Source organism: Capsicum annuum, chromosome 7 (genome assembly GCF_002878395.1).
Source record: "Capsicum annuum cultivar UCD-10X-F1 chromosome 7, UCD10Xv1.1, whole genome shotgun sequence".
NCBI lineage: Eukaryota > Viridiplantae > Streptophyta > Magnoliopsida > Solanales > Solanaceae > Capsicum > Capsicum annuum.
The window spans coordinates 163144731-163216819 of record NC_061117.1 but is presented as its reverse complement, the minus strand read 5'-3'; the positions used below and the strand labels follow the sequence as shown (position 1 = coordinate 163216819).

Genomic DNA, 72089 nt, shown 5'->3' with positions numbered 1-72089 from the left:
GTTTTATGCCTGGTCACTCCACGAATGAGGCAATTCACCTAGTACGAAGACTGGTAGAGCAGTATAGAGAGAGAAAGAGGGATATTTACTTGGTGTTTATTGACTTAGAAAAGACGTATAACAAGGTTCCTAGGAAGGTTCTATGGAGATGCTTCGAGGCGAGAGGGGTCCCTATGGCGTACATTAGAGCAATTAAGGACATGTATGAGGGGCGAAGACTCGGGTAAGGACAGTGGGAGGAGATTTCGAGCATTTCCCGGTCTTGACTGGGTTGCACCAGGGATCGACTCTCAGTTTTTTTCTTTTTGCCGTGGTGATGGATGTGTTGATGAGGAGCATACAAGGAGAGATGCCTTGGTGTGTGCTTTTTGCAGATGATGTAGTTTTGATTGATGAGTCATGATAAGGTTTTAATGATAAGCTAGAGGTTTGGAAACAAACCCCGGAGTCTAAAGATTTTCGGTTGAGTAGGACTAAGATAGAGTACTTGACGTGCAAGTTTAGTGACTCGAGGTAAGAGAAGAAGGTGGTAGTGAAGTTGGATTCCCAAGCGATTTACAAGAGGAATAGGTTTAAGCATCTTGGGTCTACGATTCAGGGGAATGGAGAGATAGATGAGGATATCTCTCATCGTATTGGGGCAGGTTGGATGAAATGGAGGTTTGCTTTGAGAATTTTATGCGATAAGAAGGTGCCCCCCAAGATGAAAGGCAGATTCTATAGAGTTGCAGTCCGGCCAGCTATATTATATTGAGAGAAGTGTTAGCCGGTTAAGAATTCTCATATCCAAAAGTTGAAAGTGGCAGAAATGAGGATGTTACGTTGGATATGTGGTTTTATAAGGGCTGACAAGGTTAGGAATGAGAGTATTCGGGAGAAGGTGGGAGTGGTGTCGGTGAAGGATAAATTTTGGGAAGTTAGGTTGAGATGGTTTGGCTATGTGATGAGGAGAGGCATGGATGCCCCGGTTCGTAGGTGTGAGAGGTTGGCCTTGGACGGTTTCAAGCGGGGTAGGGGTAGACCAAAGAAATACTGAAGGAAAGTGATTAAACGTGACATGGAGCAGTTACAGCTAACTGAGGACATGTCCCAGGATAGGAAGGTATGGAGAAAAAATATTAGGATAGAGGGCTAAGGTGTGTGGTTGAGTCATAGGCAGTAGGTAGGAGGGCTTTGGTGTCCTTGTTTGGCAGTGTTCAATATTTTTGGTGGATGTCATACCTATGTTATTTTATCATGTTCCATGCATTTTTTTCTATATATACTGTCCTTTGTCTTGAGCCGGGGGTCTATCGGAAACAACCTCTCTACTTCTTTAGAGGTAGTGGTATGGACTGCGTACACTCTACCCTCCCCAGACCCCATGATGTGGGAATATACTGGGTTTGTTATTGTTGTATTTATCCTAACATTTTGTTAATTCACTAATTAATTCATGGAGTTAGTAGTTTTAGGTGAATTCTGGTAGAAAAGCCCTAGAATGAGAAAGAATGATTTTGATATGAACTTATTTGGGTGGGACTTATAATTTTCAACATGGTAGGTCATTTCATTAATTATGTATTTATATGCATGTTCTTGACCAAGAACAAGAGTAAATTGCATGGAAGGATAAAACTCCGACTCAGAGGAGTTGTGCAAGCTTGATTTGAGGTAGGTGAATGTATTGTAGTTTAATCTAATCATTGCTATATGTGCATGTTAACAACTTTGTAGTGTGGCTTGTTAGTGCATTTTGTTTTGTGTGGTAAATGCAAAAGATTTTATATTATTGTATGATTTTGACCACCTCATTACTAAATGTGGGATGTTTTGGTATTTGAAATATTTCTATGGATTATTGGTGAAACAAGGTTGGCAGACACTTGTGTATGAGTTTTACTATATGGATGAAAATTGTCCCCTGTAGGTCATGGCTAGAGGGTAGATGTATTACCCGTATTGTTCATAGACTAGGGTCAGGTGAGTTTGACGGTTTCATGAGTGAACCGGGGAACATATTTATACGGTTGATAATTATTTAATTTCTTGACTTGTCTTGGATGAACTTGACTTGGTGATAATTTATTGACCGTTGGTTTTATTCCAAATAAATAGTTCAAATATTTTCTTCTGAATATAATTTTCATCGTTTTCCGTAAGAGTATAGTCAAAAATATCCTTAAGATTGTTGTAAAATCTTCCCAAAAATACTCATTTCAAACACTTGTATGGAATTCTTTAATGCTTGAGGTGTGTCAGACGCTGTCCTTAAGAATATTTCACCTGGTATGGGTGTATTTCCTGGGATTCAACAAGTTCTTCTAGTGTTAGGCCACATTTGTTTGCACTTAATGGAGGTCTGAATCGGAATGGTTCAGACTTTAGACCATTAAGTGCATTTGTTTTTTATTAAGGTTTTAACTCTTAATAGGTCTTAATCATTCAGATCTAGAACCAAGTCTTAATAGGTCTAAAGGGATATTCTGGTGTTGGATAATATTCACCACTCTAGTCATATTCAGCAGTCACCACCACTAACCACCTCTGCCATCGTCACCATTGTCAACCACCACCCACCACTACCATCTCCATCATCACAACCACCATCGACAAAAAATAACGCTACCAACCACAATTGTCAACCGCTATCTCACCTACTACCTCTTTTATTCTAATTATATTCACCACCACCACTGCCGTCAACAACACCACAATCAGCAACTACTATCGGCCAATCCCTACTACCAAACAGCTCATCTATCACAACTAGCACCACCACTAACTACTACTAATATATCACAACCTCTACACATTCTTTGGCCGCCACCATCATTGTCACTAGTAAAGCCATCTCTACCACCACTTCAACCAGTACCATAGCTACAATTTATCTCTACTAACAACCATTCCACCATCACAACAAATAACATTTCCAACCAGCACCAACATATCGTCAATCATCATGCATTTATGTTTCAGCCAACACAATCAACACCTTAAACTACTAACATCAAGCAACACACATCACAACAAGCACCATTACCATCAATCACCACCATCATAACAGTCACTACAATACCAACCATCACAATTATCACCACCAATATTATTAATCACTAACATCAATCATCGTCACCGCAACCACCATTATAAACCATCTCCACTATCACTAACAAACATAAATGTTTTTTCTCAATAAGATACTAATAATTTTGTTGTATTAAATTACATACTTTTTTAATATATAATTAATTTTTTATTATGTATACAAATAATTTTTTTACACTTCAGATGTTGAAAAACAAACAGTCTTAATCATTCAGTTTTCAGATCTAGAGATAATATCTTAATCATTCAGACGTGCATTCAAATTCAAACGTTTGAATCTTAAAAAAAAATGGAGCCTTAAACTAGAAGCCAGAATCTAACAAAGATTTCATTAAGAAGAAAAATCGCTACTATATATCATAGAAAAAGGAATTTTTCTCATAGTTTCTCTTTTCACCAAAAGAATATCACCCTCTATATTTCCCCCCTAAAGAAAGCTGAAATATATAGTTATATATGCTAGGATCCAATCCCATTGTGAGTGCCACCCACACTACTAACCTAGTGGGAGAATCAATAACTCGAAATAACTAATTAAAACATCGAATCAAACATGAAACTATCCATTAAATAAGCATCAATGTCTAAATGAATAAGCATAAATACAACCTATAGCGGAACCATTGTACTTAACCAAGAAAATATCTCTATGCGTTGAAAGTCATTGCACCAAAATTTCTAAGAATGTCAAGAAAAAAGGAATGCAACCCCCAAACTAGTAATAAACCATAATCCAGAACAAAGAACTATGTCAATAGAGAGATTCCATGGTAGCCCAGAACACACTGCTCACCCTAAAATTTGGAACTAAATTGCTGGAATAAAAAATGAGGTCTCACAAGAACCATTGGAATATCTGTTGAACTCACAAAAGTAAATGTATGTGTAGTATTAACATACAAGAACAATAGTATACTGGTAGGATCATTTGGCCAACCCAAGAAGAAAATATGAACACATAACTAAAATACAGTACGACCAATCAATCCATGTTCAACACATATACATTCGGCATATAAACAACAACAAACAGTTAAGGTCAAGCAACAATCGACGTGTAATCACCAAGTCAAGTATAGTCGAGCTAAGTCAAACCAGTCAAGAAAACTTATTAAGTATAAAAACATAATTTTTTGGTTCACTCATGGAACCAACTAACTCAGCTAACCCTCGTACATACACGCTAAGAAAATTTCAACCACCCTCTAGCCATGACCTGCAGGGAACAATTATCATCCATGTACTAAATCCAGATTAAGTGTCTACCAGCCTTGTTCCACCAATAACTCGTGAGAATATTTTAAAGACCAAAATATTTCATAATTAGAAATAAACCCGGTAAATTCATTAAGAAACAACATGCACTAACCAAATACACTACAAAGTATTTAGCATGCACATATAATACAAGTTGGATTAACTACAATAGCATCACCTAACTCAAATCAAGCTTGCACAATCCTCTAAATCAGAGCCTTGCCTTTTCGTGCAATTCCCGCTTGCTCGTGGTCTAAAACATGCATATAAATACATACATCAAGAAATGACCTAACATGTCGGGATTTATAGCTCACACCCAATTTCTAAGGCCAAGTTCATGATCATTTTCATTTAGTTCTAGGACTTTTCTACTGCAATTCACCTAAAACTACTAATTTCATGAATAAATTATGGAATTAACAAAAAACAAGGCTAAATTATCATTATTTAAACTAAAATTATTAGTTTATCCCTTAATTCTCCCTTGCATAGTAATTTACCAAATTCAGCCCTAAGACCCTCTCTGAATTTTGTGAATTAGTGATTTTAAGGCTTAATCATCAATTACAAGTTAACAAGGATGAATTACTTACCTAAACGAAGCCAAACAATGAATTTCTGATGAAATTCGCCCTAGTTCACCCTTTGTCCCAAAATGAGTTTAGAAATAATAAATTATTTTAGAAAAATATTACATAAATCTGCGGTTTTCACCAATATAGCAATACTGCTATAGCGCTCTCTACTATAGCGTGTTGGCGGGACAAAAACTATGTCTTCACCCAAAAATTCTATTTTTTACAACACACCTTTATCTTGGGGCACTTCAAATAATGTCTTTATACTAACATCAATTTCGAAAATTTTACTTACCCAAATTCGATTCCGTAAAATTCTATGGGTTTTTTAACCGTCTTAGCTAACGAGAAATTCATATTGAAGTCACCTAGACGATATAAATCAATACCAGATTCTCCTAAACCGTACTCGCAAATTGATTGAAACTAGCCTACCTTAATTTTATAACTTTCAAATCTGAAGGAATTTGGACTTGAGATTTTAAAGAACTCCTATGTAACTACTAAGAAGGTCATTACAATATAACAACGCAAGACCAATATTTTTCTTCTTTAGTTGGTAAGCTATAATAGCCCATAAATAAGATGATATAAATGGAAATCACGCAAACATCATAAAGAGTAACAATGGCCTCATTAATGCCCAATGAAGAATGAATAAATAATATGTTACTATTGACATATATAATAACGTTAGAATGTATTAACACTATATGTTTATTGATATCAATTAATCATGATAGTAAAGGATTAGAAATATATTATTACTTTATTTTTGAGATAATTAAAAAATATTTTTTTCCTACTAACTTCTCCATATATAAGATAAAGATAGTACCAAATGCATACAAAGTGTAGAAAATTGCATGCCATAGACCCAAATATGGGTGGCTTTAGATATTTGACCCCAAATAAGAATGTATTTGAAGAATAGCCTTCCTTACTTTTTAATATACTAAAAGTATCATTTTGCCCCTCCACACCTCAAATATATTTTTAATCTTTCCATACTTATTTATTTCTCAAATTTTATTTTTTTATTTTCACTTTTTAATTTTTCCTTTACTTTTATTATTCTACTTTTTTCACTCTTTTTTTTTTCCTTTAAATTTATTATTGTGATTGTTATTATTTTTAATTTTTATTTTTTCTTTAACTTTATTTTTCAAATTTTAATTTATTTGTCTCAACCTTTATTTTTTTTTTGCTCTTTTCCTTTTTTTTTTACAACCATTATCTATTTCTTCATTTTTTCTCTTTTTTAAATTTATTTATCTTTAACCTTTATTTAGAATTTTAAAAATTTCTCTTTTTTTCCTCAGAATTTTTGTCAATTATTCCTTCTCGTTCTTCTTTTCTCCTCATTTCTCAAAACTCCTTCTCTTGCTCCTCTTCCTCTTCATCCGATTTCTCTCAAAATTTCAAACTTCATTAATAGAAAAAATGGATATTCAAAATTTCATCTTTTTAAATTTTTCATGTACTGTGTATGCAGAAACTTCAAAGCACATGTTCAAAGAGGTTTAAAAAGATTCTTGACTAGAACACATCTTTGAAGTTCGAGTTATCTGAAATCAAAACATTACTGTGGGAAAGCTTAAAGCGGATGGGGATATTCTATCCAATAAACAACCGGATAATCTCCAGGTGAACCAAGTCGTGATCCAATGGTTGACGATCAATATAATGATCCTACAAAAAAGAGATCTGTAAGTAAATAGTTTCCTGCCTTGCCTTACTTTTTATGTTCTTGTGTGAGTTGGGGAACAAGCTGTAAATATGGTGAAGAGAGTCACACTGCATCTAACTGTACTTCAATTAGATGTAATAAACCATGTTTTGTTTATGGGAGTTTCGAATATTATGCTATCCAGTATGCAAAGGTTAGTGAAGAAAATTGCTTACTCATCAATTGGTATATGTGACCTTATATTGGTTGTGCAATCTTGCTTATTAGTCTTATGAACATCCGTTAAATTGGTCAAGGAGAATCTATCATACTTATATTCTATTATCACCTCGATCTGTTCTACAATAGTTAAGTCCTCCCACAAGATTTCGTAATCCAAGTGGTCAGTATCCACGTCCACCTTATTAACAGCACTACTGCTGGTGCTTCCATAGCTACTAGCACTGCTTATGTTGTTGGTATTAAATGAAGACCAGGACCCTAGAGCTTTACTAGTGGTTGTCTGGTGAGTTCCAATAACATGATTGTATGGTTTAAATGTATTATAACTGGTGATGTGGTTTACCTCATTGTCTTGGTCATGGTTTAGCCAAGGACACACAAATTGTGTAGTTCTTGACTCTGATGCTTCTCTCTCATTACTTTTCCACGGCCATGATAAGCTATTCTTTGACATCCATGCCTCTGCCTTCGAGGTGATAATCTTAGAAATCCCTTGTTTTCCCTCACTCTTATCCCCAGAATCTCTTGAGGATTTCCCTAAGAAGTGATCCACTTTTAAAAGATTAGCGAATACTCCAAATGGAGATGGGTTAAAATATCTCCTAGGTGTACTCGCTCCGCTTGAATTCGCATCCTCCCGGTGATCTAAGAGAGAAGCATCATAAAATACATGGTCGGAATAATCAATGACCTAGGTTCCTAGTAAGAAATATTTGGTAATACATACGTCTAACTCTTGATTGTTTTTCTTCAACTTTATGTTTTTTTGGCTGTCTACTTTATTATGCATCTTTTATTATTCTCTTAATCATTCTTCTTCCTTATAGGAAAAAAACAGTGAGTTGAAGAAGGCAAGAATGCAAAAGGTCATTCAGATGAGAAAGAAGAAGCCACAGAAGAAAGAGTCAATAGTTTGGGGCCTCTAAACATGGAAGAAATAAGATAGGCAAAGAATCAGGTAATTAGTCCTTATATTGTCAGTCCATTAAGTATTTGTAAAACACAGGTAATCTATAGTATCCTTTAGCATCTTCAGGTTGAGCTGAGTAAAAGTATTACAATTGAGTTACCTGATAACTGTGTTTAGAAGAGAGCATCTGCAGTAAAATTAGCTTCCTTATTGATGTGTTGACAGTGGAAAGATTCAAGTAAAAATACTAGTAACTCTTAGAGCTCCACAACGTACTTATGAATACTATAAGGGGAATATATACCTGTTTTCAACCATTTAACCAAAAGCTTAGAATCAACCTCCAATATCACCTTACTATATCCATGAAATAAACCAGGTGATGATAATAATGGATACCTATAATTCTGCTTGATTATCTGTGCCTATTCCCAAAGAAGCTGAAAATCCAAAGATAAGATTGTCTCCATGATCTCTAAGAACGCCACCAACCCCTATACTTTCTGGATTAGTCAAGGTTATACCATCTGTTATGAGTTTAACTAATGTATCAATTGGTATAGTCCAACAAACCTATATGACATGCACCTCATGTTTACATTATTTTATTTGTTGAATTAAAATTCTCCAATCCAATAACCAGGCACTATATGGAAAAGTAGTAGACAGTATCATATAAATATCCTTCATAACAACGAGTCTAACTCTAGTACTCCTAGACTTTTTACCTCCATATTTGCTTGAACATTTGTTCTTCTACAAATTCAATCATAATAAAATAGGTAGAGCTTACAGGACTAGTGTATGTATTCATTATTAGGCTTGATACACCACCATTTCATAAGTAAATTAGGCAAAGTGTAGTTACATGAATGACACCCCAACTATTGGAAAGGAATTTCTAAGTATAATTAGCAAAACTGCCTAACACAAATGTATAATTATTTGTGTCCTCACCGGGTATAATACAACAACACAAATATATCTTACCACTAGTAGGGATTTTATTTCTGAGAGCTCTCCATACTTGAAAAGATACTTTAAAAGAAATGTATTTGTCCCAGACCTGTGTATTACTAGAGTAATGTTCTTTTCATCCTCATTAGCTCCCAGAAGAACATGTACTCAATGGACTGACAATATAAGAACTGGATTCCAAAAGATATTCAAGGACCTTAGTTGTAGATGAAAAATAGCTAAAACCCCAAAAGGAATTCCTTTCAATTATTTGGACTTCTGGTTTAAAAATTTGAGATGTTACAATGGCACTTTTGAGCAGATCAACGACCTAGGTTTCTAGGAAGAAAGATTTGGTAATACATGTGACTAGCTCCTAATTGTTCTTCTTCAACTTTACCTTATTTTGATTGTCTACTTTATTATGCATGCTTTTTATTCTCTTATTTATTCTTCTTCCTTATAGGAAAAGAATGCGGGAGCTGAAGATCTTCTACTTTTTCCTTTGGTAGAAGAGTTCTCAAAATCTTCTCCCTATTCTGAGTTGCAGGTAAGCCGACCATAATTCTGCTCGACAGAAAATCAAATTTTGAAAAAAAATATGTCATGATAAGTCTGCCCAACATAAAACCATAATTCTGCAACATCATCAAAAATTTTAAAAGGTTGTGATATTCATAAATGTTTCCTTAATGTCAAACTATAAATATTAACCATTGTACAAAATAATATACCTGTAAAACAAATTGCTTTTTAATAAACCTTCAGAAGATGAGGCAAGACTTCCTAACAAAGTCATTTGGGCGAGCAACATATCTCCAACGACAGATAACTTCTTATCACCAAGAAAAAATGATAATTGTTCCACTAGTCTATTTGTTAAAATTGATGCACAACTTGTTTATGTTGTTCAATAGGACTTTGGTGGTACTAAAGTTGATGAGGAAAACATTGATGAAATAAAGAACTATGGCGATGTTGATTCAATAATCAACAATGTTATTTCTAGTGTGTGTGCAGCTTCTTCTAGTTTGCCAACATCTACTGAAGTCAAAAATACTCAAGCTGTCCTCACCACTAGTCTTGTCACTTGTTCTTTTCACTGTCTGTTAGTATTATATTATTAGTAGTATTAAATCAAATCAATACATAGTAGTCATGATTTTGGACTTCACCTTATCTACTCTCAGTTAGATTCCTTGCTACGTCTAGTATATTGTGTTATCATCGTCATTAGTAGTATTGCCACTAGTACTGGACTCTATTTAATTGGCAGTAGTAATCATATTTAGTTATGTATAAGTTGTGCTATCATTGGTGTAATTATTCTTGGACCTTTAGTTTCGGATTAATATTTGGAGCATCAATAGTTTTTAACTGTTGTCACACTAATATAAAATAAATTATCAAATCAAATCAAATCGAGAGCAATAGATAGTTTCTTTACTTGTGCCAAAGATTTTTGTGAACAACTTCTCTATTTCTCAAGATAGGCATAAGATTGCTACATAAACATTTTCTTCAGATCTTGCTTGTAGACCTTCATTGGATTTTTATTGGTAGTTGTAAAATAATATTAACTATTCATAGTAATAGTGGTGTCTGGATTAGCTACAGTATTTTTTTAAAAATTCTCTTTGTTTTGTATATACTGAAGATGATGAAAATCCGGCCTCCACCCATTTGAACGATGTTGTTTCAGTAGTTGATTGGCTAAATATCTAGCTGCTACTTTGTAACTTTGGTGTAAAACTATAAACTTTTCTATATGTTCAATTCTTGAAGTTCTATTTCCCCTTGCTTATTCTATGCTCTGGTCAGACTTTTTCTTTTAAATCGTTCAGCTGGGTAAATATATGTATTGAATTGGCTACTCCAAAATATCAAAGAAACTCTGGAAAAGATTGAATGTTGACTTAGGCAAGGTGTCTATAAATCACGAGTAAGTTTGAGTTGTATCATAACATGCCCGAGTGCTTCGCCAACTATATTCCACTGTTGGCGATCATCTTACTTTGGTTACTTCTTTATGTAATGAATATGTTGTAATGCTCTTATTCAGTGTTTTTTTACTTTGTCACAACATTTGGACACAATATTCTACTACATGAGGAAGAAGGCAAAATATGAACCTAATTTTGTTGTGAAGTTTACTACAACTGATTTTGTATTTAGAAACAAGATTGATGCTCTTTATCATAATTTTGTGGAAAATGGGAAAGATTTTTCTGCCATCCCCGAGAAACATGAGGTTGAAGAGTATATCAGAGGCTTCTATTGTGATGCAAACATACCATGGAAAAAGGTTGACTATATGTTTTTTTCAGTTTATGTTCCACGGGAAAAATCTGAACTTGGACACTGGATTTTGGGAGTTTTTGACTTTACTGATTGGTGCATATATGTATACGACTCCAACCGTACCAGGCACGGTGATAAAGTTTTTCAAAAATTGATGTTACCTTACCAAACATTAATACCGTATTTTCTGAAAAAGGTCAATTTCTATCTTGAGAAAGGCATTGTCAAATCTGAAAATGACACTTTGCCGATAAAAATGGTTGATGAGCTGCCACAACAAACTCAATGGTATCTCATTGCATTCATTTTTTAAATTTTCATTTCACTTCTTTTTTTTTGTTATTTTCCATATATTCACGCAATATATTTCTTTTGTATCACAGTGATTGTGGAGCATTTGTTTGTGCTTTTGCTGAATATGTCATTCATGGTAGAGATATTCCTAAAGAAATTGACATTGGTCATGTTCTCATGAGTTATGGATCTTTGTTGTGGGATTATGGAAAGAGAAACTAGAAGCTTGTATAAAAGACAACACTACAGAAAAATTAACAGATTATTTAGAAAGGAAAAGAGGATGAGGACGCACCAGGAGTAGTAGTTTAGTTTTGTAGTTATTGAAACTCACTGCACATGAAGGTTTTGTAGCTATTTTTAGCTTTGTAGTTATTGAAACTCACCGCACATGAAGGATTTTTAGCTATTTTTATGCGATTATATAAAGTTTAAACGGTCTTTTCAAATTGAATCGGCTATTTTTTATGCGATAACGTAAAGTATACAATGTAGAATCACTACTGATTCATTTGTTGGTATCTTTGTATCTTTATGTTTTATTATAGAAGAATATTTTTTGCCTTTTCTTGTGGCTAGTCTTGCCCCTGAGGCAAGAGTTATTGAGTATCTCTTAAATTAGTAAACAATGTGGCAGGGCAAATTCATGCCCATGAGGTATAACTTGTTCCTATGGGAGCTGTTTTAGCATTAATTATGTGCGAATTCTATATGAGTATTTTGATCATTGTGAACTTTTTAATTAGATGTTTCCTCGATTAAATGGCATAAAATAAGCAATAGTTTAGACATTGTGATCCAAGGGTCATCTACTCCTCCTCAGTAGTTGGTTCTCCACTTTTATTTATTTGGTAAGATGCTTAGTTTTGTTGATTGGTATCATCTTATTTTCTACTCGCAATTGAATACCATCCCGTGCTTTTCTTTATGTAGTTTTTAATGTTTATTGCTTTTGTTCTTGGCTTATAGTATTTTAGCTTTTGGTCTAGAAGATTGATTCTCATATGGTTGTAAGATTGTAATATTTCTATAAACATATTTTGTATGGTCGAAGAAGAATGTTCTTTGAAAAATTATGAGTTGAACCACCTTTGATGTCTAATTCTTGCCTCTAGGGCAAGTGTTGTAGATCATCTGTCGAATCATTGCAGAATAAGCTAGTGTCAACTCTGGCCCAGAGGCATAACTTGTTTCTTTGGGGTCTAAAAATGTTGCCTCTTGGGCAAGACTTATAAATTATCTACCAAATCATCACACACTAATTTAGTATCAACGCTTGTCCATGGGACATAACTTATTCATTTGTTGTATTAAGTTTTAACTCTAGGACACGAGCTGCAAATCATCTGCCAAGTTATTACACGCTAAGTTAGTGTCAACTCTTGCCCATAGGACATAACTTGTTTCTCTGGGGCTTATGTCTTGCCTTTAGGGAAAGTGTTGTAGATCATCTGCCGAATAATTACAAAATAAGCTAGTGTCAACTTTTTCCCATAGGGCACAACTTGTTCTGCATCTTGCCTTCAAGGCAAATTTTAAAGCATATCCCATGGAATTATTCACATCATATCTCTTGGGGGTGTGTCCTTCCCCAAATCCTGTTAATATGTTATATTTTTGCACATCAATATATAAAAAAATTTAACATGCTAAGTAATTTTTATAAACAATCAATAAGAAGATATTGAGTTAAATACTTCACCACATGTTAAAACTTCAATATAAATAAGAAGACATTCGTGATTGAAAGTCAAAAGTACTTGTTACTAACTAAAATAGGGATAAAAAATTCTATTATAACTGCTATTTTGATCCAACTTCTCGGATAAAAAGTAAAACTAATCATGTTTTCTTATTTGTCTTTCTGTATCTTCTTGCTTATGGATGAAGGATAGGAGTATAGTGACAATTTGATCTGTTATGCTGGTCCTTTTTCATCTCAAACATCTGTAATTATTTCTTGAAGATTTTGTTCTGCAAGGATATCTGGATGTTTGTCTTCTCCCAAGCATAACCTCCTTATTTGGGGGACTTGTGATTAGATGCTTTATGCTATCTGGGACAATCTATGATGTTGTGCTTCCAACTGGTAGGATTTCTCCCTAGCATGTTTGTAGAGAAGACTATTTTGAGAACCAATAAGAATAATAGCTAGACTTGTTCATATGTCTACTCTCTATCGCTGCAATTACATGGGTGCATAGTATCTCATCTGTTTGAAATACCAAGTATTGACAAGTCCTGCTATTCAGGTCTACAATATATTCAACTCTTTCTTCTCTTACAAAACATCTTGTTGCATTAATAGGGTCTACCTGTAAATAGAATGATAAATAAATGACAACTTCTAGTGAAACATCTAGTGTAAGAGCAGAATCGAGCATACAGAGCAATCAACCATACATAGGGGGCGAATCTTGAGGCAACCAAAAAATAGCTACAATCAAGCATATAACATCAAATCACAATCTAATATTGAACTAATCGAAAATTTAATAATAAGTGACCAGTAATAAGGAGTAACGATTAAGGTTCTATTTCAAAATGGAAGAGAAGGGCCAATATAGGGGATAGTTAGAGTTTTGATACTTGACTTGGTCAGGGAAAGTGTAGGAGAAAGATCTGTCATCCAAGGAATGAGCTTTCAAAGTCAAATTTCCTATATTATATTGAAAAGACAGAACCTTGCTCAGGAACAACAACTAATTCAATAGTGATGCTTCCAACATATGAGCAGGAGAATCAGCTATAAATAAACTGAGATAAAATAGATATTGCATCTAATCTAGGAGTAGAATCAACTATGATAGTGAAACATCTAGTATATCAGCAGAATCATCCATACAGAGCAATCAAACATACATAGGGGACAAATCTTGAGGCAACCGAAAAATAGCTACAATCAAGCATACAACATAAAATCATAAACGATCAGGCAGCTATGAGCAGAAGCAACAAAATGCATATTTCATGCACGAATCTTAAGGAAACAAAAAAACTAGCAATAAATCACAAATAACAGTAAACCATCTATGTATAATCTGCGATAAAAAAATAGTAATAGCATATTTCCCTATTATCAAAATACAATTTCAATTACTTACTTTTAATTTCAAGATGACTTAAATCTTGTCAGTCACCTACACTTTCGCCCAATGTGTGATGTCATGAAAGTTGACTTGCGATTCTATTTTTCTTTCATAAAACCAACTTTGTAACTTATTTTGGATATAGTTGATCAGTCCCAGTATTGGCAGTTGCCTGGCTTTTCTCAGTACCCCATTCATGGACTCCACGTTGTTAGTCGTAAGCATATTGTACCTTCTGTTGGTATAAAATGAACGAGCCCATCTTTATGGTTCTTTTTCTTTCAAGTACTCTGCAATAACTTTGTTGACTTTTTCTATCTCATCCATGGAAGTATAAAATTCAGTTCATTTGTATGTTATTACTGCGTTGTAGAAGAGTGATAGAACCACATCTGAGAAGTATCTTTTTCTTACATTCTTCTCCATGTGATAAGTGCATATCCCGTGCTGACACTCTGGAAAGAAATTTGCAATTGCATTTGCAATGGCTGGGTGATAATCTGATAGAATAGATAATTATTCACGTACCCCAATTGTATGTCTTAACTGATTGAAGAACTAGTTATAAGACTCATTATTTTATGAGTCTGCAATTCCAAAAGGCAAAGGAAATATGTTTTTGTTTCCGTCCTTTGACACTGCTATCATGAGGACACCACAATATTTTTCCTTCAAAAATGTTGAATCTACCATTATTACCAGTCTACAGTTGGTCCATCCAATGATTGAAGCGCCATAAGCAAAGAATGCATATTGAAACCTGTGTTGAGCAAAAGAATATTAGTAACAATTTGCATTTGATGTTTATAATCAGAGTACAACAATTTTCTAAACTAAGTTTTTTCCATGAGGCAAAAGTTTCATCTATGTTAATAATCTAATCAGTGCAATTAAAGAATAAACTTTTGCCTCTTTGGCAAAAGTTTTCAACTTCAATAGGATAGCATTTGTACAACAATTTTCTAAACTAAGTCTTGCCCATGAGGCAAGAGTTTCATCTATGTTAATAATCTAATCAATGCAAATAAATCATAAACTTTTTTCTCTTGGAAAAAAGTTTTCAATTTCAACAATTTTTTAAACCATGAGGCAAGAGTTCCATCTATGTTAATAATCTAATCAGTGCAAATAATAAACTATTGCCTCTTGGGCAAAAGTTTTTAATTTCAACAATTTTCTAAATCAAGTCTTGCCCATGAGGCAAGAGTTCCATCTATGTTAATAATCTACTCAGTGCAAATAAAGGATAAATTGTTGTCTCTTCTATGTTAATAATCTACTCAGTGCAAATAAAGGATAAATTGTTGCCTCTTAGGCAAAAGTTTTCAATTTCAACAATTTTCTAAACCAAGTCTTGCCCATGAGGCAAGAGTTCCATCTATGTTAATAATCTAATTAGTGCAAATAAATGATAAATTGTTGTCTCTTGGGCAAAAGTTTTCAATTTCAACAATTTTTTAAACCAAGTCTTGCCTATAAGGCAAGAGTTCCATCTATATTAATAATCTAATCAGTGCAAATAAAGGATAAACTGTTGCCTCTTGGGCAAAAGTTTTCAATTTCAATAATTTTCTAAACCAAGTCTTGCCCATAAGGCAAGATTTTCATCTATGTTAATAATCTAATCAGTGCAAATAAAGGATAAACTGTTGCCTCTTGGGCAAAAGTTATCAATTTTAACAGTATAGCATTTGTACCTATTCTCATCATCCCTCTTTATGTTTGTGTACGTGCCTGGGTTGTTTTCTTTCATCATGTAAAGATACGATGGCAACCTGTTATAGTTCTCTTCCTCGGTTCCTCTTATCATTGTATAGGCATGCTGTATCACTCACCATCCTTTGCTGTAGGATATGATGATTTCGTATTTCCTTCTTATTTCATCTACCACAAAGTTGGGTGTGATTACAGAGTCATGCACGAGCTCTAGTATGTAGTCATATATGACCTTTGATGTTGTATTTCTGTGGTTGGACATTATGAAATCAACCGAGCAACTGTGAGACTTTTCATATGTAGTAACCTGAAAGAGCAAGGAATCGGGAATCTTTGAGGTATGAAACCGCCACACACAATTATCGTGCAAACATCGCAGTGAATATCTTGTTGCGCTTGATTTGATAACCTTAAATTGAATGTTGTGTATAATTGCAGTGTTTGACATACACGTCATCATATTTTGTTTATCAATGAAGATCGACTTGGCATTTACCTTATTCAAAGAGGCATTGTGTCTCAAGAGAGTAGTTTCGACATCAAGTATCCTCTTCTTTTTTTGGCGTACCCTCGTAATCTTAGATGGATCAACTATTTTAGCCTCCAATATTTGTTCAATAACCTATAACTCGTTATTTCTATCAATACTTTTAATACTCATTTCGTTTTCATCCATTCCAAGAACAACCCTTGTGAAAAATGAAACAACAAAAGATTAGTAACAATTTAATTTAGAATATATATCTTCAACAAGTAAAATCATTAAAGAGTAAGGCATAGTGTACTCTTATCCATGGGGCATCTCTGTCAAAGTTTTGCCTCTAGGACAAAAGTTATAGGTCATCTGCCAAATCATTACAGACTATGACAGTGTCACCTCTTGCCCATGGGGCATAACTGTCTTAGTCTTGCCTCTAAGGCAAGAGTTATAGGTCATCTGTCAAATCATTATAGACTAAGGAAGTGTCAGCTTTTGCCCCATGGTGCATAACTTGAAATGTATGGCAAAATCTAAAGATGCTAAAATCACACTTGAAACTACTGAATAACACACACTATAGGGGTGATTCTGAGAGGGTTGTTTACTTCAGAGATACGTTGCAAGTGATACAACATAGTTTATCAACTCAATACTCTAATAGTATGGCCTTGAAAGAGAATAATGTACTGGCTATTATTGAAAAGTGGAGCAATATTGAAGAGAGCATGTTATGGTAAAAATTTAGGGCTTTGTGTAGAAGCAAGGTGATTCAAACCCCGTGTATTTTAGTACATTTAGACTCAAACATAAGGCATCTAAAAGCTATGATAAATGCTTAATTGTGTTAATATCTTATAAAAAAGATTCAGATGTTAAAGAGCGAACTTCGAATACTTCACTATATATTCTTAAGCAAACACAACAGGTCAAATTGGTTTCACAGCATCACTCTGCATGTATACAGATTTTCTAATCATTTTAATTCAACGTTCCAGGTCAAATACACATAATAGTGGCATCGTAAGAGGTCATTATGGACACGTCAATCAGATGGAACATAGCTTCAACACCAATACATCAGATTGTGAGGTGAAATGTATTGATCGTGTTTATGAGGAACAGAGCCACCATGTTCAACATTCTAGACAGTCAAATCTCCATTTGTATGGAAATGATTTGTATGATGATACTAACAAGAGCCATGCAATACATGATGAAGAAGATAACACGCCAGCTCCTAAGCAAGTTGAATTACTAAGCTTGTTCAAATAGTCAATCAAGTTGGATATAGTACTACTGATGTCGGGTTGTATTGGGCTCTAATAAATGGAGGATCGCTTCCTTGGTATTCTTATCTTTTTGGTAATTTCATAAACAAAATTGCTCTGGAAAAAGACAAAGACCAAATGATAAAGGATGTGGGAACGGTAATATATACTTAGACTTTTATTGTGTGCTTCCAAAGCTCTCAGTTAATAATCCCTTACCCTTCCATACCACGAGCATTAAAAAGAGATGAATTCATGAATACTACTATCCTAAAGTAGATGTAACCAATACTACTATAGTTAACAAAAGATGAAGGATTAAATATGATGCGTGTTCAACAATGAAGGATTTTTTTAACACGAAAAAGTTGTATAATGCAGTAAACTGTACAATAGTAACCTTGTTACCTAAAGTTCCAAATTCTACTACCATTAGAGAGTTTAAACCCATTGCTTGTTGCTCTATGTTACACAAGCTAATAGCTGAGATGCTCTCTCTTATAATCAACAGTTTTGTGCTTCTTTACTCTCTAAAACATAGGATGGATTCATCCCAGATGGAAAACACAACCTTTGCCTCCAAGACTAAACTCTCGTAACTACTCAAACACAATTATAATTGCAATAACAAACTCCCCACAACTTGTTCGACGCAATTCATCATCATCTTCTAATGCTAATTATACTACTAGTTTGAAATACTTGAAACTAATTTCTTGTACCACCTTCACCTTATATGTTTGGCCTTCCCAAAATATGTTGCGATCAATGTTAACTCCCATATTAACAGCCTTTCTCTCTAAGACCGACCTCCCACAACTACTCAAACACAATTATAACCGCAATAACAAACTCCCCACAAACTGTTCGATGGAATTTCTCAATGGTAAATATGTTACTACAACAACAACATATCCCAAGTTTAGGTTACGTTTATCTCCCCAAAAATTAAATCAATATGCTAATTATATAACGAGCTAAAATTACCACAATGCATCAATAAGCTAAAATTACCACAATGAATTTTGATGATAAATTTCATACCTGAAGGACCCTTATGGCTAAAGTCAATTCTGCGAATATTTGAAAGTCAATTCTAGAATTTGGAAGAAAAAGTTGATTCTAAAATTTGGAAGAAAGAAAGGAAGAAAAACTCAATTCTTGAATTTCGAAGAAAGAAAGAAAGAAAGAAAAAGTCAATTCTGAAGACGAAATAGATTTAACAGCGAATAATTTGGAGAAGGGTATTTTCGTTAAAAAAATATGACTTAACAAGTTAAGGCTATTTTAACAAAGCCTTTTTAATTGGGGCTAAAGTTTGAAAGTCACCCTAATTTGGGTCTATATTTGAGAATTATCCGACACTTATGATCAGATTCTTTTACAAATGGAATAACAATATTTAACCAACAACCACAGATCTGAAAACATAAATTCACATATAATCGAGAGTATTCAAAGAGCAACCACTTCCAATTTCAATAGATTAAGTTACAAAGATAAATGGCATTAGAAACATAATATCATTGCATGCTCAGCATTCCACATTATCCAAGGTTAAGTAGGGTACATTGGAAATAAAGATATTTTACCATAACCAAAACTATGCAAATAAGTGATTAGAAGCCTTCATAGAAAAAGAAACCAAAAAATATACCTATCTATCACTAGCTCTATTGCTATCGCAGGCTTTATGCAATGATCAGATAAGATAGATATTCCTTTCACATAGGTCATCAAAATAATCTCGAAGACCTACCAAAGTACGAAATCCAGGACTTTCAAAAAATGGATTCCTATTCAAAGAGTGCATAACTGTATAGATAAGCTCTCACTAATCCCTCAACAAGCTTGAACTTTTCCCTGAAAGGTTTCACCAAAACACGTGCTCCACAAACTAAGTGAAGATTCCCCTTTGCCAAGATCTGCTTAACTGTTGTTGGGTGTGCAAAAGTTAAAAATCCAAACATTCTATCATGTTGACAAGGAATCCTAACATCTTGAACTGGTTTAAGTTGACTGCATAAAAATGCGAAGGCTCTAATAAGTTGTGAAGATGGAAAAACATGACTAATAAAAGGTGTTTTCACTTGGAGTCACTTACTTAAAATAATTGGAGATTTTCTTGCTTGTTGATGTTACTCTCGACTAGATAAGTCAGATAAATCTGGTGAGATTCAACTACTATTGCTCCGTGTTCATTTTCTTTTCCAATGTATTCCATGTATTTTGGAATATCCTCAGCTAAAATAACTGCATGCTATCCATGGGGCCTGTCTCAAATACAAACATTTATATCAAATATTTATAGTCTGTATGTTTTATATTACTTATGGGTGCCGTATTTATGTTATGTAATCTGCTTCTGTGCTTTACTATGTGTTTGTGTGGTATCTCGTGCCTCGAGCCAGAGGTCTATCAGAAACAACCTTTCTACTTCTTCAGAGGTAGAGGTATGGACTGCGTACATCTTACCCCCCCCCCCCAGACTCTACTAGGTGGGAATACACTGGGTTTGTTGTTGTTGTTGTTGTATTTATAGTCTGTATAAAAAAATAAAATTCAGCAAAGGAGAGAACTATACAAGTTGCACCTGTTGATGACACGAATGTCGTTTCTTAATTGGGCAAGAATCTTATTCAGGCTATATCCATCTTTCCCATGTCTTTGGCTTTCTGTGAGATAACCCTCCGCCTGAAGTGTTTTACAAACACGCCTATAGTATAACATAGGCAACAAAGTAATAGACACAGGGAGACCCCTTTTGGATTTAAGAAGTTGAGTGAGCTCAATCTCTAGTTTCTCTAGAGATACAGGGGAGAATATATGTTCATCAGATCCTACTTCATTTGAATTTGTATTGAAAAATTGGAAGAAGATTTCCGGAGTTGGATGGCCATGAATGTATCTACAGTTATTTCCATGCTTAAAAAAGCCTTTGTTAAAGTAATGATAGATCTTAAAAGGAACCTCAGGTAAGCTTGGAGACCTTCAACTCAATCTTGGACCTAATGCAGGTCCAGGTAAATAGTGGTCACTAGAGAACTCTGAACTAACATGGTTTGAGTGACCATCCAAAGATAAGAACTGAAGTTGGTTGGGGAATTGGCGTTCATTGATCATAGGATCGGAGCAACCCACTGGAAAAAGATCCAAGGTATGAAATGGATGATTTTCAGCAGGTCCTTGAGTCTCACAGTAGGTATTTCCAACTCAAAGAGTCGAAAAGGGGTGTGGGCAAGAAGCTGGTGAGAATGGAGCAAATTTCAAGGGAACGTCTATAGATAATGCTCTATTGACCAAGATAGGTGAAAGAGTACCAGAAATGGCTGGTTTGGATGATAACCCAAGATCATTCTTAGCTTTGTTAATTAACCAATGGATAAATTTATCGGTCATGTAGTACCAAAATGTCCTTTAATCTTATGGTTCTTAACGTGCCATATGGTAAGTTAAAATTGAAGTATTGCCCAAAAAAAGAAAAGGGTCATTCTTTTTTAAATAGACTAAAAAGAAAGTAGGTAATTCTTTTTTTAAACAGAGAGGGTACAACAACAACATATGCACTGAAATCTATAAGTAAGGTCTAGGAAGGTAAAGTTTACGCAGACCTTACCAGTAGCTTAGGGAGGTTGAGAGGCTGTTGTTGGACAGTAAAATTCTCAAAACCAAAAATAATAATTGAGACAAGAAAAATATTGCAATAATCAATTTATTGATTTCAACATGTGAGTGCTAAAATCTCTAAGAATCTTCTGATTCACCTTTTCAGATATAAATTCAAGGGTTTTTAGCTTTATCTTGAATTTGAACTTGATTTGTGGATTTGATGGATTTGATCTTGGCTTATGCTTGAATTTAAGAGATTTTGAACTTGTTCTTGAATTTTTTTATCTTGATCTTGAATCTTGATGAACTGGATTTAAGTGCTTGAGCTTTGTAGAGAAGTTGCAGTGTTTGATCCATGAGTTTTCTCTTGCTTCTTGTTAGAATTCTTGATCCTTTTTCTAAATTATGAGATCCCTATTTGTAGTCCTGAAAAAGTAAGAGTCACGATGAAGTTGGACTTCCTTTGATCAAATAAATTTAAGTGACGTGGCACCTTTTATGGGCTTTTGATTTCACTAGGCCTGCTGCATCATTTTGATATATGGCATGGCCCCATTGGCCTCTTCACTTGACTTGGCATGCCATGTCATTTGACATGTGACACTCCTTTGGGCCTCTAGAATATGATAATATCTTGGACTTTTATCACGACCTGAGGCTACTCCCTAGTTACGACAATGGTGCTTACGATCCCGAAAGACCACAAGCTAACCCATGAGCTGGTACCTGCTATGAGCACTAAATAATAATATTAAAATACACATGTGCAGAATAGCTGAATACGCCATAAGGTTTTAAATACTAAAACTTTTCTAAATCATAAGTCTGAAAACAACTGTCAAAAAATAACTGTCTAAAAATTGATAAAGGTAATGACAAATTGACTGACTGATTGAAGCGTCTAAAAGCCTCTAAAATTGACTGAATAAGAGTTGATGGGATAGGCCCTAACAAACTACAACTGGCTACTTTTAAAACCCCAAGAATCCAAACCAATATTAGAACCATGATTCAATCTTATGAGAAATAAATTATAGTGCTTTGGTAGTTTTATGAGCTATTTGATGTATATTAAGGCCTCAAATAACTCCTAGCTATCAAACGAATCAAAATATCCCTTACCGATTGAGTTCTTGAGAAGGATATTGCTATGGTTAACTTTAAACTAGCATATCTTTTGTTTTACTAAGAATTTTTGAGCTCTTGACATACCAACAATTATATAATTGAATTATCTTTCTAACAAAACAAATTTTATCTTAATCTGATATCGGGGTAAAAAGTTATACCCATTTTACCAGAGAGTTGTCTGACTGCCGAGGTGCGACGACCAGGTTAACGGACTGTCAAGCCAGTGATGGACCATCAAGCTAGGCCTTCAACCTCAGGGAGTGATATTGTTTTATGGCCATAAAATAATGGTTTGAGTGATGTTCAATCATCAGAGTGACGGTCCGTCGCCCAAACCGTCAACCGGACCCGTTCAACGACGTAATGACGATTTTAATGAGATTTTTGGGTCTCTTTTCACCCTTTTAACACTTGATTTCATTGACTTAAACTACATAACTCCTTATTCATCCTAAACATCAAAATTAGGATTTATATCAAGATCATTCCCCATGAACAAGATTCAAGCCCTTTCTCAAGAATCCAAGCGTCACCATTCAAGAACCTTCAAGAAAAGTTATTCTCTTTCAAGATTTAAGCTTTTGAGATATGTTAGATGTTCATCCATGGACCCTTTTCACCAATGGAGTCCAAGAATCTAATTTTAAATTCAAATTTATGAATTTTTTAAAAGTTATTGTGATTTTAACCATGAATCCCCATGAATTTTGATTCTATACCATGTTTACATGTAATTGTTGTTGTTATTAAATCCTATATATTTTAATGGTGTTGTTCACTGAGTTAAAACTTAATTGGTGATTTAGTATCAAAATTATGCTACTAATACATGTTTAAAACTATTTCCATGCTTAAGCCATGCATTGTAAGTGTTTGATGAAATGCCTCAAAGAATGAGTTTTGAATATTGACTACATGTCATGTCCTCAAAGTTTTAGTATGATCTTGTTGTTATTGCTATCGAGTCCTGGGGATTTGAATACCCAAAATTTAGTTGTTTACATACTTTCAGTATCCTCAAAATGATTTTAGTTAAACCATGAGAATAGTTGATGTCTCATTTATTATATCATAATGAGCACTATTAGAACTCATAATTAGTTAAACTTAGATCAATTCAGTATTCTGAGTCAGTTAAGTTGGGAGTAGGATTTAGCACCGAGCGAACGTAGGGATACATCTTTCCCATCAGTGAGGCAGAGTTGTTAGTAGTAGTTCCTGCATTCCAGAACCATATAGCTAGCGTGAGTTCTGAGGAGTAACCTATCAGTTTAGGCTTGACTACCTCCCAGGGGTCACCCATCAGTTTAGGCTTGAATCCACCCAGGGATTACCCATCAGCTTAGGCTTGATACTCTGGTTCTTCAGTATCTTGGTGGATCCACATAGCCATTGTTAGTACCCATGGCATGGTACTGACACTCTTCCAACTAGGGTCACTAGTTGGACCCTAATTAGCTCATATTGGGGCATGTTGATTAGATGATAGCTCCCACAGTCTGAGACCAGTATTTAGTACAGATTCCAGTTTCAGGTTTGCTTGACCATAGCATACAGTTGCCAGTTATTCAGTTATCAGTATGTCATTATTTCAGTTTATAGATTATTTCAGTATCATATTATATGCTTGGTTATGCATTCTCAGATTTTTATAGTTTTCATGCATTTATATTCAGTTACCTCATGCTATTCATTCATTTAGTTATTACTCATGCATATGAACCCCTACATATTAGCCCAATCTCATCTAGAATACCAGTAAATTCAAAGTACTGATCGCATACTCCTTTATTGTGCTATGATATTTAATATCATAGGTTCGTATGCTCAAGTTCACGACCTTACTTAGGCATTCTATTGCATCAACATCAGCAACAGTGGTGAGTCCTCATCTATCAAGGAAATGGTTTTTATGCCTGTTCATTTTAGCATTTTATTTTGGTTAGACAGTTAGAGTTAGTTGTTGGTCGTCCCATCAACTCTCTTTCAGATAGTTTTAGAGGCTTTCAGACATTTTAGACAGTCAGTCAGTTGTTGGTCTTTTCAGTCAAATTTTCAATAATTTTGAATATGTTTCAAACTTTTGGGTTTTTGGTTGTATTACTTTCATATTTAAAACCTTAAGGCATACTCAGTTATTCAGCATATGTGTATTTTTCTATTATTATTCAATACTCATAGCCGGTACTAGTTCATGGGTTAGCTTGTGGTCTTTCGGGCCCGTAAGCACCGTATGACATCTATAGTGTATTTCTGGGGCGTTACACTACTAAACTAAAAACACTAAAATAAACATAATCGTTCCTCAAAATATGAGGACTCGCCATTTTTGTTGTTGCTGATGTATTGGAATGTTTAAGTACAGTCGAGAACCTGAGCGTTCGAACATATGATATGAGACATCATAGAATAAGAAATAAGTACGCGGTCAGTACTTTGAATGTACTTGTATGCTAGATGAGGTTAGGCTGATATGCATGGTTTATGTGCATGAATAATAACTAACTGAATGAATAACATGAGGTAACTGAATAACTAATATGAATGCATGAATACTATAAAATCTGAGAGTGCATGACCAAGCATATAACATAATTATGAAATAGTATATAAACTAAAATACTGAAACCTGTTAACTAAATATCTGATAACTGTATGCTATGGTCAATTAAAACCTGAACTGAATCATACTGAATACTAGACTGAGACTGTGGGAGGTATCATCTAACCGATATGCCCCAATCTGAGCTAATCAAGGTATAACTTGTAACCCCAGTTAGAAGTGTGTCAGTATCATGCCACGGGTACTGAAAATGGCTGTGTGGATCCACTAAATTGGTGTCCTAAAGAGTCACCCTAATCTGGAAGGAGTACTCATGAGATTCGAGTCAACCCTAAACTAGCAGGAAGACATCTCAACCTATGCTGGCTACGTAGTTCTGTAACTTAGGAATTGCTAATAACGGTCACACCCTAACCTGGCAAGAATGCCCCCATCCTTGGGTTCGTTTGGTGATGAATCCTACTCCCAACTGAACTGACACTGATCACTAGACTGAACTAAGCTTAACTGAACCCACAACGAACCGTATTAACTGACTGAATGATATTGCTCATAGTATGACTGAAATCATTCTGTAGATACTGAAAACTAGGTAAACAACTAAATTTTAGGTATTTATAACCTCCAGGACTCGATAACAATAACAATAAGACATACTAAAGCTTTGAAAAAACATAATAAGTAGTCATTGTTCAAACTCAATCATTTAGGCATTTCATCAAACACTTAGAATTCATGGGCTTAAGCTTGGGAATAGTTTAAACATGTAATAATAGCATAATTGCAATACTAGAATCATTGATTAAGATTTTACAACCAAATAAGAACCATTCAAACGTGTCAAGGCTAATTCCAATGAAACCACATGATAAACATAATTTGAAATCCAAGTTCATAATAGCTTCATGAATATAACTATTAACTCACAATAACAAGTAAAAATCATAACTTTAATCTTGAAAATAGGTTCGTGGACTCCATGGGTGATAAGGACCCATGAATGAACATCTAACAAACCTTAAAAGCTTAAATCCTTGAAAATAAACACAATTTCTTAAGCTTCCTTAGAGATTCTTGAATTTGGGAACTTGTTTTCTTGATTTTTCTTGAAAGGAAAGGAGTTTAATTTAATGAATTAAGGAAGAGCTTAGGGTTTATATGAGAGTAAAATTGGGGATTTTGGTCATAATATGCCTTAACTGAAGCCAAATCCCGTGTTAATACGGATTGGGGCAATAGGAAAAGACAAGACTACCCTTCTATAATTTAAATTCATAACTGGGAACCCGATTAGGCCATCACCATGACGTGCTAGTGATTCCATCGCTATTCCACTATCAAGAGGTGCAATCGCGTTGAGCTGCTTGAATTGCAATCCAAACATGGCCCAAACCTTATCTGAAAAATCCAAAATGTTCCCAAGACATGAACCTTTCACCCCTAAACATGAATTAACTCAAAAACTTATATCTCGGGGTTGAGAAGGTCACTTTAAAAGTCGTTGAAGTTAAGAGGCCAAAAATAAAACTAAGTCCCCAACACTTAGCTAAGTTTTTAGGTTCTAAGCCTCTTATGCATGTGCTATGGGCTGAACTGAGCTAAGACTATTACGAGGTATTACAATATCTCCCCCTTGGGATCATTCATCCGTGAATGAGGCTATTTAAGATAAGAATACTGAGGAAACTAAGATCACATACTGAACAAGCATAACTGAAAATAGGGTTACATGACTTGAGTCTCAAACATGATACATGACTGAACTGATTTGTGAATGCATGCAATGACAAGAAGATGATTATATTGCTGAAACTGATAATGGAAAAGAGATAAGCTAATGAAAACTATTACCTTAAACTGAGTCTGAGTTTGCTGAGGAAAGATGAGGGTACTTGGCACGGATGTTTGTTTCTGCTTTCCAAGTAGCTTTCTCAATGGACTGATTCCGACAAAGAACTTTGACCAAGGGAACTTCTTTGTTCCTTACTCTACAAATCTAATGATCAAGGATTTTACTGGGATTTCCTCATAAGAAAGGTTGTCCTAAACATCTGTACTTTTTAAAGGGACTACTATAGCTGGGTCGCCAATACACTTCTTTAGCAGCGAGACATGGAACACTGGATGCACTGATGCCAAATCTATAGGAAACTCAAGATCATAGGTTACCTTTACAAGATGACTCAAGATCCTGTAAGGGCCTACATATCGGGGACTAAGCTTCCCCTTTTTACCAAATTTCTTTACTCCCTTCATGGGAGAGATCTTTAAATATACCAAATCTCCAACCTTAAACTCAAGATCTCTTCTCCTTATATTTGCATACAATTTCTATCGGCATTGGGCAGTCTCACCTACCTTAAACCAACCAATAAGAGATATACATCTCCTCTCATAGAGAGCTTTAAATGGAGCCATCTAAATACTTAAGTGATAACTGTTATTTTAGGCAGACTCAATCAATAGAAAGTGATCATCCCAACTACCCTTAAAGTCGATAACGCATGCTCTCATTATATCTTCTAGGGTCTGAATGGTTTTTTCTGCCTGACCATCTATTTGAGGGTGAAAGGTTGTACTGAGATAAACTTGGGTACCAAGACCCTTCTAAAAAGCTTTCCAAAAGTGAGAGGTAAATTGAGTACCTCTATCTGAAATGATAGACAGTGGGACTCTATATAACCTAACCAACTCTCTAATATAGAGCTTGGCATAATCTTTGGTTGTATAGGAAGTATGAACTGACAAAAAATAGGCTGATTTGGTCATATGGTCAACAATAACCCATATCGAGTCATGCTGACGATGCGAACAAGACAACCCTATCACAAAATCCATGTTCACTTCTTCCTACTTCCAAGTGGGAATACTAAACTCTTGCAAAGTGCCACTAGGCTTTTGGTGTTCAACCTTAACTTGCTGACAATTTGAGCACTTAGCTAACTCTTCATTCCACTCCACTAATAGATTTTCCTCAAATCACGGTACATCTTAGCGGCCCCTAGGTGAATAGAGTATCGCATACCATGTTCTTTTGCAAGGAATCACTGTCTCAACCCATCAACACATGGCATACATAGCCTACCCTGACACCGAAACATACCATCTCCCCCTTGGAAGAAAACCTCTATCTTCTGATCTCTAACTGATTCCTTCAACTTAACCAGACGGGAATCCCTATATTTCTTCTCCTTCACTTTATTAACTAAAGAAGATTCTGAACTATTCTGAACCTGTAACGCCTCAAAAATCTCATCTCGAGATGTCAGACTGTGCTTAAGGCTATAAGTAGCCCTAAGCTAACCCTTTGAGCCTGCTAATACTTCCAACACATACTTCAAGATAAATAAACCAAGAAATAATCGCATATTATACCAAATCTAGATTGAACTAACTGAAAAATATAATTTGAATGTCAAATATTGAGAATAGTCTAGAAAATTTCAACAACTAGTCTAGTCCGACAAGCCTCTACTTACTAATGAACTAGAGAGTCATTGGGACAAACCCCCAACTGAGTCGATTGATTGAAAGAAATATAACTGATATCAAAACTATAATTCTGGGAAATTTATCCTCGAACTATGAGGACTCACCAACTGTGGAATATAGACAAGGTACTAAGAGATCATGATCGCGGCTAAGACTGAGCACCTGAACCTACATTATGAGATAATGTAGCACACAAACGTATATATGGATCATTACTTTGAGGATGTACTGAGCATATGGGGGTGTATGCAATAATTAAACATTATCATCAATCTTTATAGAAAACATGTATGCTGATATAAATGACTCACGTAGCTTGAATAAAACTGAAATATATCATAATAAAATAGGAATCATAATCCAGTAAGTCATCATACTTAGTTCAAAAATTTGTATTCTCTTCTCATCTTAAAACTTGTAAGCACAAAGGAATCATAACAATAATAGCCTTTTAAAACTTATAATTTAATCTTAAGGAGAATAATGGACTTCTTTACAACTTTAAAGACTCAAAGACTAAGGATTTTAGGACTTTGGGAAAACTTTGACACTTTAAGACCTTGGAATACTATGGGAAACTCAGGACTCAATGACTTGGGACACTTGGAATTTTCTTCTAACTGACATAAACCATATGAGCTACATGGAGTCCAATGTCTTGCGCACGTTGGGGAGAGCTATTCTACCCTTTTCATCGAAATAAAACTTAACTTTAGTGATCACTATCTTAACCCACTTGAGGTAAATCAAATCCTACGGTGGCTCGTAGTTCTGGGGCATGAGACCTTGGAATAAAGCCCAACTCGGTGCTAAATACTACTCCCATACTTAAGCTCAGAGCTTTTAGGAAATTCACCTTAAAATAACTCAAGGGTCTATAATGGAGACCAAATATACTTCTCTTTGCTTTAAATCATAAAAAAGTGTGGATTCCTATCTTAGCTTAGGATCAAAAGATCAATCTTTGCTTTTGAAAGCACTTATCAATACTTGTCAACAAAACTTGAGATCATAATCTACTTAGAAACTCATCACTCGTAATTAGGACTCAAAATATAAAGCTTTAATGCATCAAAAATCATATTTAAACTTCATGCTCAACAATCATCTTAAAAAGCTTTCAATCATCTCAATCGAGGTATGGGAAAATAACTCATAATATGAATCTCATGATTTCAACATCTCAAAATTCATGCTTTGATAACAAAACATTCATAATCATCTTAAAATCTGAAAATTTCAGCTATATATACCAAGATATAAATATACTCATGTAATTCAACTTCTAAAACGATGAAAATGTCATTGTCTCATGAATAGCAACATAGGGTATAAATCCAACTTCAATTTCATAGGAAAACATGTAAAATCAAATAACTCTTGTAATAAAAATCAAGTTTTAGGCACAAGGACAAAAGATTTGTCCTTGTTCAAACCCCACATACCTTAAATTCGAAGCTTTGAATGAACTCTTGACTTTGAGATGTTAGTCGAACTTCTAATTAGTGATTCTTGAAGCTCTTGATTTGGAGATTCCAAATCTTGAATCAATTTTGAAAAACGATGGCTAAATTTTGAGTTCTCTTGGGTTTTGGATTGAAACCCTAGGATGAGTTCTTGATGGAAATTGATAAAAGTGTATGTATTTTGGTTTCTTAGGGATTAAATTTTGTGTTAAAGCTGAAAAGGGATGGAGAAATGACTAAATTGCCCCCTAGGATGCAGATTTTAAAAGCTGAAAAATAACTGGGCATCGACGCTGTAGGCAACACGACGCGTCGTGGGCATCGACGCGATACTCGACGCGTCGCGCCATCATCGCGTCATGCCTTAGTACTTTTTCTGCAAAAAAAATTAACCGATATGATAGGCGACGCAGTGCACCAAGATCGCGTTAGTCCGCTATTTTGGGACACCAAACGAGGTCTAAACGCGGTCCAAAAAATTTAAAACTTGTTCAGGAACACCTATTGACTTCTCGGATCGTAAATTAGCTAAGATATCAACTATTAAAGGTCGGGAAGGTCGCAAAATAATTCTTCAAAGTTTGAAGGCACTAAAAAAATGAACGAAGTCCCACACTTGGTCAAATTTTGAAGTATAAAGGTTTTACTTGACATACCCTAAAGGCTTAGACTACGAGGGAACTTTGCCGGCTCTTACAATATCTCCCCCTTGGAAACATTCATCCTCGAATGTCTCTAGTTAGGCTAGAAATACCGAGGAACTAAGGGTGCACAGCTGAAATAAATTGCTAACCCAACTCTATATCATTCTAAACTCTTGGGCACTTTAGAGAACGTATGAACTTAATACGAATAGATACATAGCCGAATCTTTGATTGGAAAGGAACTGAATTAAGGAAGAATAATATCTTCGGATTGATCTGAACTCGTGGAGAAGAGGTACGGGTACTTGGTTCGCATGTCTGCTTCTGCTTCCCAAGTTGCACCCTCAATCGACTGATTTCACCACAAAACTTTGACCAAGGGTACCTCTTTGTTTCTTAGTCTACGGATCTGGTGGTCTAGAATCTCAATCGGAATCTTATTATATGATAGGTTGTTCTAGTCATCAGTGCTCTCTGAAGGATCTACAACAATAGAATCACCAATGTGTTTCTTAAGAATGGAGACGTGAAAGACGGGATGAACAACTGACAAGTCTGCGGGCAACTCAACCTCATAGGCTATTTTCCCAATACGACTCAGAACTCTATAGGGGTCATTTCACCCTTTTCTTGGTAAAATCTTTAGATAAACTGAGTCATCAACTTTGAATTCAAGATCTCTCCTTCTCACATCTGCATATGACTTTTGATGACTTTGGGCTGTCTTCAACCTCTCTTTAATCAACTTTAACTTCTCCATAGCTTCAAACACTGCATCAGGTCCAACCAAAATAGCCTCACCCATTTCAAACCAACCTATGGGTGATCTACATCTCCTCCCATACAAAGCCTCAAATGGGTCCATCTGGATTATAGAGTGATAACTATTGTTATATGCAAACTTGATCAATGGCAAGTGCTCATCCCAACTACCCTTGAAATCAAGAGCACAAACTCTCAACATATCTTCCAACATTTAGATGGTCCTTTCAGCCCGACCATCTGTCTGTGGATGAAAGGCAGAACTAAGATGCACTTGGGTACCAAGACCCCTATGAAAAGCTCTCCAAAAAAAGAAGTAAATTGATTACCCCTATCTGAAATAATAGACAAGGAAACTCCATGCAACCTAACTAACTCCCAGATATACTAGCGTAATCCTCAGTTGAAAAAGATGTATGCACAGGCAAGAAATGTGCTGACTTGGTCAACCTGTCTATAACAACCCAAATATAATCATGATGACAACGCGAAAGAGGTAAACCAGTCACAAAATCCATATTCACCTCATCCCACTTCTAAGTGGGTATACCAAGCTCTTGCATTACACCACCAGGTCTTTGGTGCTCTACCTTAACCTATTGGCAAGTTGCATACTTCTCCATAAACTCTGCTATATCATTCTTCATGCAACTACACCAATAGATTTCTCACAAGTTATGGTACATCTTGGTAGCATCGGGATGAATAGAATACCGCATACCATGCACCTCCACCATAATTCTCTGCCTCAGATTATCAACACAAGGAACACATAGTCTACCCTGCAATCTCAACACACCATCTCCTCCTTTGGGAGAAAACCTCCACCTTTTGGTCTTTAACTGACTCCTTTAATCTGACCAAACTAGGATCCAACTCTTTCTTCTCCTTCACTTCCGAAACTAACGAAGATTTGAAACTACTCTGAACCTAAACATAACTTTTAGCCATATCAAGCAACCTAACACCCAGTCAAGCCAAGCAATGAACTTCACAAGTCAATTTTTTCTTATCCTTCTCCACATGAGCAACACTGCCCATAGACAACCTGTTAAGGGCATCTGCCACTACATTAACCTTGCTCGGATGATATAACACACTTATATCATAATCTTTTAGCAACTCCAACTATCTTCTCTGTCTAAGATTTAACTTCCTCTGAGTAAACATGTACTGTAGGCTTTTGTGGTCAGTAAACACATCAACATGAACACCATAAAGATAGTGTCTCCAGATCTTTAAAGCAAAGACCACAACAGCTAATTCAAGGTCATGGGTTGGGTAATTCTTCTTATGCAACTTTAACTGTCTAGAGGCATAAGTTATAACCTTACCTCTCTGCATCAACACACAACCCAAGCCTACTCTAGAGGCATCACAATACACCACAAAACCATCTGTACCATCAGGTAAAGTCAACACAGGGGTTGAAGTAAGTCGAGTCTTCAACTCTTGAAAACTCTTCTCACAGAAATCTGACCAGAGGAACTTAACTTTTTTTTTGGGTCAATCGAGTCATGGGAGAATCAATAGTTGAGAAACCTTCAACAAAATGGTGGTAATAGCCAGCTAAACCCAAGAAACTCCTAATATCAGATATAGATATAGGTCTAGGCTAATTTCTTACAACTTCTATCTTTTAGGGATCAACTCTAATGCCTTCGGCTGAAATAATGTGACCCAAAAATGCTACTGACCTTAGCCAAAACTAACACTTGCTGAATTTCATGAATAATTGGTGATTTCTAAGAGTCTGCAAGACAATTCTAAGATGATCTACATGGTCATTATCACTATGAGAGTATACAATGATATCATCTATGAACACTATGACAAACATATCAAGATACTGCTTGAACACTCAATTCATGAGGTCCATGAAAGTAGTTGGAGCATTGGTTAGCCCAAAAGACATGACTAGAAACTCGAAATGACCATAACGAGTTTGGAAAGCTGTCTTCAAGATATCATACTCCCTTACTTTGAGTTGATGATAGCCGGATCTAAGGTTTATCTTTGAGAAGTAACTTTCACCTTGCAATTAATCAAAGAGGTCATCAATTCTAGGAAGAGGGTACTTATTCTTAACTGTGACCTTATTCAGCTGAAGATAGTCAATTCACATATGCAAGGAACCATTTTCGTGCCCTAAGGAGAGACACTGGGCCTTATGAAACCTTTATCTAGAAGATCTTTGAGTTGCTCTTTCAACTCCTTAATCTCTACGGGTGCCATATGGTAAGGAGGAATAGAAATAGGTTGTGTGTCGAGAAGAAGGTCAATACCAAATTCTGTCTCTCTATCAGGAGGTACACCTGGGAGATCTTTCGAAAAAACATCAGGGAAGTCATTTACTGTATTAACTGACTGGAGAGTTGGAGTCTCAGACTTAGTGTCTTTAACTCAAACTAGGTGATAGATACAACCTTTGGATATTAGCTTTCTGGCTTTGAGATAGGATATAAATTGACTCTTGGGGGATACAGAACTCCCAGACCACTCAAAAACTAGCTTATCAAGAAACTAGAACTTAACCACACGGGTACGACAGTCTATAGATGCATAACAAGAGTGAAGCCAATCTATACCCAGAATAATATCAAAATCAACCATCTCTAGCTCTATCAAATTAGCAAATATGATTCTATGGAGAATAGTGATAGGAAACTTCTTATACACTTGCTTAGCAACAACTGACTCACTTACTAGAGTAGAAACCAAGAAAGGCTAAGGAATCTTTGTGGGACTCATTTCAAAATTCACAGCAACTAACAGGGTCACATAAGACCCAGAGTCCAAAAATACATAAACATCAAAGCAAAAGACACGAAGCATACCAGTAACTACATCGGGAGAATCCTTTTACTCCTGATGGGATGGTAAAGCATAGTACCTGTTCTAGCGCTACCCACCATTAGTACTGGATAAAGCACCCTGAGAAGGTGCTGGACGGGCTAAAGGAGCTGGTATACTGGTAGCCTGTATTTGAGGTCGGACATATCTGTTCCCTTGTCTAGCATATGGGCACTCTCTAAGTCTGTGGACTAAATTGCCACAACCAAAACAACCCCTCTGTTCGGCCAAACACTCATCAAGATGGGTCCTACCACACTTAGCACAAGGATGATGATTGGGCCTGTTACTCATACTGTTCTGGGATCTAGACATAGATGGATTATTTCCTTGCTCCTGCCTATTTCTGGGTGCAGAAGCACTAGCTGATGAAGGTGCTGGCATAGATGAATGGCTCCAAAACTGTAGATGGTTCCCTCCATGGGACCTAGTTGACCATACTTATGCTGCTCAGATTTAGCCTTCTTGTTTCCCCTTACTCTATCTCTCTCCCATATCTTGTCTACCTTAATTTATTATGCGTGCATCATCATTCTGGAAAGATCCATATTCCTACTGAGCATAGCAGTCCTACACTCTTTCAGCACCAAACTAGACACACCAGTCAAGAACTTACTTATACTAGTTTGGGTGTCAGCCATCAAATCAGAAGCATACTTAGCTAACTAGTTGAACTTAAGGCAATATTTCTTTACATTCATAGAGCCTTGCCTTAGGTTCATAAACTCCTCTATCTTTTCTTCCCTCATCTCAAGTGGGAAGAACTTTTCCAAGAATGTATCCTCGAACACCTGCCAAGTCATAGGAGCAACATCCTCTCCTCTATTCTTCCTCCATGCCATAACCCAGTCATAAGTAATATCTTTCATCTTATAAGAGGCCAGCTCTACAATCTCTTCTTCAGAAATATGCATGACTTGGGTGATCTTCTTCACCTCCTCAAGATACAATTGTGAGTCATCACCTACCTTTGACCCATGGAATTCTGGCGGGTTCATCCTCATAAAATCTCAAATCTTGGCTGCAGCTAAATCCCCTCCTTGCTGATGTGGAACTGCAGCTTGGTTATTGGCCTGAAAATTTATGGTGAAGGCCTGGGCTAACACCTGAAAGGCTTTTTGAAACTCAATGTGAGACACAGTCTCATTCAGAGGATCAACAGGCTGAGGTTGATCGTTATTGTTTCTGCGGGCATTTTCTCTTTGAGGAGGAATTTTTTGTCATAAATGAGCATGAATTAATAGCTGAGAGAGACAACAATATGCATGATGGATTTTGAAAGAAAGAGATGGCTTTTTCCTAAAATGTCTTGTAGCCTCTTGCTCATAGATATGGCGCACTACACACCGATGATCAAGACTCTACACAATGTGGCTTATCAGACTCCCTAGGACTCTTTAAACCTTAGGCTCTGATACCAGGTTTGTAACGCCCTGAAATCTCATCCCGAGACATCACACGGTGCTTAAGGTTACAAGTAGCCCTAAGCTAACCCTTTGAGCCTGCTAATAATTCTAACACTTACTTCAAGATAAATAAACCAAGAAATAATTGCATATTATGCCAAATCTAGATTGAAATAACTAAAAAACATAATTTGAATGTCAAATACTGAGAAAAGTTTGGAAAACTTCAACCACTAGTCTTGTCCGACAAGCCTCTACTTACTAATGAACTAGAGAGTAATTGGGATAAATCCCTAATTGACTTGACTGACTAAAAGCAATAATAACTGATATCAAAACTAAAAGTCTGGGAAATTTATCCTCAAACCATAAGGACTCACAAACTGCGGAATGTAGACAAGGTACTCAGAGATCACGGTCGCGTCTGAGATTGAGCACCTAAACCTACATTATGAGATAATGTAGCACACAGACGTATATATGGATCAGTACTTTGAGGATGTACTGAGAATATAGGGGTGTATGCAATAATTAAACATTATCATCAATATTTATAGAAAACATGCATGCTGATATAATGACTCACGTTGCTTGAATAAACTGAAATATATCATAATGAAGCAGGAATCATAATCTAGTGAGTCATCATACTTAGTTAAGAAATTTGTATTCTCCTCTCATCCTTAAAACTTGTAAGCATAAACGAATCATAACAATAATAGCCTTTCAAAACTTATACTTTTATCTTAAGGAGATTAATGGACTTCTTTAAAACTTTAAAAACTCAAAGAGTAAGGATTTTAGGACTTTGGGAAAACTTTGACACTTTAAGACCTTGAAATACTGTGGGAAATTTGGTACTCAATGACTTGGGACACTTGGGAGTTTCTTCTAACTGACATAAACCATGTGAGCTACATGGAGCCCAGCGTCTTTCCCACATTGGGGAGAGCTGTTCTATCCTTGCCATCAGAATAGAACCTTAACTTTAGTATTCACTATCTTAACCCACATGGGGTAAATCAAATCCTATGGAGGCTCGTAGTTCTGGGGCATGAGACCTTGGAATCAAGCCTAAATCGGTACTAAATACTACTCCCATACTTAAGCTCAGAGCTTTTAGCAAATCCACCTTAAAATAACTCAAGGGTCTATAATGGAGACCAAATATACTTCTCTTTACTTTAAATCATAAATAGTGAGGATTCCTATCTTAGCTTAGGATCAAAAGATCAATCTTTGCTTTTGAAAGCACTTATCAATACTTGTCAACAAAACTTGAGATCATAATCTCCTTATAAACTCATCACTTGCACTTAGGACTCAAAATATAAAGCTTTAATGCATCAAAAATCATATTTAGACTTCATGCTCAACAGTCATCTTAAAAAGCTTTCAATCATCTCAATCGAGGTATGGGAAAATAACTCATAATATGAATCTCATGATTTCAACATCTCAAAATTCATGCTTTGATAACAAAACATTCATAATCATCTTAAAATCTGGAAATTTCAGCAATATATACCAAGATTTAAACATACTTATGTAATTCAACTTCTAAAACAATGAAAATTTCATAATCTCATAAATAGAAACATAGGGTATAAACCCAACTTCAATTTCATAGGAAAACATGTAAAATCAAATAACTCTTGTAATAAAAATCAAGTTTTGGGCATAAGGACGAAAGATTTGTCCTTGTTCAAACCCCACATACCTTAAATTAGAAGCTTTGAATGAACTCTTGACTTTGGATGCTATTCGAACTTCTAGTGGGTGATTCTTGAAGCTCTTGATTTAAGGATTCCAAATCTTGAATCAATTTCAAAAAATGACGGTCAAATTTTGAGTTCTCTTGGGTTTTGGGTTGAAACCCTAGGATGAGTTCTTGATGGAAATTGAAAAAAGTGTATATATTTTGGTGTCTTAGGGATTAAATCCCGTGTTAAAGTTGAAAAGGGATGGGGGGAATGACTAAATTTCCTCCTAGGATGCGAATTTTAAAAGATGAAAAATAACTTGGCATCGACATTGTGGGCAACGCGATGCGTCATAGGCATCGATGCGATACTCGATGCATCGCGCTATCATCACGTCAAGCCTCAGGACTTTTTCTGTACAAAACTTGACCAATGTGATGGCCGACATGGAATGCCAAGATCGAATTAGTACACTATTTTGGGACACCAAGCGTGGTCTAAAAGGTCCAAAAAATCCAAAACTTGTTTGGGAACACCTATTGACCTCTCGGATCATAAATTAGAAAAATATCAACTATTGAAGGTCGGGAAGGTCACGAAATAATTCTTCAAAGTTTGAAGGCACTAAAAAATGAACTAAGTCCCACACTTAGTCAAATTTCTAAGTATAAAGGCTTTACTTGACATGCTCTAATGGCTTAGAATACGGGGGAACTTTGTGGGGTCTTACAGAACCCATACACTACTCTCATCTGAATTTACTAACCGAACACCTAATCTAGCAAGGTGATGAACTTCCCTGGCTAGCTTCTTCTTCTTTTCTTCTACATAAGTAACACTACCTATACACAATTTACTAAGGACATCTGCCACTACATTGGCCTTGCCTGGATGATATAAAACACCCATATCATAATCTTTTAATAATTCTAACAACCTTCTCTGACGGAGATTTAAATCTTTCTGCGAAAATACATGCTGCAAGCTTTTGTTATCTATGAACACATCAACATAAACCACATAAACATAGTGCCTCTAAATTTTTAAGGCAAAAACAGCAGCTGCTAACTCAAGATCATGGTTAGGATAATTCTTTTCATGGGGTTTAAACTTTCTAGAGGCATAGGCTATGACCTTACCTCTCTACATCAACACACAACCTAAACCAACTCTAGAAGCATCACAGTAAACAACAAACCTATCTAAACCATCTGGCAAGGTCAACACTGAGGCTGAGGTGAGTCAAGTCTTCAACTCCTAAAAACTCTTTTCACAAGAATTTTTGCACTAATACTTGACTTTATTCTGTGTCAATCTAGACATGGGGATGCCATAGATGAAAACCCTTCAACAAACCATTGGTTATAACTAGCAAAACCCAAGAAACTCCTGATATCTGATAGAGAGATAGGTCTGGGATAGTTTCTCATTGCTTTAGTCTTTTGAGGGTCAACTCTAATGCCATCACCGGAAATAATATGGCCAAGGAAAGCTAATGATATTAGCCAAAATTTGCACTTACTAAATTTGGCAAACAACTGATGGGCTCTAAGAGTTTGAAATATAATTCTGAGGTGGTCTACATGATCATTTTCATTACGGGAATAGACTAGAATATCATCAATGAAGACTATGATGAACATATCCTAGTACTGCTTGAGCACTCTGTTCATCAAGTCCATGAAAGCTGTTGGGTCATTTGTTAGACCGAAGGAAATAACTAGAAACTTGAAGTGACCATACCGAGTTCTGAAAGTTGTTTTTAAAATGTCACTTTCTCTGACTTTGAGTTGATAATAGCTGAATCTAAGGTCTATCTTAGAGAAATAACTGGTACACTGAAGTTGGTCAAATAAGTCATCAATTTTATGGAGTGGATACTTATTCTTGATTGTGACTTTGTTCAACTGACGATAATCGATTCACATTCTAAGAGAACCATCTTTTTTTCACACAAAAAGGACTGGAGTGCCCCATGAGGAGATGCTGGGCCTGATGAAACCTTTATCTAAGAGATCTTTTAAGTGTTCTTTCAATTCCCTAAGCTCGGCTGAAGCCAATCGATAGGGCAAAATAGAGATAGGATGGGTATCTTGAAGGAGGTCTATTCCGAAGTCAATCTCCCTTTCGGGAGGAACTCTGGAAAGATCTTTAGGGAACACATTTGGAAATTCCCTTACTACTGAGACTGACTTAAGACTGAGAGTTTCTAAACTAGAGTCTTTGACTTGAACAAGATGGTAAACACACCCCTTGGATATCATTTTTCTCGCTCTAAGGTATGAAATAATCTGACCCCTAAATGTTGAACTACTAACCCTTTATTCAAGGGCTGGTTCATTCGAAAAATAAAAATAAACAACTCTATTTCTACAATAAACTAAAGCATAGCATGAGTGGAGACAATCCATGTCGAGAATGATGTCAAAATCCGTCAACTCTAACTCCACAAGGTCTACTGAGTGGACTTCTTTGGATACTGTAATCGGGCAGTTTTTGTATACCCACCGGGCTATGATAGACTTACCCACTGGTTTAGATACTGAGAAATGATCTTCTAAGGTTTTGGGACTGACTCCAAAGTTGACACCTATATAGCGAGTTACAAAATAAAGAGAAGCTTTGTATCTAACAAAGCACAACTATGTAAATGAAAGACCTATAACATACCGGTAACCACATCAGGAGAACTTTTCTGGTCCTATCGGGACTGGAGTGCATATAGTCAGTTTGGGCACTTCCCACTGGTTGCACTGGATGTGAAACCTTGCTCAGTCGGGCGACCGACTGGAGCTGAAGGACAGCTGTGCTGACTTTGCAGACCCACCTTGGGACATTTCCTGATTTTGTATCCTGGATTACCACACCCAAAACATACATCACTACCAGACCTATACATACCTATATGGTTTCTACCATATTTCTAGCAAAGGGGATTCATACGACCACTATTTACGCTACCCTGGGATTTAGAGCCTGGCGCCTATCCTGATTATCATTTCTGAACTTTGGTATAAGCGCATTAGCTAAAGACTGAGCTGGAGCTGAAGATTTCTAACAGAACTAAGGACGATTACCACCCTCCAACCTTGGCTGAGAAAAGTTAAAACTACATGGTATAGCCCTTTTGTTTTCTCTTTCTTTCTCGTTAACCTTCTCCTTCTTAATCTGCAGAGCATGGACCATAAGACTAGACAAGTCCATATCCTTAATCAACATTGTAGTCCTACACTCTTTGACCATACTATCAAATACACCATACACTAACTTGCTCATCCTAGACCTGTTATCAGCCACCACATAAGGAGCATACCTTACCAACTGAATAAACTTAAGAGAATACTCCTTCACACTCATACTACCCAACTTTAAATTAACAAACTCCAGCACCTCAGCTTTCCTTAATTCTAAGGGAAAGAATCTATCTAGAAGGGCTAAAGCAAACTCCTCCCATTCAACAGGCCCTGCATCTGCGCCTCTATCCTCCTTTTACTGCTTAAACCAGGTGTGAGCTACATCTTGCAACTGGTAAGCAACCAATTCTGCAATCTCACTACATATGACACCTATGATATCTGTCACCTTTTGTATCATATCCAGGAACTCCTACGGATCCTCATCAAACTTGGATCCCAAAAACAAAAGAAGATTGATTTAGGTAAAGTCTCGAATCCTAGCTGCGGTGGTATTAACAACTAGAATGGCTGGGATAGTAGCCTATTGATTATTTTTGAGCTACTATAGAGTGAGCTAAAGTGGTAAATGCAGCTCTAAACTTAGCATGAGAAACATACTCATTCAGGGTATCTTTCTGAACGGGCGAAGGTAAGGGCTAGTTTTTGTTTCTTATTTCGTTAGTCTTTTTGGGAGGCATGTTCTATAAATGGAAGGAAGACATAATTAGAAGGAGAGTTAAATAGAGTTCATGCTCATTCGCACGACATGAATACTAAAAGAAGGGAATTTTTTCCTAAAATATTTTATAGACTCTTGTCCATAAGTGTGGCACACTTCATACCTATGTACAAGACTCTACTCAATGAAACTTTTAGACTCCCTAGGATACTGTAAAACCTTAGACACTGATACCAAGTTTTATCACAACTCGAGGCTGCCCTTTAGTTGTAAAAATGGTGCTTACGATCCCAACAGACCATAAGCTAACCTATGAGCAGGTACCTGCTGTGAGCACTAAATCATAATAATAAAATACACATGTGAGGAATAGCTGAATACGTATAAGGTTTTAAATATTAAAACATTTCTGAAACATAAGTCTAAAAATAACTACCGGAAAATAACTATCTGAAAACTAATAAAGGTAATGAGAAACTAACTGATTGTCTAAAGTGTCTGAAAGCCTCTAAAACTAACTGAACAAGAGTTAATGGGACATTCCCCAACTAAATCCAACTGACTACTAAAATAAAAACACTAAAATAACCATAATCAATTGTCAAAATATGAGGATTCACCACAGCTGCTGATGATGATGTGCTGGAATGTCTAAGTGCAATTGGGAACCTGAGCATTCAAGCCTATGATATGAGACATCATAGAATAAGAAATGAGTTTTCTATCAGCACTTTGAATATATTGGTATGCTAGATGAGGTTAAGGTTATATGCATGGGTTATATGCATGAATAAAAACTGGCTGAATGAATAGTATAAGGTAAATGAATAACTGATATGAATGTGTAAATGCTATAAAATCTGAGAATGGATGACCAAGCCTATAACATGATTCTGAAATAGTTTGTAAACTAAAATACTGAAACCTGTTAACTGAATATCTTATAACTATATGCTATGGTTAATGTAAACCTGACTGAATTAAATTGAATACTAGACTGAGACTGTGGGAGGTATCATCTAATCGATATGCCCCAATCTGAGCTAATCGGGGTCTAAGTTATAACCCTAGTTACAAGGGTGTCAGTACCGTGCCATGAGTACTGACAATGGCTGTATGGATCCACTAAACTAGTATCCCAGAGAACTAAAGAGTCACCCTCATCTAGCAGGAATACTCATGAGATTCGAGTCAAGCCTAAACTGGCAAGAAGACATTTCAACCTACGCTGGCTACGTAGTTCTGTAACTTAGGGATTGCTACAAAGGGTCATACCCTAACCTGGAAGGAATGCCTCTATCCCTGAGTTTGCTCAGTGTTGAATCCTACTCCCAACTGAACTGACACTGATCACTAGACTGAACTAAGCTTAACTGAACCCACAACTGACCGTATTAACTGATTGAATGATATTGCTCATAGTATGACTGAAATCATTCTGTAGATACTGAAAACTAGGTAAACAACTAAATTTTAGGTATTTATAACCCCCAGGACTTGATAATAATAACAATAGGACATACTAAAGCTTTGAAAAAAACATAATAAGTAGCCATTATTCAAACTCAATCATTTAGGTATTTCATCAAACACTTGAAATTCTTGGGCTTAAGCATGGGAATAGTTTAAACATGTAATAATAGAATAATTATAATACTAAAATCATGGATTAAGATTTAACAAGCGAATAAGCACCATTCAAACGTGTTAAGGCTAATTCCAATGAAACCACATAATAAACATAATTTGAAATCCAAGTTCATAATAGCTTCATGAAGATAACTCACAATAATAAGTAAAAATCATAAATTTAATCTTGAAAATGGGTTCTTGGACTCCATGGGTGATAAGGACCCATGAATGAACATATAACATACCTTAAAAGCTTAAATCCTTGAAAAGAAAAACAATTCTTTAAGCTTCCTTAGAGATTCTTGAATTTGGAAACTTGTTTTCTTGATTTTTCTTAAAAAGGAAAAGAGTTTAATTTGATGAAGTAGGGAAGATCTTGGGGTTTATTTGTGAGTAAAATTTTATTTTGGGTATAATATGCCTTAACTGAAGCCAAATCTCGTATTAACATGGATTGGGGTGATGTGAAAAGACAAGACTGCCCGTTTGCAATTTAAATTCATAATTGGGACATCGACTAGGCCATCACCATGACACGCCAGTGATGCCATTGCTATTCCACCACAATCGCGTTGAGCTACTGGAATTGAAATCCAAACATGGCCCAAATCTCGTTCGAAAAATCTGAAATTTCCCCATGACAGGATCCTTACACCCCTGAACATGAACTAACTCAAAAACTTATGTCTTGGTGTCAGGAAGGTCACTTTAAAAATCATCAAAGTTAAGTGGCCAAAAATAAAACTAAGTCCCCAACACTTCGCTAAATTTTCAGGTTCTAAGCCTCTTATGCATGCACTATGGGCTGAACTGAGCTAAGACTAATACGGGGTATCATAGCTTAACAAAATGGGTTCATTATTTATATCCCCAAATCAATTGACTAGCCCAATTATAATTGAACTTTAATTAAGTCCACACATTTTTGGACTTAAAAATTAAGCCAATTATATTAATCCCCAATATTTATTTGGGACTAATATATTTTGAATTTAATATAATCTAAATTTTGGATGAATTTTAATTTAATAAAATTTTGTTGCCCACAAAATGCTCCCTACTTCAAGACTTGTTGAGATCTTTCGAAAACTAGGCTCTAAGTATGAACTTGATACAAAAATTTGTGTGCAAACAAAATTATGATGGACCAATTTCGTATATAAAATATATCATAAACATATTGGCCATGCAAAATCTTAATATACATATATATTTTAATTCTCGATACACGAGAAAGTGCAAAACAAATGGATTAAGTTTCTCATTTTGGCATTTAATGCTATTACTCACGTGTACCTCCTTTTCTTTTTCTTTTTTGAATGTGGGGTCCTATGGACTCTTGTTTTCCCATCAAAGTTATTAGTAAAATGACCCAATTTCTTTTGGATTAGTAAGGGTCCGCCGCTGCCTACCATTTGCCATTTTCTTTTTCCTAAAATGTATGGACTGCTCCTTCTTTAATTAAAGAAAATTGACAGCAAACTCCAAATTCCTTTTATATAAGAGTCTTTATACCACCTTTACATTACCTCTGTGACATGTCGTTATTCTAATAGGATCCTCATAAATTTTCTCAAATTTAATTAAGATTACAGAATTTACACTGTCTTACAATGCCAATAAATACTCATTGATCTTTGTCATTATCGTAGCATACACTTGTGAAGTCTCTTATGGCAGTATCTTTGTCTCTGGTTCTCAATTGATGTGAGGTAATCCCTTTCTCTTTCTCTTTCTATTCTATTTTCTTTTCTTTTTTTTAGTCTTTTCCTTTTTTGTAGGGTTGAAACAAATATCAATATGCAATAATCAGCTTAAGGTGCGAGAGTCTAACTTCACCTCCATCACCTTAAGACTTGACTAATTTTCTTGAAAATGGTGAACATCAGCTTAAGGTGTGAGAGTTTAACTTCGCCTGTATCACCTTAAGACCCGACCTATTTTGCTAGAAGACGGTGGACATTGGCTTAAGGTGCGATGGTTTAACTTTGCCTCCATCACCTTAAGACCCCACCAATTTTTCTTAAAGACGGTGGACGTTGGCTTAAGGTGCGATGGTTTAACTTTGCCTCCGTCACCTTAAGACCCCACCAATTTTTCTTTAAGAAGTTGGACGTCGGCTTAAGGTCCGAGGGTTTAACTTTGCCTCCATCACCTTAAGACCCGACCAATTTTGCTTGAAGATGGTGGACGTCGGCTTAAGGTATGAGACATTAACTTTGCCTCCGTCGCCTTAAGACCCAACTAATTTTGCTTCAAGATGCAATGGTTTTCTTTAAGTATGGGCTCTTTCACCAATGTATTTATTCAATGGTCTTCTCTAAGTATGTGTAACACCCCGATTTGCTGAACCAAAATGCTACACGGTGCTTATGAACTCGAGGGACCACAAGCTAACCCATGACTGATATTTGTACCTGTATACTACAAATCATAATATAATAATGCATAATACATGGAACTATAAGGCCATAAGGTTCAACTGAATAAAATCATATGGGCAGAAATACCCAAAACAGCTAAATTTGAATGTAAATCTGAAAGTAGATCTGAAAGCCTCTAAACTGCCTGAATAAGGAGTTGAATACGTGATAGCATGACTTGTAAGCTAATACATAGTTTACTGATAACTGTCCTGACTGATACTGAAACTGATAAAATGGATGACTGTATCTGACAGTCCTGTATATACTGAAATCTGAAGAATACCCTGAATTCTTTTACTGAGACTGTAACTAAAACTGATAACATAGATGACTGTATTTGACAGTCCTGTATATATTGAAATATGAAGAATGCCCTGAGTTCTTTTACTGAGACTGTTACTGAAACTGATAACATGGGTGACTGTATCTGACAATCCTGTACATACTGAAATCTGAAGAACGCCCTGAGTTCTTTTACTGAGACAGATGCTGAAACTGTGGGAAGTAGTGTTTAACCGACATGCCCCATGTATGCCGTTATGGCTAAGCTGGGGTCCAATCTCTGCCTCGATTGGAGGAGTGTCAATACCGCGCCACTGGTAAGGACAGCTATGAGTGACCCTTATTTGGAGGGTACACAAAGAGAACGGTGGGAACCCTAAATTGACGGTTTAAGCCATCTCATCAATCCTAAGCTTATGGGTTAATATGTCTCAACCTACGCTGGCTACGTAGTTCTGGAACACAAGAATTACTACTAGGAATTATACCCTAAACCGGCGGATGAGTTTCCATCCTTGGGTTCACTCGGTTCTAACCTCTACTCCCATCTGGAGGGACTGGACATGAATAACTAACTTTGATTGTGCATGGCTTAATTTTACTGAATTTCGTTGACTGGCAGAATGTTACTGATATCTGACAACTGACTAAGATCATGAGGTTTTCCTGAATCATATGACTGACTGAAGTCTATGGAATCATAACTTGAGTTCGGATATCGTGAAACATGACGTAGATCTAGGCAGACAACTATAGTTTTTGGGCACAAGTACCTCCAGGACTCGATGGAAGGAAACTGACACACATGACTGACTTGATCATAAGAGTAGAGTCCATAATTTATAATATCATAAGTAGGGATCTCATACTAAGCATGGTGATCAACAATATATTGCATGAAAAGGATTTCATATCATATGGAAGTACTTGCACAATCTTAATATCATGTTCGTTGCATAATCATATTGGCAACACATACTAATAGCATGGAAGTTCATGTGGATTGCATGGTTATCATACATCTTGCTCATAAGTAGGATTTGCAAGTAAACATAGCATAATCTCATAAGAATAGTTCATGAGTATTCCAACAACATTTACAAGGCACATTAACAACATAGAAGTCATTGGAACGTAAGGGCATATCATGAATCCTTCACTTAGTCACAATTTAGCTATATTGCATGATTTTTAGTTCCTTAGGCATTTTATCAAACACCTTACATGCACATCTTAAGCATAGGTGAATTCATCAAATTATACATCATGAACAACCAAATTTACATGTTTCCAACTCATATGATATCATGAGTTCACAAAAATATATAAAGATTCCATCTTAGGAATCACCCAATATCAACAACATGATCATCAACACCCAACAATATAGAAATCATACTTTATAATGAAAAAGAGAAAAACAAACAAGCATCAACATGGGTATGACTATATCACCACAATCAACCAAGCTTTTGTATTTTAAAGATTGATTCTTGAACTCTATGAACAAATTGAATCCATAGATGAACACTACGCATACCTTAGAAGGAAGATTCTTGATGATTGACGGAGGAATTTCCTTGAAATCGGATCTTCAAGCTTAATTATGCAACCCTAGTTGTTTTTCTCCTTTAGTGCTCTTGGATGATGAGCTTTGAGATGAAAATAGGGCTGCAGTATGTTTAGAAGCTATATATTTCGTAGGGTTAAGTTTAGGGACGTGTAAGGAGTATTTAAAGACTTAATTACCTTTAAAATAACTCAAGGCGGAGTGTTTTTGACACCTGGAATTGTCTTAGCCGGTGCCCAAGTGATTGCCTATGTTTGGGTTGGGCGGCGCCTAACCAATTGCCTATTCTTGGGTTAGGCGGCGCCTAACCAATCGCCTATGCTTACTGTCTCTCACAAAAATGGGCATAATTTTTCACTCGGGTATTGGATTGAGGTAAAATTGGTATCGTTGGAAAGCTAATTCGATTCTCTACAATTTGGTAGGTCTAAATCGGACAAAATACCATATTAACATCGAGTTATACTCGTTCAAAAATGATCCTTGCAAAATCGAACACTAAAACTTGATGGATTCAAAAACTCTTAGCTTGTATTACCTTAAGTGACTCATATGAACATGCTTAATTCATCATAAGCTTTCCTATCACTAGGATATTCATTGTAAGTCATGTACTCAATTATGAATCACAAGATAGGAGATTTCATACGTAGGAATACTTATTCACTTTCTAGCTTAGAAACATGCGGGGTATTACAATATCTCCTCCTTGGGAACATTCATCCTCGAATGAGAATTTACTGAAAAGGGATACAAGATAATAGAACCTGAACTGAACATGAAGAAATGAAACTTGATCTCATGACTGACATGCTAAACATACTGAACTCGTCCATATCTGATGCACGGACAACTGATACATGAATGCATGACTGAGTATGAAATAGTTAATAGGTACCAAGTTTATAGTGGAAACGTAAACATGAAACTTAATAAGCTTAAGGAGAACTGTTACCTTAAGATTGATCTGAATTGGCGGGGAAGAGGTGAGGATACTTGGTACGCATATCTACTTCTTCTTCCCAAGTAGCTCCCTCATGAGACTGATTTCTCCAAAGAACCTTGACTAGAGGGACTTCTTTGTTTCTCAATCTACGAGTCTGATAATCTAAGATTTTGACTGGAATCTCTTCATAGGAGAGGCTGTTCTATATGTCGATGCTCTGAATAGGGACAACAACTGCTGGGTCACCTATGCACTTCTTTAGCAAAGAGACATGGAAGACTGGATGGACTGAGGCTAGATCTGAAGGCAACTCAAGCTCATAAGCTACCTTGCCGAAGCGACAAAGAATTCTGAAGGGACCGACATACCGGGGACTAAGTTTTCCTTTCTTGCCGAACCTCTTCACTCCCTTCATGGGAGAGATATTAAGATAGACATAGTCATTGACCTCGAACTCGAGATCCTTTCTACGAACATCTACATAGGATTTCTGTCAGCTCTGAGCAGCCCGGAGTCTCTCTCTGATCAACTGAACTTTCTCTAAGGCGTCGAATACTAAGTCAAGACCTATGACTAAGGCCTCACTAACTTCAAACCAACCAACCGAAGATCTACATCTCCTACCATAGAGAGCTTTAAATGGAGCCATCTGAATACTAGAATAATAGCTATTGTTGTATGCAAACTCAATCAAAGGCAAGTGGTCGTCCTAACTTCCCTTGAAGTCAATTGCACACGCCCTTAGCATATCTTCAAGAGTATGAATGGTCCTCTCTGCTTGACCATCTTTCTGAGGATGAAATGTTGTGTTGAGACAGAATTGGGTACCGAGACCCTTTTGGAATGCTTTCCAAAAGTGAGAAGTGAACTGGGTACCTCTATCTGAGATGATAGATAGTGGAACATTGTGTAATCTAACTAACACCATGATATAGAGTTTGGCATAATCCTCGGTGGAATCAGAAGTACGAACAGGAAGGAAATAAGCTGACTTGGTCATTCTATCTATAATGACCCAGACTGAATCATGCTGTGATGAGTTCTAGGAAAACCCATCACGAAGTCTATGTTAACTTCTTCCCACTTCCAAGTAGGAATGGTGTACTCTTGCATGGAACTACTAGGTTTTTGATGCTCTATCTTAACTTGGTGACATGTAGAGCACTCAGCCATAAACTCTGCAATATCTCTCTTCATCCCACTCCACCAATAGATCTCCCGCATATCGCAGTACATCTTAGTGGCCCCTGGATAAATATAGTATCGTACACCATGCGCTTCTGCAAGTATTCGCTACCTCAATTCATCTACACCTGGAACACATAGACGACCCTGACAACGAAGAACACCATCGCCCCTTTGGGAGAAAACCTTGACTTTCTGATTCTGAACTGACTCTTTGAGCTTGACAAGGCTAGGATCCCTGTCTTGTTTCTCTTTCACCTCGGAAACTAGAGATGACTTTGAACTACTATGAATACATATACCACCCTCTGAAGAATTGACTAAGCGAACGCCTAGTCTGGCAAGCTGATGGATCTCCTGAGCCATCTTTTTCTTAATATCCTCAACGTGAGAAATACTACCCATGGAGAGTCGACTGAGAGCATCATCCACAATATTAGCCTTGCTCGGATGATAAAGAACACTCATGTCGTAATCCTTCAAGAGCTCTAACTACCTTCTCTAGTAATGATTAAGATCTTTTTGGGAAAAGACATACTGGAGGCTTTTATGGTCTGTGAAGACATCTACATGAACTCCATAGACATAATGACTCCAAATCTTCAAGGCAAAAACTACCGCTGCTAACTCAAGATCATGAGTAGGATAATTCTTCTCATGTGGCTTTAACTGTCTGGGGCGTAGGCTATGACCTTACCATGCTGCATGAGGACACAACCTAAACCCACTCTGGATGCATCACAATAGACTACAAAACCATTTGAACCATCTAGAATAGCTAGAATTGGAGGAGGTGAGTCGAGTCTTCAACTCTTGAAAGCTCTTCTCGCATGAATCTGACCACTGAAACTTAATCTTTTTCTGAGTCAATCTGGACATAGGAGATGCAATAGAAGAAAATCCCTTGACAAACCATTTGTAATAGCCAGCCAGACCCAAGAAACTCCTAATATCTGATGGAGATATGGGTCTAGGCCAGTTTCTTACTGCTTCAATTTTCTGAGGATCTACTCTAATACCATAACCAGAAACAATATGGCCAAGGAATGCTACTGATCTTAGCCAATATTCCCACTTGCTGAACTTAGCGAATAATTGGTAATCCCTAAGAGTCTGAAGAATAATCCTGATATGGTCTGCATGATCACACTCTGTGCGAGAATAGACTAGAATATCATCTATGAAGACTATGACAAACATATCCAAGTACTGCTTGAACACACGGTTTATCAAATCCATAAAAGCTGCTGGGGTATTGGTAAGACCAAATGACATGACTAAAAATTTGAAGTGACCATACCGAGTATGGAAAGCTGTCTTCGAAATGTCACATTCTCTAACTTTGAGCTGATGATAGCCTGATATGAGGTCTATCTTGGAGAAGTAACCGACACCCTAAAGTTGGTTGAATAGATCATCAATCCTGGGAAGAGGATATCTGTTCTTGACCGTGACCTTGTTGAGTTGACGGTAATCAGTACACATCCTGAGAGAACCATCTTTCTTGCGTAGATAATACTGGTGCACCCCATAGGGAAATACTGGGTCTGATGAATCCCTTATCTAAGAGATCCTTCAACTGATCTTTCAGTTCCTTGAGTTCTACTGGTGCCATTCTGTATGGTGGAATAGAAATGCTACCCTTTCACTCTAGGACGAACTCATTCAGGAACTAAAACTGATCTATTCTGTTTCTGTAGTCTACTGTGGCATAGCAGAAATAAAGCCAATCCATGCTGAGAATGACATCAAAATCAGTCATCTCTAACTCTACTAAATCTGCTTGCTAGTGTGCAAGACCAATAAGGCTTGTCAGTTAGACTTCCTCTGAGCACGCAAGAAGCTGTCCAGAGTTAGGCTTAGCCGTACCCCGAAGAGTAGTCAGAGTCAGAAAAAGACCAGTGCCGCCTATTCACATACGTGCCTGGAAGCGAAAATGCTTTAGAATCAATGGCTAACAGCCCTGCTAATGCTTTTCCATTCTGATTCAATAGCAAACAGAGCATTCTTTGCTTCGGATTCCATTCCTTCAAACAATTCTATCACACTTCATTTCACATTATGAATCTGGGATTACCTGTTAGGTAGAACTAAGATCTGCTGTTAGCTTCTTGTTGTCTTACCTTCTCTTTCAGCCGATTCAATCTCATCTATCTTACTTCGTCGATTAAGCAGCCCTGGATTGGTCCCCTTCAAGACAGACAATACTCTGGACGCCTATGCGAGTAAAAGAAGGTACGAAGTGGTGATAGTGGAATACTTTACGCCTCGAAAGGAATTATGGCCAATACCGGGTATATAAGCAGTGATTTCAAATCCAGAGGTTAATCGTACTCTGGCAACTTTACGTAAGGCAGAGTTTGGTTTTTTTGGGGTGATAGTGGAAAAGTTGACAGATAAGTCACCCTTACTGCCAGACGTGGATTTCTGAGATATCATAATCGGGTAGTTCCTGTATACCCGTCGAGCTATGATGGTTTTACCTACTGAGGTAGAGACTGAGAAGGGCTCTACTAGGACTTCGGGATTGATTCCGAAATCTCTTGCTATGAATGGAGTAACAAAAGACAAAGATGCACCTGGGTCTAGCAAAGCATAAACATGAACATGGAAAATCTATAACGTACCAATAACGACATCAGGAGAATTTTTCTGATCCTACCGGTACTGAAGAGCATAGAGTCTATTTGGGCGTTTCCCACTGGTAGCATTGGAAATGGCACCCTGTTGATTGGGGCGACTAGACTGAGCTGTAGAATAATTTTGCTGACCCTGAAGACTTGACTGAAGACACTCCCTAATTCTGTGGCTTGGCTTACTAGAACCAAAATAGATATCACTACCGGCTCTGCAATGCCCTTATGGTTCTTACCACAAGTCTGACAAAGGGGATTCGTGCGGGCACTGCTAACACTGCCCTGAGATTTAGAGCCTGGCACTTTATCTCTATTGCCGTCTCTGAACTTCGACACTGGAGCGCTGGCAGAGAAAGGAGCTGGAATGGCTGACTTAGAGCAAAACTATAAACGGTTCCTCCATCTGACTTGGGGTGAGCAAAGTTGAAATTACCTGACATTGCTTTATTGTTCTGCCTCTCCCTAGTCTTAAAATTTTGCTCTTCTACTTGCTAGGCATGGGTCATGAGTCTTGCTAAGGTCATATCACCGATCAGTATCGCAGACCTACACTTATTTACCACACTATCATTGAACCTTGACACGAACTTACTTATCTTAGCTCTATTGTCTGCAACCACATGAGGAACATACCTGGCTAGCTGAGTGAATCTGAGAGAATACTCCCTAACCGTCATATTCCCCTGCCTGAGGTTGATGAACTCAAGAACTTTGGCTTTCCTTATCTCTTGGGGAAAGAATCTATTTAAGAAGGTCGTGACAAATTCCTCTCACTCGATCGGGCCTATATCATCTAACCTCTCAGACTTCCACTTTTTGTACCTATCATGATCAACATCTTGTAACTAGTAGGCACCTAACTCAACACTCTCAATAGAAGAGCACCCATGATGTCAATGGCCTTCTGGACTTGGTCAATGAACTCCTGAGAGTCCTCATCAGACTTAGACCCATGGAAAGATGAAGGGTTCATCCGAGTGAAGTCCCGAACCCTAGTTACTTTGGGAGTGGCCACTAGATTGGCCGGAATGACTAGTGGCCATTCATTCTGTGCATCCATGGATTGAGCAAGTATGGTAAATATGGCTCTAAACTCCGCATGGGAAACATGTTCGCCCAAAGGATCTTTGGGCTGAGGAGCTGGCTGGTTTCTTCTCTTTGGGGCCATGGTTTGGAATAAGAGAAGAATGGATTAGACTGAGAGTTTAACTTGTGATTATGCTCACTAGCAAGACATGAATAATGAACAAAGGGGACTGTTCCTAAAACATCTTATAGTCTCCCACACATAAATGTGGCGCGCAACACACCCATGTACAAGACTCTACTAGATATGGCTTTCAGACTTCCTAGAACTTTATTAAACCTTAGGCTTTGATACCAAGTTTGTAACACCCCGATTTGCTGAACCAGAATGCTACACGGTGCTCATGACCCCGAGGGACCCCAAGCTAACCCATGACTAATATCTATACCTGTATACTGTAAATCATAATATAATAATGTGGAATACATGGAACTATAAGGCCATAAGGTTTAATTGAATAAAATCATGTGGGCAAAAATACCCAAAACAGCTAAATCTGAACATAAATTTGAAAGCCTCTAAACTGTCTGAATAAGGAGTTGAAGGAACATGTCTCCAACTAAATCCATAAAACTAAACTGAAGAAATAAATAAATGGATCAAATCATATTATCCTCGAATCAATGAGGACTCACTGTGTTTCTGCAACTGGAATGCTACCGCTACTTCTGGGCTGGAGCTCGTGTCTCGGAACCTGTGGTGTAACATGAAAAAAAGCACCATAGCACAAATGCGTCAGTACAACTGGAGTACTGAGTATACGAGGAAGGTAGGCTGAACATAAAGGGTTTCATGCATGAACAACACTGACTGGCTGATATGAATGTGGGAGTGCAAACACACACATATAGAAACTAGGACCATGAATACGTGATAGCATGACTTGTAAGCTAATACATGGTTTACTGATAACTGTCCTGACTGATACTAAAACTGATAACATGGACGACTGTATCTGACAGTCCTGTATATACTAAAATCTAAAGAACGCCCTGAGTTCTTTTACTGAGACTGTTACTGAAACTGATAACATAGATGACTGTATCTGAAAATCCTATATATACTGAAATCTGAAGAACGCCCTGAGTTCTTTTACTGAGACTGTTTTTGAAACTGATAACATGGGTGACTGTATCTGACAGTCCTGTAGATACTGAGATCTGAAGAACGCCCTGAGTTCTTTTACTGAGACTGATACTGAAACTGTGGGAAGTAGTGTTTAACCAACATGCCCCATGTATGCCGTTATGGCTAAGCTGGGGTCCAATCTCTACCCCAACTGGAGGGGTGTCAATACCGTGCCACTGGTAAGGACAGCTGTGAGTGACCCTTATCTGGAGGGTACTCAAAGAGAATGGTGGGAACCCTAAACTGACGAGTTAAGCCACCTCATCAATCCTAAGCTTATGGGTTAATATGTCTCAACCTACGCTGGCTGCGTAGTTCTGGAACACAAGAATTGCTACTAGGAATCATACCCTGAACTGGCGGGTGAGTTCCCATCCTTGGGTTCACTCGGTGCTAACCTCTACTCCCATCTGGAGGGACTAGACATGAATAACCGACTTTGATTGTGCATGACTTAATCTTATTGAATTCCATTGAGTGGTGGATTGTCACTGATATCTGACAACTGACTAAGATCATGAGGTTTTCCTGAGTCACATGACTGACTGAAGTCTATGGAATCATAGCTTAATTTCGGATATCATGAAACATGACATGGATCTAGGCACATAGCTATAGCTTTCGGGTACAAGTATGCCCAGGACTCGATGGAAAGAAACTGACACACATAACTGACTTGATCATAAGAGTAGAGTCCATAATTTATAATATCATAAGTAGGGATCTCATATTAAGCATGGTTATCAACAATATATTGCATGGAAAGGATTTCATATCACATGGAAGTACTTGCACAGTCTTAATATCATGTTCGTTGCATAATCATATTGGCAACACATACTAATAGCATGGAAGTTCATATGGATTGCATGGTTATCATACATCTTGTTCATAAGTAGGATTTGCAAGTAAACATAGCATAATCTCATAAGAATAGTTCATGAGTATTCCAACATCATTTACAAGGCACATTAACAACATAGAAGTCATTGGAACTCAAGGGCATATCATGAATCCTTCACTTAGTCACAATTTAGCTATATTACATGATTTCTAGTTCCTTAGGCATTTTATCAAACACCTTACATGCACATCTTAAGCATAGGTGAATTCATCAAATTATACATCATGAAAAACCAAATTTACATGTTTCCAACTCATATGATATCATGAGTTCACAAAAATATATAAAGATTCCATCTTGGGAATCACCCAACATCAACAACATGATCATCAACACCCAATAATACAGAAATCATACTTTATAATGAAAAAGAGGAAAATAAACAAGCATCAACATGGGTATGCTCATAGCACCACAATCAACCAAGCTTTTGTATTTTAAAGATTGATTCTTGAACTCTATGAACAAATTGAATCCATAGATGAACACTATGCATACCTTAGAAGGAAGATTCTTGATGATTGACGGAGGAATTTCCTTGAAATCGGATCTTCAAGCTTAATTATGAAACCCTAGTTGTTTTTCTCCTTTAGTGCTCTTGGATGATGAGCTTTGAGATGAAAATAGGGCTGCAGTATGTTTAGAAGCTATATATTTCGTAGGGTTAAGTTTAGGGACGTGTAAGGAGTATTTAAAGACTTAATTACCTTTAAAATAACTCAAGACGGAGTGTTTTTGACACCTGGAATTGTATTAGCCGGCTCCCAAGTGATTGCCTATGCTTGGGTTGGGCGGCGCCTAACCAATCGCCTATGCTTACTGTCTCTTATGAAAATGGGCATAACTTTTTGCTCGGGTATTGGATTAAGGCGAAATTGGTATCATTGGAAAGCTAATTTGATTCTATACAATTTAGTGGGTCTAAATCAGCCAAAATACCATATTATCATCTATTTATACTCATTCAAAGATGATCCTTGCAAAATCAAACACTAAAACTTGATGGATTCAAAAACTCTTAGCTTGTATTACCTTAAGTGACTCATATGAACATGCTTAATGGATCATAAGCTATCTTATCACTAGGATATTCATTGTAAATCATATACTCAAGTATGAATCATAGGATAGGAGATTTCATACGTAGGAATACTTATTCACTTCCTAGCTTAGAAACATGCGGGGTATTACAGTATGGGCTCTTTCACTGATGCATTTATGTAATGGTCTTCTCTAAGTATGGGACCTTGCACTGATGCATTTATGCAATGGTCTTCTCTAAGTATGAGCCTTTTTACCATTGTATTTATGCAATGATCTTCTCTAAGTATGGGCCCTATTCAATGGTCAACTTAAGATGTGAGAGGTTAACCTCACCTCTATCATCTTAAGACCTGACGTGTTTGGCTTCAAGCATACATGACTATATTTCACCAAAGCCAAAACATAGAGGACCTTTATATTCTTTGGTATTTTTGCAGTTATTTTTATGAATCTTGACTCTGTGTTTGGCCAAGATTCTTTTGTTTATGGAGCATGCAGAGCTGGTTCAATTTAAAGACTACACATTTTCATCCTCTAAAAGCAAGTATCTTCTAATTACGGTCGATGATGGTATGGTTTTAACCAGACTACTAACTGAAACTCTAATAGTAGGCAGGTATGCAGACCCGTGGCCACCCTTGCAAAATTCTCTCAATATGCCAGATTGAACTTTAGAACATAATATTGGTGCTAATTGATTGATTAAAGTATGGCTTCTTCGAAATCCCAACCAACGTCAATTGAATATTACGAGCACCCTTCTTTGCTTAGGATGTAGGGTACTCAAAGGATATATTTGTTGGGGAGACACTATGGAGATAACTAGTAAATATACTCATACTCAAGGATAATAGGAATGGGCTAAGGACATATTGTCTAGAAGTGAACAAAGCTTGAAGTCAACAAAAATATATGATGTCATTTATGATTCATTGTTTACTTATGATCGAAACTCTAACATATTACAGGCATTCTTTAAGGCTTGGTGTCCAACTACCAACACATTGCTTACTTCAGTTGAGAGCTATCGATATCCCTTTGGGACTTATACAAAATTAGAGGCCTACCCATATAAGGTCTTCCTTATAAAGAAGTAGAGCCTGAATTGAAGGACCTTACAGGTGTTGATGAAAAGAATAAAAAATTTATCCCTTATCTTTGTGAATTCTTATTTGTAGCTTTCCAACATCTTCAAGAAGGAGAGACTTCTAATTTGAGAGTTCCTCTAACCAAGTGGATAAAATTTTGGTGCAAGAGGGTATTAAGATACAAGTCAACTCCACTGAGAAAGGAGAAAAAATATGCTCGCTTAAAGTCAACCCATAACCCAACTGGGACTATTTCAAAAGCAGTAAAGTGGTCAACTGCAGATGATGCCACATTTTCTAAACTTATAATGAAGTATGAACGTAGTACTGATACATATGTGCCAGCATTCCTATCATGTTGGATGTGCACCTTTGTATTTCCCTCTAAGGGTAGCCATTTTATTTGCTCGGGAACTTTTTGAGTTGAGGCTATGATGTAAGATAAGAAAACTTTTAGTCTTACAGTTATAGTCCTATTAAGTATTTATAATGGTCTAAATTGAGTCTATAAGGAGGTTGGGGGTGAGGGTTATTTTGGAAGGGGGTAAGAGAAAGGAGAAGGGTGGGTGTTGGGTATAGGTCGGGTGTTAGGGTGGGTTTGTTAAGGGTTTTTAGAGGTAGGTGAGAGGCGAGAATAGATAGGTTAAGGGTAGGGTCTTGGAACATTGGGACCCTCTAGAGTAAGTCTGTAGAGCTGGTGAAGATTCTTAAGAAGAGGAGGATTAATATTGCATATGTTCAGGAGACTAGGTGGGTAGGATATAAGGCTAGGGATATGGATGGGTACAAGTTGTGGTACTCAAGGAGTGAGGGCATCAGAATAGAGTAGGCATCTTAGTGAATGAGTAGCTAAGAGGTCAGGTGGTAGAGGTTAAGAGGGTCAGCGATAGGCTGATGAAGATTAAGTTAGTCATAGGGGGTTTTATGCTACATGTGTATAGTGTGTATGTGTCGTAGGTGGGCTTGGAAGAGAAGTTGAAAGCGAGATTTTGGGAGAATTTAGATGAGGTGGTAAGAAACGTGCCTAGCTCGAAGAAAATTGTCATATCAAGGGACTTCAATGGCCATATTAGGGTATTATTGGGAGGCTAAGATGATATGCATGGAGGTTTTGGTTTCAATGATAGGAATGGTGAGGGAGCTACTCAGTTGGATTTTATGAGGGCTTTTGGGCTGGTGGTAGTGAATTTGAGTTTTTTGAAAAAGGAGGATCACCTGATTAACTTCCGAAGCACAATAGCTAAGACTCAAATTGACTTTCTACTGCTTAGGAAGAGGGCTAGGACGTTATGTAAGGACTGTAAAGTTATTCTGAGTGAGCATCTTTTGACCCAGCATAAGCTTCTAGTGATGAACTTGTCTATCAAGAAGTACAAGAAGAGAAGATTCGGGGAGGGTCATCCTAGAATTAAGTGGGGTAGCTTGATGCCTGTTAGTGTACTGGAGATAGGGGAAAAGGTGAGAGGTTTGGGGGTATGGGAGTGCAAGGGGGACGTGGATATTATATAGGAGAGGGTGGCTAGCTGTATCATGGAGACTGCTAGAGAAGTTTTAGTGGTCTCGAGGGGTCGGGCAGGACGTCATAAGGGGGACTGGTGGCGGAATGAAGATGTGAAAAAGAAAGTGGAGATTAAGAAGGAAACGTATGTTAAGTTGATTGAGAGTAAAGATGAAGAGGAGAAGCGGGTGAATAAGAAGGTTTACAAAGTAGCAAGGAAGGAGGCTAAGTTAACAGTTATGGCTGCTAAGTCGATAGTATTCGAGACCTTGTATGCGGGTTTAGAGGAGAAAAGTGGGGAAAAGAGGTTGTATAGGCTTGCTAAGGCTAGGGAGTAGAAGGGTTGTGACCTTGATCAAGTAAAGTGCATTAAGGGGGAGGATGGTAGTGTTTTAGTAGATGATGTTTACATTAAGAGGAGATGGCAGGAGTACTTTCATAGCCTTTTGAACGAGGAGGCGGACAGAGGCATTGAGTTAGGAGAGTTGGAGCACTAGGAGAAGAGCCATGATTTTAGTTACTGTAGGCATTTTAAGGTTAATGAGGTTAGAGAGGCTATTTGTAAGATGTGTAGAGGTAGGCGACGGGTCCAAACGAGATTCCAGTGGATTTTTGGAAGTATACTGGTAGGGCAAGTTTGAGGTGGTTGACTGATTTGTTTAATAGCATTTTCAAGATTGTGAGAATACCTGAGGCTTGGAGATAGAGTACGATGATTCCATTATATAAAAATAAGGGTGACATTCAGAGTTGGAACAACTATAGGGGTATTAAGCTGTTGAGTCACACTATGAAGATTTAGGAGAGAGTGGTTAAGCGGAGGTTGGGGAGGGTCGAGTCCATTTTGGAGAATTAGTTTGGATTTATGCCTGGTCACTCAACGACAGAGGCAATCCACCTGGTGAGGAGATTGGTGGAGCAGTATAGAGAAATAAAGAGGGATTTACGCATAGTGTTTATCGACCTAGAAAAGACGTATGATAGAGTCCCGAGGGAGGTTCTTTGGAGATGCTTGGAAGTGAGAGGGGTTCTAGTAGTTTACATCAAAGTTATTAAGGACATGTACGATGGAGAAAAGACACAGGTGAGGACGGCGGGAGGAGACTTAGAGCAGTTTTTGGTCAAGATAGGGTTGCATCCAGGATCGACTCTTAGTCCATTCCTTTTTGTACTGGTGATGGACGTGTTGATGTGGAGTATTTAAGGCGAGGAGCCTTGGTGTATGTTATTTTTGGATGATGCAGTACTGATTAATAAGATGTGGAGGGATGTGAATGACAAATTAGAAGTCTGGATACAAACCCTTAAGTCTAAGAGGTTCAAGTTGAGCAAGTCAAAGACGAAATATTTGGAATGCAAGTTTAGTGGCTTGAGGTAGGAGGACAAAGTGGTGGTGAGTTTGGACTCCCAGGACATTTGTAAGAGGGATAATTTTAAGTATCTTGGGTCTATGATTCAGGGGAATGGTGAGATTAACGAGGATGTCTCTAAGCGTATTAGAGTGGATGGATGAAGTGGAGGCTTGCCTCGGGGATGTTATATGATAAAAAGGTGCCCCTTAAACTTAAAGATAAATTCTATAGAGTGGCGGACGTCTGGCCATGTTGTGTGGAGTGGAGTGTTGGCCAGTCAAGCACCCCTACATCCAAAAATTGAAGGTGGCAAAAATAAGAATATTGTGTTGGATGTGTGGGTTTACTATAGGGGACAGAGTAAGGAATGAGATTATCCAGGAGAAGGTGGGAGTGGCTTCGGTGGAGGATAAAATGCGGGAAGGAAGGCTGAGATAGTTTGGGCATATGATGAGGAGGGGCGCAGATACCCCAGTTCGTAGGTGTGAGAGTCTAGTTTGGATGGATTTAGGAGTGGTAGAGGTAGGCCGAAGAAATACTAGAGTGAGGTGATTAGACATGACATGGAGCAGCTTCAGCTACTGAGGACATAACCCTAGATAGGAAGGTGTGGAGGGCGCGGATAAGGGTAGAAGGCTAGTGTGAGTGTGTGGGTTGTAGCATGCAGTTAGGAGAGATCTTGTGTTACCAGGGAAGTAACCCTAGGACTGTGTACATAGGTGGGTGCCCTTTTTCTTATGTCTTAGTTCCTATTTGTCTTATTTTGTGTCACCGGTATTTTCTTATATTTCTTATTTCTACGATTACTATTTTTATCATTTCTTATTCCTGATTTTCTTTTATATCACCCATCCCCCCCTTATTTACTATTCTTTATTTTGAGCTGAGGGTCTATCGGAAATAGCCTCTCTACTTCTTCGGATGTAGCGGTATGAACTCCGTACATCTTACCCTCCCCAGACTCTACTTTGTGGGAATACACTAGGTTTGTTGTTATTGTTGTTGTTGTAAATAGAGTCTATAAATCTTCGTAGCTTGAGCAATTCAGAGTATCCTTTCCTATCCATTATGTGTATGGTTGGCTTGCTTACTACTTTAAGACAGACTTTCCACCTTCTAATGGGACATCTATTCCGTTGATAACAGTATATTCTGGTGAAGGTGGAGCAAGGTATTTTGATGGAGAGCTTTCCAGAAAGCACATCCATCAAGGAGACAGTGTTATTTGAACTTCCACCATGCCAAACAAGTCCACTCCTTGTGACTTTGTGAATGATGATAAGGATGAAGAGTCAGAGATAAGCTAATTGATGAGCTTCTATTTTAACTTCCCCCCTTTTAGATGTGAAGGTTCATTCATTTTTTAGACATACAACCCACACCAGTTTAGCCATCAATTTTATCAAGGCCTTCTCGGAATCTTAGAAGATGATATTCGCAGTGCTTCACTAGATAAAGGCCTTAAATTTCATTGAATTTGTGTATCACATGGTTCTATGTCGAAAGTGACTTTTCCTAAAGCACATCCAATGTGCAAAGATATTCATCCACACCGTATAAATCTTGGTGGGAAAAACTTCATGGGAACTTTCTTGAAGTTAACTTGAACGCTGTAGATCCTATTATCGACACTCCTTAAGAACATAGTGAGGAGGTCCTAATTGTGGTTAAGCCTCCTATTTTGAAAACTAAGGTAGTCATTCCATAAAAAATCAAGGGACCTCCATATGCAGAAACTCAAAAAGAGGAGTCGTATGCCTTGACTCAATAGGTTTTCAATAAACAACCATCTCAAGACGAGAGCAATAGTAGTCATGGAGATCGTTGTTGGAAGAAGGTAAAACCATCCTTGGAAAATTAAGGTGATTCTAACTCCTATGTGGAAATTCTTGTTAGTTCATCAAAGACTCTACCAACCATCGAGAAGGTAACAACTTAACTCTCTACTATTTCATAGTATATGAATCATTTTTATATACCCCTCATATGATATTTTTCTTTGTGTGTGTAGCCAGATAACGTCCAAGTTTTGGAAGATCCTCACCGAAGTAAGCCACAAGATAGTAGCGAGCCTGTAGTAGGTCCAGACTCAAGAGAGTTACTTTTGTCCTCTAAAGAGATCACTTCTAACCCTTACGGTAAACTCAAAGAAAATGTAGAGTCAAACTTTCCTCGACAACTAGTGGTAACCATGTATATTTTTTATGGAAAGAAGGTTGTTTCAGAGCTTAAAAGGGATTTTATCAAGAAAGCTTGGGCTAGTATTGGCACCAAATTTGTAGGCCTTACTACGAATCGTGCTTCTTCTATCCAAGATAATTTTGAAGTTATACTCAATGACATGAGTGGAATGGTGGTAGATATTTCCCCTTTGTAGAATTTATTGAGGTCTTTCTTTGGGCTTGCGACTTCTTATGACCGAGCATGATCCGCGCTTGTTGATAAAACTACAACAATTAAAGAATCATAGCCATAATTAAAATCCAAAGAGCATCTTCAGGTTGTATTAATAGATAGGGATGAGAAATCTGAAGAAGTTTCTGCCGTTTGCAAATCTCTTGAGAAGGCGAGAAAGAAGGTGAGGAAGTTAAAAGCTAGTCGAGATGCTGCCAAACAAGAAGCTGCAGAGATGGAGTCCAAAGTTTCAGCTGTTGAAGAAGAGTTTGTCAATTGTTCTGACGTCTCTCTTGCAACCGTGATGCCTCAAAGGTCGTGGAGAAGAAGAAGTAATTCATAGAGGCAGCTTTACTAGATTTAGTTAATTATAAGCTATTCTTAGATTAGCCTTAGGAGATGTCTTCCTTCAAACCTTCTTGTTGTTTTCTTTTACCCTTTTATTGAGTAGTTGGATCTATTAGTTGTAATAGAACTCTTTTTCTTTATATTGCACATTTATTTTAATATTTCTTTTGAATTTCAACTCCAAGAATTGGTTGCTTATTTTGACGTGTTGATGTTAAAGTATTAAACTCTGGCTTGCTCTTCAAACTTGATGACCATTAGCTTCCCATCTTTGTGTCACAACCAAGTTGGACTTGGAACTTCAATTTGGAAACCTTAAGAATTAAGGCCTTTAACTTGAAAATTTGACAATTGCATATTTGGTAGATTTACGACCCAAAATGTAGGCTCTGGGTATTCCAAATCCTATTGAAAAAACTTTCTTTCTTTTTGATGGGTTGCCCCCATTGAACCATAAGTATTTGGCATAAGTCCCAAACATAGCTGAGATGTATGCAGTCTTAACTTTCATATGGCGGATGAAGTGGGGACATGTATTTAAGTGACACTCATGTAATTGAACTCAGAATAAGATTCCAAGCGCATACGTACCTCAATGAAAAGGATCAAGTCACAATATAGTTCTGGGGTGAGTGTTTTTTTGTGTCCTGACTTTTTCCTAGGTCGCCTCTTTCGAGGTTTTCAACCTAGCGGACATTTTTATAGGCTTACACAGTTTATACTCTTGCGGTCTAGGAGTGTCATCTTCTTTTAAGGATAGTACTTCTTCAAGAACTTAGCATTGATCGGGTCAATTTTCATGTTGTCTGCATCGATAAGCTTGTAAGCACCATTTCATTATAATTTGTTTACAACATATGGTACATCCCACTTTAAGGTGAATTTTTCCCCAGACTTTTGAGAAGTAATAATGGGTCTTCTTACTTTAAGAACTTGATCTCTAACTTGGAAGGACCTCAACTGAACTCTTTTGTTGAAAGAACGAGATAGACGGGCTTGGTAACATTCAAGATTTTGTTGAGCCTATAGTCTCTTCTTATCAAGAGCTTTTAATTTTATAAGTCGTAACTTAGAATTTCTTCATCGGTGAGCCCTTCTTGAATAGCTAGTCTTAAAGAAGGTATTTAACTCTCAAGTGGCAGCACTGTTTTAACTCCAAAAGCAAACAAATATGGGGTTGCTTGTGTCAATATGCGGTAAGTCCTTTTATATGCCCGCAAAGCTTCTTCCATTTGTTTATCCCAGTCTTGTTTGGACTTGGAGATGAATTTCTTTAACATATTGAATAAATTCTTATTAAATGCTTTGGCTAGACCATTGGCGGCAACATAGTACGTAGAAGACTTGCGCTGCTTGAAACCAAAGAGATCACAAATCTTATTCATCAACTTGTTATCCAATTTCTTGTCATTTTTGGTTATTATATATTGAGGGATTCCAAAGCGGTACATGATATTCACTCGGATGAAATTCACAATATTTTCCTTATTTACTTCTTTGAGAGCAAGAACTTTGGCCTATTTTGAGAAGTAATTTGTCGCGACTAAGATGTATAAGTGTTCACCAGAAGATTTTAGTAGTGTCCTAATAACATCCATTCCTCAAGCATTGAATGGCCAAAATGCTACAGTTGGGTGTAATACTTTAGGAGGTTGATGTTTGAAATTTGCATGGCATTGGCAAGCTTTGCATTTTCTAGCATAGTCCAAGCAATCTTTCACCATCGTTGAGCAATAATATCCCATCCTTTTAATGTGAAAAGGGAGCTTCGGTCCAGATTAATGCGGTCCACAAACTCTAGAGTACGCTTCTTACAAAGCTTGAATTGCTTCTTTCTCTCCCAAACACCGTAAGAGTACTCCTTCAAATGATATTCTATATAATCTATCTTTATAGTAAAGAAAGTCAGGTGCACGATAAAGGATGTTGATCCTTCTTTTTAGATCTTTTAGAAGTATCCCACAACATATATAGTCAATGATAGGTTGTCGTCAATCATTCTTTACAGCTTCAGACATGGCGACGAGGTGCTCAACTTTATTTTCTACATCTTCACCCTCACTTAGTGGTGGTACTACCCATTCTTGGTGGATAGTAACTTATGACTAATTAGTCAGAGTTAGGGTTGATGTCTGTTAAGTATCCCACATTGGAAAAGGGATGGGTAATTGGTCTCCTTATATGGACTTGGGCAATCCTCTCCTCATGAGCTAGCTTTTGAGGTTGAGTTAGGCCTAAGAGCTATTTTTGATGGTATCAGAGCCAGGCCCATCCTAAATCTTTGTTCACCGATGTTGGGCCCTCATATTATATTGTCACTTCTCCAAGCCACCCCATCAAATTCTGTGCATAATCATGATATGGTCGTAGCTCAGGCTTTCTAACTTCATAGCTTCCCAATAGCTTCTTTATCACCAATGGGGAGTCACCAAAAACTTGTAATTACAATTGTTTCATGTCAACTAGTATCTCAAGTCCAAGTATTAACGCCTGATATTTAATAACATTATTAGGGCAACTGTTTGTTAGGGTAAAAGAGTATGGGATGACCTCTCCTTGTGGGGTGAAAAACACCATACCAGCACCCGCTCCATCTCAATGTGCGGCACTATCAAAGTACATCTTCTACAAGGGTTTGGGTTAAATAACTATTGCATCTTTGTTAGGAAGTTCATCGCTTAGTTCCTAGTCATCAGGTATCGGGTGGTCTACCAAGAAGTAAGCCAATGATTGTCCCTTTACAACCTTTTGGGGAATGTACATAATCTCAAACTATTGAAATTGAAGGTCCCATCTTATAAGTTAGTTGCTAAGGACTGGTTTTGACATTACAAACTTGATGGAATTTGACCTAGACACAAGATGGACAACATGAGCTTAAAAGTAGTGTTTCATCTTTTGAATTGAGAAAACCAATGCCAAACACAACTTTTCGATTGGAGAATACTTTAACTCATTTGGTGTCATCATTCTACTTAGATAGTAAAGGGAGTTTTCCTTGTCTCCGCTATTTTCTTGTGCTAGTAGTGCTCCAACTGACCTTTCTTATGTCGTGATATACAGTATCAATGATTTTTCAGGTATAGGTGCCGCAAGAACTGGTGACTTTATCAAGTATGATTTGGTACTTTTGAAGGCCTTACTACAAGCTTGGTCCCATTTGAAAGGAGTGTCCTTCTTCATGAGACAGCTAAATGGTTGACATTTTTTGATCAAATTTGAGATGAACCTCCTTAAATATTCTAGCCTTCCCTGAAGTCTTTTTAATTCATGAATGTTTCAAGGCTCGGGCATCTTCAAAATCGCATCGACCTTGGCCTGATCAATTTCAATTCCTCGGTGTCATACAATGAAATTAAGGAACTTTCCAGAAGTAACTCCAAAGGTACATCTTAATGGATTCATCCTAAGTTGATATCTTTGAAGCGACTCGAATACCATTCTTAGGTATTTTATGTGGTCATCCCTTTTTCTTGACTTACCACTAAGTCATCCATATAATACTCAACATTTTTATGGAGTAGGCCATCAAAGATGTTTTGCATATCCCTTTTATAAGTGGTGTCAGCGTTTTTCAAACCAATAGGCATCACCTTATAGCAATAAATATCTTTAGGCGTACAAAATGCAGTGAGTTCTTCATCTTTTGGTGCCATGCGGATTTGATTACAGCCGGATAAACCATCCATGAAGAAAATTGCCTCATAACCAGTGGTAGCATCAATCATCAATTTAGGTATGGGAATCGAAAAATCATCTTTAGGACAAGCATTGTTGAGATCCTAAAAGTCGACACAAAATCAAATTTAGCCTTTCTTCTTTTATACCAGAACAATACTTGAAATCCATGTGGGGTATTTAAATTCACAAATAAAACCAGCTTCGATGAGTTTATTGACCTCATTTTTATCAACGAAACCAACTCTAGGCTAAAATGCCTTTGAACTTGCTTAACAGGACGAGCACCATTCTTGACCTCCAATTGATGGATTGCTACTTTTGGATCTAAGCCAGTCATCTCCTTATAAATCCAAGCGAAGACATCCATATATTTTTTGAGTATATTCATATAAGCAATTTCCTCCTCCATTTCTAGAAACGCACTAAGGTAAATTGGTCTTGGGTCTTTATCAGTTCCAAGATTAACTTCCTTTAATGGATCTATTATGGCCTTCACTCTTTCTTCAAGTTATAATGGAGCATCTACAGCGTCTTCCTCCTCTTGAGGATCATCATCGTTGATGGATATGTGGTAACACCAGAAAGTATCATCCATGTCTTTATCAACCTTCATTTGAGATAAGACCTTTTCTTATTTTGGGTTATAATAGAAGACGAGAATCCAATACTTTCTCCATCCTCCTCACGTCTCTTGGTTAAACCACGATATGAACCTTAGCTTTTAACACCTTATTGCATGAAAACACCAGTTCCATCTTCTGTCTTATTCTAAAAGGAATCAAACTTTGGAAATCCTTCTGGATGTTAGGTAAAGAGTGTATTTTCGTATTTTGATGACTTCTCTGACGCTTGTTACTTATTTTCTTATTTAGAAGACCCAACCTCTCAAACACTGAAGTTTTTGAGATTGATTCTCTAAGTCGTTCAAAGACAGAAGGCTTTTTATTGGATACAGTAGACTCTTCTTCTACAGTGATGTAGTTATGAACTGCCTTTCTTATGGAGATGCGAATTGGAGGTAGTTGCATGTATCCTAGGCCATCATGTGCCTGCTTAGTTGTACCTTTCAATGAAAGTTTGCCTAACCTTGATGGCTCATTAGGATTATATCCAGCCTTTACAAATAGCATGTATGCATTTGGATTGAAGCCCTTTTTTGTATGCTTCATAGGGAGTGTCATATCTTGTGGTAGATTTTGAGCCACAGACTCTCCAAGTAGCCTTGAGGATGGATTTATTATGTTAATCCTCTTGATAGGTAAAGTTATCCTCTTTAAAATATTATCTTAGGCATCAGATGGGTGATCTTTCTCTTTCTTTACCTTTGGTACATAGCCAAGAACAAGAGTTGTCTTCTTTTTCGTAGGTGCAATGCTTTCTTTATTCAAAAGGGAGAGAGGCTTCTTGGTAGTGAATTTTTCATCAATCATCGAGACCTTCTTAGATTCAAGATCATCACACTTGGTCTTGGTGACATCTTCAACCCTTTTCTCATTCACAACATAATTCTTTAAGTAGAATTTTGCATTGGCAAAGTGTGACTCAGGTTCAGTGAATGGCTTATCATCGGCAACTATCTTTCTTTTCACTCCTCCTTTAAGGTACTTTAAGAATTGATAGTAAGAGGATGAGATAATTTTGTTCTCGTGCACCCAAGTCCTACCAAGTGATATACTGTATGAAGTTTTGGTATCGATCATATATATCAACACATTTGATCAAAAATCATTCATATGAATCCCCAACTTGATAGATCCCATGGCCCTTTGGCTGCTTTGGTTAAAGCCTTGGATTATTATATGGCTTTTGGCTAGTTCATCAGTAGCAATGCCAAGTTCCTTCATTATGCAGATAGGCAAGATATTAACTCTGATCCCTCATCAATCAAGATTCTATGTGTAGGGTTCCTCCAAGCAGAAAATTGTTATTTGAAACTTTTATTTTTGTATCACATACATGTGCCTCCTGTCCAAAAGTTTCAACAAGCTTTTCAGAAGATGAAGGAACTTCCATGGGTAGATTTTCACCCTTTGCCCCCTCTTTGGCTGTATTAAAACAAGATGCCTCAAGGTTGACTTGAGCAATCTTTGCAAGAAACCAACTTGGTAAGAATTCTTTCAACGTTAATGGACACCGTGGTTTTTGGTGGTGAAGCTCCATTATCCTCGTCTTCTTCAAAAGTTCAACCAGTTTCTGTTTCCTTGATTTTTTTCACCATCCTCCTTCTAGTTGGTTTCTTGGATGACTCCTTTTATAGACTCGTCTTCTTGCATCTGCGCCTTGTCACTAGAGTACAACCTACATTATTGCCTTCATCAACTAAAGAACTATTAGGCTCTAATAGTTTTTTATTATGATCTTCAACACATATATAGAATGGGTCAAGCGAGCCAAAAGTGATAGAGATTTGATGAGAACTGGTCATCTCATTATCAAAGAAAATCTTTTTATCATTTGCCAATTGCATAACTTTGTCCTTAAAGACAAAACACTTTTCCATAGGGTGATCCATAAGCCTATGATACTTGCAATAATGTAAGTCGTTGGTCCTTCCAGCTTCGTTGAGCCGCTTCATCTCTGGAAGTTCAATAAGCTTATGCTCAAGGAAGGGATATTTTTTTCTTGCTTCTTCTTTAAAGTTAACTTCTGATTTGGACGCACACGAGAACTCATCTTCACGCTTTGCTTCTTGCTCACCTTTATGGTGACCTTCACACGAGATATGTCAACATTCATAGATTCCTTATTATCACTTTTAGGGATAAACTTGCCCCATATTTTGAGTTCTTGCTTATCCTTTCCCTTCGAAGGTCATGGATAGGCACTACTACCTTTCCAGTAGAAGACACGCTCAACTGCATATCGTGAGCACGAATAGCTAACTCTTTAAAGGATTTATGCTTAATGCCCTGCAATATATAAAAAAGCTCCCAGTGCATTCCTTGGATACACATCTCTATTGCAGAGTTTTCACTAAGCCTATTTTTGCAGTTTAGACTCGCATTTCTCTATCGATTAATGAAGTCAATGACTGGCTCATCTTTTTTTGCCGAGTATTTGTGAGCTGTACCATGCTTATTATATGCCTTGTGCTATAAAAGTGATTCAAAAACTCATGCTCCAATTGCTCTCAACTATTGATGGAGTTAGGCTCAAGGTCTGTATACCAATCAAAGGTGTTTCCCTTTAGGAAATAAACAAATTATTTGAAAAGACAGTCACGTATGCCAATCAAAGGTGTTTCCCTTTAGGACATGAGCAAATTATTTGAAAAGACAATCACTGTAAGTTCTATCATTATTACATATCTTAAAAAAGTATGCGACACATTTTTTTATGTTCTATTTTCCCTTAAATTATTGAAATTTGGAGGGTTGATAGCCTGCAGGCATTTTTAAGCTATCAATCCTTTCATTATAGGGCTTAGCGTATGTCAGGGAAGACTTGGTGACAACATCATACTTGTCTTTGAGGGTTCTTTTAATGAATTCCTTCAATTGCTCAATCGGGATCATTCCCTCAGAAGAAACTTGAACCTCCTTAGTTGGTGGTGTTTGTTTCACATAATGTTCTCTCTCGTGATCTTTCGGAGCTTTCCCAGGTGCATGGGTAGACTCTTTATCTATCAAGCCTTCTATCCTATCCACTATCTTATCAACTCGAGCATCTTGATTCTGAACATATTTGGTCAGGCCCTCAATTGCCTTTGTTAGATTCGCAAGCTACTCCTCCATAGATGAGGCATCAGTCATCATTGCTTGCATGATCACTGGAGACATTGGAAAGTAACATGGATTGTCACATAAATTGATTTTTGAAGTGCTCAGCTTATGCGGTGTAAGTGGGGATGACGAGTTTGTTGAACAACCATCGCTCTTTATACCAGAGTATTTGGAACCAAAATGTTCAAGTAGAGATAGAGTCTTCTTAAGAGATTCCAATACACTACTCCTCCTTTCAAAGCACTTACATTGGACTTCGTTTCTTTTGGGGTTGAAGATCCAAAAACTGTAGTTGATGTGGACGACACTGGATGTGTTTGTTGTCCTAGCATATTGGTCTTGCTCCTTGTAACAGCTCCCAAGCTTTCGAAAGTAACACCACGGATGTTTTCTACTTCAGTAGAGAACATTGAATCAACAGCCTTGGAAGCAGTTGATTGAGAATTGACCTTCTTGAAAATCATTTTAGTGTTGTTAAACTTTGAAGTTAAAAAAATTGAAATGAGAGGTAGAGATTGCCCCACTAGACGTGCCAGAATTTGTTGGAAAATAAAATTCTCAAGACCAAAAATAATAATCGAGACAAAAAAAATATTGCAATAATCAATTTATTGATTTCAATATGTGAGTGTTACAATCTCTATGAATCCTATGATTCGCCTTTTCAGATATAAATTCAAGGGATTCTAGCTTGATATTGAATTTGAACTTGATTTACGGATTTGATGGATTTGATCTTGACTTATGCTTGAATTCAAGGGCTTTTGAGCTTGTTCTTAAATTTTGCGATCTTGATCTGGAATCTTGATGAACTGAAATTGAGTGCTTGAGCTTTGTAGAGAAATTGTGATGTTTGATCCACGAGCTTTCTCTTGTTTCTTTTTAGAGTTCTTGGTCTCTTTTTCTGAATTATGAGACCCCTATTTATAGTTATGGAAAGGAAAGAGTCATGATGAATATGGACTTTCTTTGACTAATTAAATTTAAGTGATATGGAGTCTTTACGGGATTTTTATTTCACTAGGCCTGCTGCATCATTTTGACATATGGCATGGTCCCATTGGCTCTTTTACTTAACTTGACATGCTATGTCATTTGATACGTGACACTCCCTTGGACCTCTAGAATATGATAACATCTTGGGCTGAACAAAGTGGGCTCATCATTTATAGCCCCAAATCAATGGGCTAGCCCAATAAAAATTGGATTTTAATTAAGTCCACACATGTTTGGACTTAAATAATTAATCCAATTATATTAAGAAAAAAGGACACCCTGGAGCACTTTTTAAAAATAATGGCCTAAGTTTCAAGTTTTGGACAGAAATAACACTTCGGGTCTTTTTAATACCTTTTATTAGTCATTCTTGCAATAAGACCCAATTCTATTATTCAGCTTTAGCTAAAGGAAAAAAGGGGCCTACAGGGTGTCCTTTTTTTTTGAAAAAAAAAGACTCAACTACTAAGTACATTTTCCTTTTTTGAGTATTCTTTCTAATTAGGGTTTTTCAATTTTTATTTAATTTCTCATTAGAAATAGTATTTTTTACATTGTAATCAGTTGACCCAAAGTCTGTGGTGATGAAATTAAAGAAAAAGACTAATATTGATTCGAAATTGGCTGATAAAGGTATTAGATTTGATCCTAACTTCGTTGTTAATGATGATGATTTTGAAGATTTAACAAGTCATGATGTTCAATTAAAGGATTTGAAGAATGTTCATCCACCTAATGAGTTAGAAAAAAATACAGAAATATCCAGTACAACATGTGCTCGAATGACTCGATCTCAGAGTCATTCACCGTCTACCGCAAGAAATACATC

At 36.9% G+C, this 72089-nt stretch overlaps 1 pseudogene; it reads right to left on the bottom strand.

Annotated features, from left to right (window-relative positions):
- Positions 1-19652: 19652 nt before the first annotated feature.
- Positions 19653-51532, bottom strand: LOC107876673 (annotated as a pseudogene).
- Positions 51533-72089: the final 20557 nt, after the last annotated feature.